General features: G+C 37.7%; 1 protein-coding gene across 1 annotated transcript; it reads right to left on the bottom strand.

Annotated features, from left to right (window-relative positions):
* Positions 1-38,232: 38,232 nt before the first annotated feature.
* Positions 38,233-69,631, bottom strand: LOC132091008 (uncharacterized). Its single transcript, XM_059497796.1, has 5 exons — positions 69,524-69,631; positions 42,472-42,633; positions 40,693-40,729; positions 38,524-39,633; positions 38,233-38,346 (listed from the first exon to the last, which is right to left on the bottom strand). Exons 1-5 carry the CDS (start codon positions 69,551-69,553, stop codon positions 38,300-38,302), a joined length of 1,386 nt encoding a protein of 461 aa, XP_059353779.1. The 5' UTR covers positions 69,554-69,631; the 3' UTR covers positions 38,233-38,299.
* Between the last annotated feature and the right edge of the window lie 2,458 nt (positions 69,632-72,089).

The following is a 72,089-nucleotide window of genomic DNA, read 5'->3' as shown; positions in this document are numbered from 1 at the left end:
CTCTCGCAGGAGTTCGCATGCCGCCCCCCGTACAACTCAAAATCAACCACAGTTATACCCTGACAGAGGATACTAATTGCGTCAATACATAAGTCAACAAAATTCTGATTGGTTCCAAAACCTAGATAAACTCTCCAAAGACGTATATCTGATACGCTGGACACTGGCAGCTGATCGTTTGTCCTGGGACTTTCTGAGCTTCTCCCTGTACAGAGAGATACTAACACACACAGAGAACTTATCTAAAATTCAAGGCTTTCTAGCACTGGCGAGTGTCTTATCATTACGGTTGGATACACACACATAATATGTGGACATTAATCTTGAGGAAAAGAAATAGAGGGTAGAACAGGATTCTTTAATATCTCATAAGCGCACATAAGGTTACACATTTCACTTTTGCCATAACTTGATTAATAGTCAAACAAGAAATAATGTAATATAATTAATATCAGTATGAGGGATATGGCAACTCGGCATCCACTCCTTCACTTCACATTCTGCTTAGTCAGTTCACAGCAGTGATGGAAATTCATATTTTTCAACAAAAGTTATTTTCACCCTTAATGAGCATTTTATATTTTTTCCTAGAAGACTGAATTATATTTAGCGTCAAATTCTTACATTTAATCAATAAAGTGTCTGCAAAAAAATTATAAAATTATAGAAAAATTAAGGTTTCTTACCAAACCAATAAAAATCATTATAAACAAAATGTATCTTTGGAATGCAGAGAAAAAAACGCTGCATCTGAAGAGCATCAGATTTAGATGTATTTACACACTGTTTAATGCAGGACATGAATCATTTAACCTGCAGTTACAAATGCAGAAATAATGTTTTGATATTTTAATCCTAAAACTTTGAATAGCTTACTGATATTTACAATTAAATATAAAAAAAAATGGAAAGGTACTTTAAATGTGAAATGAAAACCGCCAGTAGGTGGCATCAGGTCACTATTAATAAGTGTATCATTGATCATTTAAACGGTTGATTAATTCAGGAACGAAACACTGTCATGATGCTCAGAGACACAAAGCAGCACCGTGCCTCTGTTTGGAATGAGCTATTTTTATTGGTGAAATAGAGCAAAAATAGGCAATATGCTGTGTCTTACAGAAGTCTGTTAATATTGACTTCTTGTTTAACTGATGAAAAAAAAACAATATAATATTTGTGATATTTGCGAGAGAAAAAAATGGGTATGAAGGTGCATAAGGGTCCGGGCAGTTTGGAGGCCCGCCAAGCCCAGGAAAACTTTTAGTTGAAACAAAAAACGAATCTGCACAGCTTTTCAGAATTCTATTCCAGAGTCTAACTGATCCCCTGTTTCTTGCTCTCTCTCTTTCCCATACACGGCTGATGTTGCAGCAATTACAATATTTCGGTTTTGTTTTTTGATGTGCGCTATTGATAAAAAAAAAAAAAACGGAAGGACAAACGAGGACATTATATTTTAGGGGGGACAACCCTCAGAACAACATTCATACACTTTACAATAAGGTTCATTTATTAAACATTAGTGTATTAACTAACATGAACTAACAATGAGTAAGAAATACATTTGTTACAGTATTATTAATCTTTGTTAATGTTAGTTAATAGAAATAAAGCTGTTCATTGTTCATGTTAGTTCAGTGCATTAACTAATATTAACAAGATTTAAGTATTATTAAATGTGGAAATTAACATGAAGATGAACAATTGGTGTATAAGTGCAGATCATTATTAGTTAATGTTAATTAATAAAGTTAACTAATGAACCTTATTTTAAAGTGTTACCGATTTGTTTATTACGATTACGATTGTTTATTACTTTTTGGGAAGTCGTGGCCTAATGGTTAGAGAGTCGGACTCCCAATCGAAAGGTTGTGAGTTCGAGTCCCGGGCCGGCAGGAATTGTGGGTGGGGGAGTGCATGTACAGTTCTCTCTCCACCTTCAATACCACGACTTAGGTGCCCTTGAGCAAGGCATCGAACCCCCAACTGCTCCCCGGGCGCCGCAGCATAAATGGCTGCCCACTGCTCCGGGTGTGTGCTCACAGTGTGTGTGTGTGAGTTCACTGCTCTGTGTGTGTGCATTTCGGATGGGTTAAATGCAGAGCACAAATTCTGAGTATGGGTCACCATACTTGGCTGAATGTCACTTCACTTTCACTTTTCACTTTCACTTTCATTAAGGTGCACAGTCAGACACATAAGCATTATTTTAATAATAGTTAAGATAGATATATTTAATAATACAAATATAGTGCCTAAGTGAAGCAAATAAACAACTTAACTAATTTAAATTATTGTATTATTCAATAGGCTACTGTAGAATTAACAATAGACTATATAAAATAGATTAACTTACCAATAATAATAATAATAAAATTGTGTTTTACATGAATTTAGAAATGTATGTAGATCGGTTATTTATTATGTGGTTTCACTGTTTGGATGGTGTTACTGTCTGTAAACATGGACAAATATTTTATCCAAAATCTGTGTTCACGCCACCTTATACAATTACTAAAGTTCATTAGCAATTAGGATTTTTATGAAAACATGTTTTAAGTTGTGATTTACCACCACTGGCACGTCATCGGACCTGTGGTCATCGTGGCCCCGAGGGGTGTCCCCCCCAGGCGTCCCTTATTTCTCTATATTGAAGGTGGCAACCCCTAGCTCTGTTTGTACTTTACAACAGAGCAAAAGAGAATAAGTGAGTGAGTAGAGAGAGTAAAGATGAAGAGTACGCTTGTACAATATCATATGAATTTGCTGAAAATAGTAAAGGAATTCATAGCTTTTTACTCTTTTTAATCGTTTTACTCAATAAACACCCAGCACACCAAGCACCTATGAAAATCAATGGGATAAGTTGCACGGGGGCACTTACCTTATGACAGCAGAATCACAGGAAGTGCCAACGTGCAACCTATTTGACAGGACCTATGCAGGTGATCCATGGAGGATACAGTAATGGGTCATATTTCCTAACTACAATGATCTTATTGAGTAAAACCTACAGTACAGTGCTCAGGGATTTGATGTACATTAGAGCTCATAAGATGGCTTAGTTTGCATAAAAATGCATTGTACATGGAACGCCTGCGTAGGTCCTGACAGATAAGTTGCACTTGGGCACTGTCTGACTCAAAACAATCAAAACGGCCTTTAATGTGGCGCAAACACCTGGGAGCTTCGAACGCTTGTTCTTCACACCCTCACGCACACCCACCGCCTATTTGAGTCCTGTGAACCTCTTAGTATGGCTAGTATTAATAAAAAAATCACAAAAAAATATTCAAGGAAAAGTATCATCCTATAACATCCCATAAGATCACATGTCATATGCAAAATCATTTTAATATTGAATAATGATGATAATAGCGAACAAACATCTGCACTATCAGTATGCTATTGAAGGTGCACATGTCAATTCGACACAGAGACAATGGAATTCAGAGCTTTTAAACCGCCCTTTTGTGTATGGCTTCCGTCAGTGGTGAGTTTTCAAATTATCAGATTTATGCATAAAACTACTCAGTAAGCACTCAAGCACAACTAGGGGGACCTTGACAGTAGTCTAAGCTGAATTTAGGGGCCCTGCGACCTTTTGACCCCTAAATTAAAGACGTACCAGTTGCAGCTTTTTCAAAAGTGGTTCAATGTATGTTAAACATGGCCACCAAAGTGGCCTTTAATTCAATGCAAACAGTTCGGGGCGTCACATGCTCGTTCATCTTGCCCTCATGTACCACCTATTTCAGACCCGTAACCCTGTGAGTACGGCAAGTATTGAAAAAAAATCTGAAAAAATATTCAAGGAAAATTATCTTTTCAGCACACAACATCCACGGCCGGCACTTAAACAAGCAATTAACGTGGTCCTACGGACCTCAAACTTTGCACGCTGTCTAAGGGGCCCTTGAGGGTCAACATAATTCGAATCAAAGCTTTTCTGAAGTTTTGGGACCATTCCACGGGCCTGAACACCTAGCACCTGTCAAAATCAATGGGAAAAGTTGTACTTGTCATCGCACAGGAAGTTGCGTGACTAGATCCTCTATGACATACTGAGGAGGCTAGGATGGGGGATACTGAATAAAAAATTTTTTAGTCCTCCGTGTAATTCTATCTCATTTGATTTACTTTAAATGTGTGCAATCTTGTTAATGAAAACACCTCTACTGTTCTCAGCACACTCAGAGGAATCCATTCATGTAAGTTTTATTCTATAATACTGTAGAAATTGCAATAAAACGAACATTGAATTCTGGTTAATTGCACCGCATGTGGTGCATGTCTTGCAGTTTATTAAATAGCAATTCTATTTCATTTTATTTACTTAAAATGTGTGCAATATTGTTAATGAAAACGCATGTACTCAGCACACTCAGAGGAATCCATTCATGCAGGGCTGCCAACTTTTGAGTTCAGTTTAGAGTGAGATTGGGGGGGGGGCTTTGGTTATGGGGAGGGGCTTATGGAGGGGCGTGGCAAAATACACAAAATCCTTGCATTAGAAAGTGAAGTGACATTCAGCCAAGTATGGTGACCCATACTCAGAATTCGTGCTCTACATTTAACCCATCCGAAGTGCACACACACAGAGCAGTGAACACACACTGTGAACACACACCCGGAGCAGTGGGCAGCCATTTATGCTGCGGCACCCTGGGAGCAGTTGGGGGTTCAATGCATTGCTCAAGGGCATCTAAGTTGTGGTATTGAGGGTGGAGAGAGCACTGTACATGCACTCGCAATTCCTGCCAGCCCGAGACTCGAAATCACAACCTTTCGATTGCCAGTCCAACTCTCTAACCATTAGGCCACGACCATTAGGCAGGAGGGCTGATAAGCTGCCCACATTAATGGTCCGTGTATCATCAGATCATTCAATTATTCTATTTAATCTGGCAAACCAAAAACGAAATAACATATCAATATTTTGTTTTTCTGTTTTTCTGTATGAACCAAATATGAAAAACTGACGTTTGTTTCATTGCTTTCAAATCCGTGTATTATTCGTTCTTTCGTTTTTCTAATTGAAACCAAAAATGGAAAAATAAAAAAACGACTTGTTTTTTTTTATCTGTTTCCAAAACCAAAATGAAAAAACAGATAAAGCTTCGTTTTCCGATTTTCAAATTTATGCTAATATAAAGTATTAAAAAAATGGATATCAAGCGTGTGTGTTTCACGTTGGTGTTTTTATCTGATGCTAGTTAGTGACGGTCATTCTTGAACGATTCGATCATTTTAAACGAATCTTTAATGTGACTCGGGAAGAACGAGTCGTCTCTGGGAGTGATTCGTTCAGTCGCGCATGCGCAAAATTTTATAGTTTCTGTATAGGAATAGTCTAGTTCACCTGTTTCAGTCAATGCAGTGGGTGCCGGTGTTAGAGAATTGATTAGTTAATCTCTTGAGTCTTTCGGGTTTTCGAGTCGCTCCTCACGTGACAGACCCATAAGCTTTGACCATAGACTGGAGTTACCCTTGCAACAAATGTCTGTGTATATTATTATTATTATTTGTCTTTATGATTTTAAGTGTATTGCCTTAACGTTTTAATGTTTGTATTGTTTAATAATTATAATAATAATAATAATAATAATAAAGACTGTATAAAAGGCTTTATCCTATCATTCGTTCTTTTGTCACGTGACGTGACAGCATTGGATAGATGAATTTACATGCTTCCTTACAAACAGGTGCCTAATCATTATTATTATCATCATCATTATTATAATTATTATTTACTCTTACAGTTACTGCATTTCTGAGCTTTTTACTTCTTACAGTTTATAAATGTATAAATTTCTGTCATAATGGTTATTTTCTATACACTGAATGTTGTAACAAAGGTAATAAAGAGTACTTATTAATGAGCACATATGATTATGGTGGGTTTAATTTCCTTGATTTCTCTTCTTTGAACAACACTCTCAAAATTAATTGGATTAGACAGTGTTTGTGTAATCCAAATTCAATATGGATTTTTATCCCCAATGACTTCTTTTCCAAATTAGGTGGTCTCCCTTTCCTATTGATCTGTATTTATAAGATTGCTAGAATCCCTTACAATTTAACCAAATTTCATAAACAGGCATTACTTGCATGGTCATTCATTTTTAAGCACTTCTCAGCGGTACTTCATTTGGAAATTTGTTTTGGTTGTTTCCTAGTTCTTTAACTTGGAAGGTCTTATTTTAAGTCACAAAAAATTCTTATGTAAATGTAATTTTCCAGTAACTCCCAAAGAATTCTCCATCATCATGGACACTATTCCTAAAGGAGTTGTTACGCTTTCAAGGGACTCATTAGATCATCCAGCACTTTATCTTTATCTTTACACCCATTTGAAATCCCAGTAGGAAAACTATGCTTTTTGTTACATGAAAGTGAAAAAGTGATGTGACATTCAGCCAATATGGTGACCAATACTCAGAATTTGTGCTCTGCATTTAACCCATCCAAAGTGCACACACACAGCAGTGAACACACACACACTGTGAACACACACCCGGAGCAGTGTTCATCATTTATGCTGCGGCACCCGGCGAGCAGTTGGGGTTCAGTGCCTTGCTCAAGGGCACCTCAGTCGTGGTATAGCCAGACCAAGACTCGAACCCACAACAATAGGGTTAGGAGTCAAATTCTCTAACAACTAGGCCACGACTTTGTCCAGTATCCTTCATCACGTAACTATAAGATCAGATCGCTTTTTCAAAAGGAGCGTGTAACGACTCCATATGTGGTGTCTTATTGGAGAAATGTGGTTGATCATATTGATGAGAAAAAAGTATGGACTCTGTCTTTGGAATATATAATAACTAACAAGGTTAGAGAAATCTCATTCAAATTGTTACACAGATTTTACCCAGCTAAAGTGTTTTTGAAAAGGTTTAAATCAGACATAGATACAAGCTGTTGTTTTTGTGGAGACCCTAATGAAACTGATATACATATCGTTTGGGATTGTACTCACACAGCTATTTTGGAAGGAATTCTCTAATGTTATCTATCGCAGTGTGCTACAGGGTTTCTCTCTGCTTTTTAAAGATGTACTGTTTGGCAGAGGTTCAACAGTATATCCAAAGTATTTAATCTTCCAAAAATCTTAAGGCTGTTAAAAATGTTTAATCTTTTCAATGCTATTTAATCTTTTTAATTTATTTTGTTAAAGTTTTCGATTAGTATTATTTATTTTTATGTTTACATACGTCTGTAAATGGTGCTTTGCATATAATGCCACTTCTTTGTATGCAATATTGACATTACCTATCTGTACTTTTATCTTTGGTACATTGGCATTAATCAAATAAGAAAAGAACTAATCAATTCTCTTTCCGGCTCCCACTGCATTGACTGAAAAAGGTGAACTAGAACCATATGCGACTAAACGAATCACTCCCAGAGACGACTCGTTCTTCCCGAGTCACATTAAAGATTCGTTTAAAATGACCGAATCGTTCAAGAACGACCGTCACTAACTAGCATCAGACAAAAACACCAGAGTGAAACACACACGCTTGTTATCCGTTTTTTTTTATTTTTGATATTAGCACAAATTTGAAAATCGGAAAACGAATCTTTATCCGTTTTTTCATTTTCGTTTTGGAAACAGATTTTTAAAAAACAAGTCGTTTTTTTATTTTTCCATTTTTGGTTTCAATTAGAAAAACGAAAGAACGAATGATACACGGATTAATATGGGCCCGTGTATCTTTTGGTAATTTGATTTTCTATTTAAAAATAAATAAAGATAAATGAGAAACGGTTTGATTTTCGTTTTTTCGTTTTGTTTAAGAAACGGAAAACGAAAATGTAGCTAGATTTTTCGTATTTTTGTTTGTGGGTAAAAAATGAGATTATGCTTTAATATTTGTTTGAATGTGTGGGCGGAGCTGAAACGCCCCTTTCATCCCTTCTGTACTGCACCGACAAGCGGCAACCGCAAACTCAGTTCATTTTCACCAGGAGAGAAGCGGCAGACAGCAGAGCATATTAATCCCGCGGATTCTTTGCTAGTGGTGCTTGCAAGATAAAATAATAATAATAACAATAATAATTAATTAATTAATTAAATTAATTAATAATAAAATAAAAAATAATATTATAATTTTCCAGCTGCTGCATGTTATTGACAAAGCAGACTTGACAACTTTATTATTTTAATTTTTATTTATTTTATTCTAGGCCATTCATAAAAAAAAAAAAAATAGGAAAAACCCAACCCCACATTTATAATAAAATTTATATTAAAATAAGTTAAGTTTTCCCCATAATTAGTCTACTTTAAATGTTTTAATTATAGGCTTAGAATTATGAACTGAATTCACGAATTCTGTAGATGACAGTATGAATATAGTGATGGTGTGACATCATTACAGATAATGAGTTCAGACGGGAAACACTGCACCTCTCGTTGGTTTCATTTGAATTACATAGGCCTAAATATAAAATTATTATTATTATTTTTCTATTTAAATTGATTATTTTAAAAGTAGACATGTCCAGCTAGACACGGTTCGTCTGATGCATGAGCCTGGTTCATTTCTGACGTTTCAGAAAGAAGTTAATGTAGACCGAGATGGCAGAAAGCACATCGTGTTGAGTTTTGTAAGGTTTTCGTGTTATTAAGGGTGTTTTACGATCCAAACTGACGGAGCTGAAGCTCTTTCCCCTGTTTTCGGGATGGAAGGTGTGGATCGGGATCCGCCGATCAGAGAAGTGCAGCAGACTACACTCTACAAGATAAAGCTTCAGTTGCTGTTGTTTGTAATAGTAAATGAAAACATAGGCTACTTGTGAGGTTTTTCTTAAATAGGTATAGAATAAAATTAGTAGGCTAAAAATCCGCATATTTCATGTCATTGTAGATCATATAGGCCTACAGTAAAATTCATATGTCATTGAATAAATTAATTTCTGTTTGGTCAAAATGTTTTATATAGAGACCGGGGATGGTTGTAACACGGGTCAGTTGTAACAACTCCAATATGTCCAATCAGGAACTAGTTACAAATCACCTGATTCACTTCGCACATGCTCAGTTTAGTTCTTATTCCACATGTGAAAAAGTAGAGCCCTGTTGGAGACACAGCACAGGTTAGAGTGGAAAAAACAATTTTGAGGTATGAAAGTAACTTTTTTTACTTTTTTTGTTTTTGTTATGGGAATTTCTGCTTTGTAGTTAAACTCCTTAAACTTTTATTATGTTTATTGTCTGTCTGTGTAGATATTTTCCATGCAAGTTGTTAGTGCTAATGTTTTGCCTGTTAGCTGTAAGGTGAGCTAGTTCATGGCTACATGACTCTGGGTTAGTTGTAACAACAAGACTCTGGGTTAGTTGTAACAACAAGACTCTGGGTTAGTTGTAACAACAATGAAACGTTATAACCTACCCCAAGAAAATTTAGTTAAATTTATATATGTTTTATTTGAATTTCAGTATGCCTAGGTCTTGGAAGAGAAAGACAGACAGAGGGGTTTCTCTCACAATTTTGAGGAAAGCATCAGATGAGACAAAGGGAAAGTCTATAAGATCTGTGGCAAAGTTGTATGGTATTTGCCATGTAACCTTGTACAGATTCTGTAAAAAGAGGAGGATGTTAGAAGAGAAGGGATCAGGTGAACTTCCGAGAGTAGGCTACCACAGTGGAAAGAGGGTCTTCACTGAGGAACAAGAAAAACAACTTACTGAGTATCTGTTGGAGGCAGCTGATGCATTTTATGGACTGTGTCCACGTGAGGTAAGTAGAATAAAGAGTAGAAATAGGGATATAATAGGAGTTCAGAGAAAATCATCAATTTAGAATGGTGGCAGTGTTTAAAATATAGAGATGGATAGATGTGGGAAATATTGAAAATACTGAAATTTGTATGTGATTAAAATTACAGGTGAGAGAACTTGCGTATCAGCTTGCTGTGAAATATAAGTGCAAATATCCAAAGACATGGGATGAATCTTTAAAGGCTGGAGCAGACTGGTTTTCAGCTTACATGAAAAGAAACCCAACTTTGTCCATTAGGAGCCCTGAGGCCACAAGCCTTGCACGGGCATCCAGTTTTAACAAACACAACGTGGCGATGTTTTTTGGAAAACTTGATGAAATAATAAGGCGGCACAGCTTAACTGCCAATGACATTTGGAATGTCGACAAAACAGGCATTACTACTGTGCAAACTCCGGTCCGTGTGATTGCAAAACGTGGCTCTAAACAGGTTGGGGCAATGACATCAGGCGAAAGGGGTCAACTGGTCAGTCTCGCATTTGCAGTCAATGCTATTGGCAACACAATTCCTCCAATGTTTGTGTTCCCACGCCTTCGTTATGCAGACCACTTTGTACGAGATGGGCCAATAGGAAGTATTGGAAGTGGAAATAAATCAGGATGGATGCAGGTGGAGGATTTTGTCATCTTTTTGAAGCACTTCGCAACCCACACCAAGGTCAGCCCTGAGAAAAAGTTGCTACTTCTCCTGGATAACCATTGCTCACACTTGTCAATTACAGCCATTGACTTCTGCAAGAACAATGGAATTGTGATGCTAACATTCCCCCCGCACTGTAGTCATAAACTCCAACCCCTCGACAGGAGTGTATATGGCCCACTCAAGAGGATGGTAAACAGTGCAAGTGATTGCTGGATGAGAATGAATCCAGGAAAGAACATGACAATTTATGACATACCAGGAATTGTGAGGATAGCAGCTCCATCTGCAGCTACACCAAAGAATATTCAAGCTGGATTCCAGTGCAGTGGAATTTGGCCGTACAGTCCAGACATATTCAGTGAGAGTGAGTTTACACCTTCACAAGTCACAGATCGTCTTGATCCAGCCATCCACCAGGCCACTCCTCCAGCTGCCCAACTGACCACTCCTCCAACTGCCCAAAAGGCGGCAACTCAAGTTTTCCACCTGACTGCTCCTTCAGCTGCCCACCTGACCACTCCTCCAGCTGCCCACCTGACCACTCCTCCAGCTGACCACCTGACCACTCCTCCAGCTGCCCACCTGACTGCTCCTTCAGCTGCCTATCAGACCACTCCTCCAGCTGCCCACCTGACCACTCCTCCAGCTGCCCACCTGACCACTCCTCCAGCTGCTCACCTGACTGCTCCTTCACCTGCCTACCAGGCCACTCCTCCAGCTGCCCTTCTTACCACTCCTCTAGGCCACTTCTCTATTGCCTCATCAAGCTTTAGCCCAGGTGACGTGCGACCCTTACCAAAAGCTGTACCAAGAAAAATCACAGCAACAGGAAGAAAGAGGAGACATACAGCAATACTCACTGATACACCTGTCAAGATGGCCTTGGAAGAAGAGCAGAGAGCAAGATCTGAAAAAGTGAAACGGAAAATAAGCTTGCCCAAAAAGGGTAACAAGGGCAACAAACACGTCAAGTCAATTCAATGCCCTAGGCTGTCTAAAGATAAAACAGAGAAAGAAAAAACAGAAATTGCATAACATTAAGCCACAGGACACAGATTCCTCAGATGCTGAAGAAAATTTCTGTATTGTGTGCATGGAACACTTCAAAAACTCAAAGCCAAAAGAAGGTTGGGTTCAGTGTTTGACCTGTGCTCTGTGGGCCCACGAAGCCTGCACTCCAGGAGTGCCATACATCTGTCACCACTGTGATTCTGATGGTGACACACACACACACACACACACAAACACACACACAAACACACACACACACACACACACACATATACACACACACACACACACACACACATTTAATTTAAATGTTATTATGGCCAATACTCAAACAGTAACAAACGTGCTTACACATACACAATGTTCAAGTGTTCAAGTTTAATTATGGTCAATTACTATGACTGAGAGTAACACACAAACGTTTAATTCTTTAATTTAGTTCTTTAATTTAGTTCCTATGGTCAATTACTTTAACAGACACACACACACACACACACACACACACACACACACACACACACACACACACACACACACACACACAATGTTCAAGTGTTCAATTTTATTATGGCCAATACTAACACTTACAAACAAACAATTTTTGAGTTCAAGTTCAATTTATAATGGTAATTACTATGACTAGTTATATTGAAAAGTCAGTGTTGAATAAAAACCTTTCAAAATATTTTTTTTGTCAAAATCCTTATTTCATTATGTTACATATCACCCCGGTGGATATCATAATGTTACATCTCACCCCAGGGTATGTTACAACTAACCCAGACTATGGGGTGAATTGTAACATTTCACTCCTCGTGTTTGAAACTAAACCATGCATTTTCTGTTTGTGTTGCAAAGATAATAGCTATGTCATTTAATAGCAGACACTTGTAACTAGTTTGGATCACATTTTGAACACACTGACTTCAAAGTACTACAAGCTATAGACAGAAAGGTCAAAATTGTTACAACCATCCCCGGTCTCCCCTATATATATATAGCTTGCAAGCACCACTAGTATAGAATCCGCGGGATTAATATCCTCTGCTGTCTGCCGCTTCTCTCCTGGTGAAAATGAACTGAGCTTGCGGTTGCCTCTTGTCGGTGCAGTACAGAAGGGATGAAAGGGGCGTTTCAGCGCCGCCCACACATTCAAACAAATATTAAAGCATAATCTCATTTTTTACCCACAAACAAAAATACGAAAAATGCAGCTAAATTTTCGTTTTCCGTTTCTTAAACAAAACGAAAAAACGAAAATCAAACCGTTTCTCATTTATCTTTATTTATTTTTAAATAGAAAATCAAATGACCAAAATATACACGGACCCTTTCAGCTCGAAATGGGGAATATAATAAACAAGGAAACCAAAACAAAACAATGGATCAAATATTCGTTTTCTCAATTTTTCTTTATTTGTTGTAGTAGGTCTAACTATTTCCCACGGTGCCGTCCTGTTTGCTTTGCGCATGCACAGTGGATAGTTTCAAAGGACTAGGAGGTACCAAGATGGCGGCGGAGTAAGCAGTCGCTTTTTTGAGAGCTCTCTTTAAGACCGCGGATTTTCATGATTTAAACTAATTTACTCCACCTGAATTGAAACGATGAATATTCAACAGATACTTAAACCAGCAATACTGCAGCCACCGTCCTCTTCAAATCCAGAAAAGTCAACGGATGGTGAGCATAATTACTGTGCAATGGATGTAACAATGCAATCAAAGAGGGAACGAGGACCAGACTCGACTCAACTCCGAGTAAAACTTTAAAAGAAAAAAAGACTAAGCCAAACATTGAGAGTGATCATCCCCAAGCTTCAAATAACGATATTTTGGAAGCAATATTGGAGTTGGGGAAACGTGTGACTGGAATTGAGTCGCAGTTAGGAGACATTAAAGGGCAAAACCGCCAGAACACCGCCATGATTGCTAGTTTAACCAAAACTGTGCAGTTCAACTCGGAAGAGTTAAAGGAGACTAAAAAGAAAGTGTTGGAATTGGAGAGGGCTAATGGCCAGGAAGGAAAACAAAGAATTGAAGAAGAAAGTTATGGAACAGAAACGATATAGCATGAGGTGTGAGGGGTCTAAAGGAGAAGAAAGATGAAAACCTCAGAGCGACCATTATCCCCATACTGAAGAAAATTGCCCCAGAAAATGCGGGAGACATGGAGCGTGCGGTGGATGTTGTTCATAGGCTTGGCAAAAGAGAGGATAACCGCACCAGGCAAGTCATTATCCTGTTTGCATTGAGACATGTGAAGGATGAAGTATGGCTGAAAACCAAAGACTCGCCAATATGCAGAATGGAAGGTATTAGCTTTGCGGAGATGTTACCCAAAGAGGATTTGGAGGCATGAGAGCGTTTGTGGCCGTTGGTTGATCAAGCAAGAAAGGCGGGGAAACTAGCTTTTTTCCGGGGGCCCTACGCATACATTGATGGACGTCGTGTTGAGGACAACTGACTGTCTTCTTTAGGATAAGACTTTAAAGGTGGAATTTTCATGAGCGGTTTGAGAGCTCTAAAATGTGGCATTTTCTTATTTTAGCAGCACGGTTAAAAGTAAATTAAAAAAAAAAAAAGTTTTATATATTTTTTTTTTTTTTTTTTTTTTTTTTGATAGTTCATGATAAATGTTAAAATTTCTTTTGGTTCTTTAAACGTTAGGGGCTTGAAAGAACTTGTTAAACGAAAGGCATTATTTTTATTTTGTAAAGGGCAAAACTCTCACTGTTTTTTTTTACAAGAAACTCATTCCTCAGAAGCTGATGCATCGTTCTGGTTGAATCAATGGGGCGGAAAAATCCTCTTCTTTAAAGGTCGATATCCTACAGACTATATTTTATGTGGAGGGGATTGGAACATGACTCCAAATGAGTGGCTTGATAGGTGGCCAGCTAGAGTTGGTAAACCTCAATTTAATATTCTAATTAACAACTTTTTTGCTGATAATAATTTTAACGACATTTGGAGAAAAATATACCCAGGAATAACAGGTTTTTCATGGTTTAGACCAAATGGATCCTGTAAATCTAGGATTGATTATTGGTTGGGCACTGACAATATAGTGAGTCATGTTACAAAGACAACTATGTCAAATGCACCTTTATCAGATCACTGTTATATAGAACTAGTCTTAGAACCTACAGATAAATCAACATATAGGAAAGGCTTTTGGAAATTTAACGGTAAATTATTACAAAATGAAGAATATTGCAGTAAAATCCGAGGAATAATTACTGAAATCCAAAATGATAACGCCATTATTGGTTATAGTAACAAATGGGAATTCATCAAATTCAGAATCAGAGAAATCAGTATTCAGTTTAGTAAAGTACTAGCCAAAAAAAATAAAGAGTTAGAAAGCTAATTATTAAAAGAAATACATATATTCTGTAGCAACACCAATTTAACCTCTGAAGAAAAAAGCAGACTAGTTGAATTACAAAACAAGTTAGACCAACATTATCTTGACAAAGCACAGGGAGCTTTCGTGAGATCGCGAGCGAGATGGATTGAATCAGGTGAAAAGAATTCCTCTTATTTTTTCAATCTAGAAAAAAGCAGACAACAAAAAAACTGCATCTCTACTCTTTTAGTAAATGGTGAGGTACGGAAAGACTCAAAAATCATAGAAAATGAAGTACATGTTTTATTCTAAATTATATTCTTCTCAGTTCTCGAAAGTAGACTGTAATAACCTCTTTCAAAATCTTTCTCCATTAATTCCCCAGATTGATTTATCTTTTAAAAATATTTGTGATTCGGAACTTAGAATAGAGGAACTGGACGCAGTTCTTAAGAAAATGGCTTCAAATAAATTCCATGGGATCAGATGGCCTCACAGTTAATTTTTATAAATATTTTTGGAAAGATTTGAGAATCATATTATTTGAAGCGCTAAAAGAATGTATAGTTAGGAAAGAATTGATGACTAGTATGAAACAGGGCGTAATTACTCTGATCCCAAAGCCGGGGAAAGACAAGCAGCAACTAGACAATTTAAGACCGATTACTCTACTAAACACAGATTATAAAATATTTTCAGGATCCATTGCCTCTAGACTTAAAAAAGGGATAGCAGACACAATAAGTGAGACACAGTCTCACTTTATAGGGCTTTATAAAAGGAAGAGTCATTCATAATACCATTAGACTTGTTATGGATTTGTTAGACTATAGTGATTTAATTGATGATGATGGTTTTATACTCTTCCTTGATTTTTATAAGGCCTTTGACTCTGTTGAGCATGAATTTATTTTAAAAACACTTCATTATTTTGGTTTTGGTGACAAATTCAAAGATATTATACATATGCTGTATTATGATATAAATAGTTGTGTGTCTTTGGGACACGGGTCCTGTAAAAGATTTAATATTGAAAGAGGAATAAGGCAAGGATGTGGAAGCTCTCCCTTGTTGTTTATAATGGTCCATCTTAATTAAAAACAGCGTGATAGAAGGTCTGAATTTAATGGGCAAACAAATAATTATAAGTCAGTTGGCTGACGACACAACATTGTTTCTTAAAAACAAATTTCAAATTCCCATAGCATTACAAGCTATCAATATTTTCTCAAAAGCCTCCGGACTTCAGTTAAACTTAAATAAATGTGAATTATTGCCATAAAAAAGACCAATCCATACAATCATTGTATAACATAAAGGTAAAAAAAGAAGTCAAATACTTGGGTATTGTAGTGACTAAAGACAAAATGATCTCTGAAAAACGAAACGTAGTAGACAGTGTGGACAACTGCAAATAATTTCTAAGTAGATGGTTATGAAGAGATCTTTCAATTTTTGGCAGAATATTGTTAACTAAAATGGACAGTTTATCTAGATTAATATACCCAGCTTACTCTCTTCCAATAGCACCCCATATAGTTAAAACTATCAACAAACTAAATTTTGATTTCATATGGCGGAATAAATGTCATTATATAGCCAAGCAGGATTTAATTCGAATTTATGAGGATGGTGGTGGTAATGCAATGGATTTTGATTGTATGAATGGCATGTTAAAAATTAGATGGTTAAAAAACTATATTCAAAATAAAAATTCATTGTGGTATTATATTCCCAATCAGATTTTTGAAAGGGTAGGCGGCATTAGTTTTCTGCTCCAATGTGATTTTGATTTTAAGAAACTTCCTATGAAACTTTCAGATTTTCTTCAACAGGTCCTTCGGTATTGGAAACTAATATTCTAGCACAATTTCACACCACACAATACACCCATTTGGAATAATAGGTATATTTTGGTAAATAGAAAATCTATTTTTATTTCTGAATGGTTCTCTAAAGGTGTCTGGGCTATTGCCCACTTCATAGATATGGAAGGAAATGTTTTACAACATGTTGAATTCTGTGACAAATTTCAAATTAGTTGTACCCAAAAGAAGTTTAAACAGATTGTGAAAGCTCTCCCAATATCACTTGTAGCTATAATTAAGCAGGATATAATATATTCAAAAATCACGCCTTCCTTAAGACAACTTTGCATTAATGGTATTGATCTGCAAAATTACAAATGTAACAATAAGTTTATAAGGAACTGTTTACTTAACTGCCAAACAAGCTCTCTCAAAAGAGATTATATTCTCAAAGACTTTAGTAAGCAGGTAATAAAAAAGATTAGAGGTGATTACTTAAAATTCCCAGTCCCGCCAAAAACAAAAGAAATGCAGTTTAAAATTATAAATAGGATTTATCCAACTAATGATTTCTTAGAACGGAGATTTAAAATAGATGTAGGAAACTGTAACTTCTGTGAAAATGAACCTGAAGATTTGGATCATCTTTTCTGGTTGTGTGAAGTTGTACAAAGGTTTTGGCTGGACCTTCAACAATTGTTCGTCTCTAAAGGAATTCAAATGATGAATCTAACAATTAATGATATAAAATTTCGGTGTTTTTCGCAATGATCACAATGATTTTGGCATTAACAATGTAATTTTGTTAAGTAAACATTTCATACAGAAATGTCGTTTCTTCAAGACAATTCCTAACATTACTCATTGGAGGAATGAATTGAAACTCTTTTACAACTCTTTATTAAGGATTAATAACAAGAATGCAGTGAGACTAGCTTCGTTTATAAACAAACTTATTGAATAATTGCCCTTTTGATTCATTTTCTTTTGATTATTTGAAAGCCATCTTTATCATATGGCCCATGCCCCATGTTCTTCTGTTCTTTTATGTATTTATTTTCTAAGATGTGCACGGTAGAATTGTAAGATTTTCACATGGTACCTGATTTGTTTGTATTTGCTTTGTCAATTGAATAAAAAAATAAAATAAAAATAAAAAGTTTCAAAGGACTATTCGCTCACTTCTGCGTATTCCTCGCGGGGATAAAGAACACGTTTTTTCGATCACAAGATGGGCTGATAACAACTTGGGTTGTCCTTGTCCTCTTTAGTCCGGATGACATGGCGTCCCAGTTTTCCAAAAAGAACTTCAAATTTTGATTCATCTGACCACAGAACAGTTTTCCACTTTGCCACAGTCCAATTTAAATGAGCCTTGGACCTGAGAAAACACCTGCGCTTCTGGATCATGTTTAGATAAGGCTTCTTTTTTGACCTATAGAGTTTAAGGCGGCTACGGCGAATGGTACGGTGTATTGTGTTCACCGACAATGTTTTCAGGAAGTATTCCTGAGCCCATTTTGTGATTTCCATTACAGTAGCATTCCTATATGTGATGCAGAGCCGTCTAAGGGCCTGAAGATCACGGGCATCCAGTATGGTTTTCCGGGCTTGACCGTTAAGCACAGAGATTGTTCCAGATAAATCTTTGGATGATATTATGCACTGTAGATGATGATTACTTCAAACTCTTTGCAATTTTTCTCTGAGAAAATCCTTTCTGATATTGCTCCACTATTTTTCAATGCAGCATTGGGGGAATTGGTGATCCTCTGCCCATCTTGACTTCTGAGAGACACTGAGAGGCTCTTTTTATACCCAATCATGTTGCCAATTGACCTAATAAGTTGCAAATTGGTCCATTTAACTTTTCCGGCCTCTTATTTCTACCTGTTCCAACCTTTTTGGAATGTGTAGCTCTCATGAAACCAAAATGAGCCAATATTGGGCATGACATTTCAAAATGTCTCACTTTCAACATATATTATCTATATTCTACTGTGAATAAAATATAAGTTTATGAAATTTGTAAATTATTCCATTCCTTTTTTACTCACAATTTGTGCAGCATCCCAACTTTTTGGGAATCGGGTTTGTATTTATGTCATCCTTAATGTTAAATTCTTAAATGATAATGTTAAATTGGAATACATGTAATAATTAAATCAGTATTAAAAAGTTGATTTTAGATGTATTAGGCCTGTTTACAGTTTAATGCTGATCAGGCGGCTGTACATGCCTTTACATAGCAATTACAACTGTACAATGAAATGAGATTAATGTTTAATACAACATTTTTAACACAGAAATATGTAATGACAAAATGAAATGATAGGCCTACTTTATGATACTTATGAAAGTAATATCGCCACTAGGTGTCGGTAAGTCACTGTGTTAATAAAGAAGCCTTTTATTCAATCTATTCGTCCAAGATTCAGATTCTTTCAGGAATAAATTCAAGTATCTGAGTTTAATACTTTGTCACTGAATTGTCTATAATAATGGGTTTTTCAAAGACTGATTCATATCAGGATTCAGGAATGATACACCACAGTATAGTCTATGCTTACTGTGACTTTGGTTTGATGACGTCAAGAAAATACCCCCCACCCATTCACATCTGAAAACTACTACTTACCTATGTCACACAATGTAACTGTAAAAATAATTTAAATATGTAACTTCACATAATTCTGTACATATTTGTTTACATGTTTGCATTTAAATAAAGACAACTCTTGACCATCTACCTGCTCTCTGTTCGTTTTCTATCTAGACTACTTGATTTTCATAAAAAAAAAAAAAAACTTTCTTTATATATTCGAAATATTTATATTCTAACTACATGTTTTCTTTGTGTGTGTGTGTGTGTGTGTGTATAAAGTAGTCAACGTTTGAAGTGGATCAAATCCTTTAATTAAAGCTGTCCTAAAACCAAATCCGAAATACGATATTATTTATAACGTATATATATACCTATATATATATATATATATATATAGGTATATATATATATATATATATAGGTATATATATATATATATATATATATATAGGTATATATATATATATATATATATAGGTATATATATATATATATAGGTATATATATATATATATATATATATATATATATAGGTATATATATATATATATATATATAGGTATATATATATATATATATAGGTATATATATATATATATATATATATATATATATATATATATAGGTATATATATATATATATATATATATATAGGTATATATATATATATATATATATATATATATATAGGTATATATATATATATATATATATATATAGGTATATATATATAGGTATATATATATAGGTATATATATATATATATAGGTACGCCCAACCCTACTCGCTTTTCATTCCACCGGCCAGTCAGTGCAGCAGCGGGTTCTGCAACTGGTTCTTCTGCAGTTCCAAGAGCAACTACGCCAAAAACTTTTCAAAGGTAATCAAATTAAACAATTGCTCTTTGAAAAAACTTGAAACAACTGAATATGTTACACCTAGTACATAATTTAAGCATAATATTAATGCTTTTTTTCCAGTGCATTAGTTACTTTGTCATCCAGTCACACAAGTTAATTGCCAAAAACATAAAAATGCTGAATGCATGTAAATATATACCCCTGGTTTCATAGACAAGGTTTAAGTCTAGTACCAGACTAAAATGTTTGTTTGAGATGTTTTAACTGAAAGCAACTTGCGCTAAGATATCTTAAAATGTGTCAGTGCCGTTGTTTTGTCTCAAGATGCACAGCAGTATTGTTTTTTAAAAAAGCTACTTAAATGCCCTAATTGAACTAAGGCCTAATCCTGGCTTAATATAAGCCCTGCCTGTGAAACCAGGACATAATGTACAGGAAGAGGATTCTAATATCAAATGTGAAAAAATGCATTTGTTTTTATAATTATTTAGGAATATTTTCATTGCTGAACTTCATGATGGCAAGTTGGAGACAAGCAAAACGTTAACGGTGCGTTTTTCTGAGTTTGAGTCTTCACTTTCGGGTATTGTGAGTAAAGTTAAAGAGGCTCTTGGACAAGAAGACTCACTTATCCTGACTGATGGCCAAGGAAAGGAAATCATGGATTCTGAAGGAACCCGAGGTATAGTTAACATTTTGTATTTCTTATTATAGCAGGATTTTCACTGCCTCAAGAACAGAACATGTACATCATACTTTGTTTAAAATGCTTCATAATCATGTTATAAATTATTCCAAATCTTTTGTTTTATAAATTATTTACTATACAGGATCAGCATACTGGAAGCAGAATGCACGGAAAGTATTTGCTGTGCCTCAAGAAGAATTTCTGCAGCTTCGAGAAAGTAAAAGGAGGAGACTGAGGTACAGAAAATGCTGCATTTCATTATTAATTCAATTCATTACAATTTCAATCACATTTGTATGGATTTTCACCTAAATTGGCTAGATATTCAGTATTTTCTTAAAAGTATATTTGAGAGTTCAGGTCTTAGTGCAGATGCACAGCATCACTTGGGCTCAGTTGAGGCCACTAAATTCAGATGGGTTGATGGACTGGGACCTTGATTACTCTATTTATTACAAAAATTACTTTTGCTTAACATGTTATTTAAAATCACAGGTTAATACATAGAATTACAGTTAGACTGCATGAAGCCCTTGAGACTTTTAATAGGTTAAAATGATTGTATCTGCTTACTTTCACTGTCTGTTGAAAATGATTGTTGTATGATTTAAATGTTTTCCAGTCGACGAGAAGATACTGGCCTCCAAGAGGTTGTGGAAAATGTTGAAGAGGTTGTTGCAGCAGCCCAGGGACTGCAAGCAGTGTCCACAATGATGAAAGGGCTTGTGGAATTTGCCAATTCCAATCGGAGGACGACAGTATCCCTTACAGATGCAGAAATCACAGCTGTCAGAGATGCTTTTGCGTGTATAATCTGCAAAGGTTTGTATAATTTAATTTTATATTCTTCAAAATAATATTTTAAAATATTAAATTGTGTAAAATCATCAAGCAGTGACTAAACCTGCCTACCAATATTTGTGTGTATATACTATATATATATAATTTGTTTGTGCTAATCTAAACTTGATGAATACAACTGATTTACCACTTTTCATAAAGACAACAGTGTTCCACAAATGTATCAAATAGTTTTCAAATACTGTAACTGTATCAAATTTGCAGGTCCAATGAATGAACCCATGGTTTCATCATGCTGCCAAAGCCTTATTGGCTGCAGGATTTGCATTGAGGAATGGCAAACAAATTCTACATCCTGCCCAAAATGCCGTGCTGATGATTCTGCCAACAACATACAAAGACTCATGGGTCTCTCTGATGCATTGGCTGCACTCAGAAACATACTCTTGGATTAATACTATATATAACTAGTATTATCAAACATTGCACAATTGCGTTTTACTGTTGTTTTTGTTCTTTTGTCCATCTTCTCAAGATATCCAGTTCTAGTGCACAGTTAGATGTGCATCACTGCATTTGGTTATTTGATTTTGTTTTGCATCCAATCTGTGTATTGTATTATTCAATACAATTTTACACAACTGTTTTTTTGTTGCAAAATACAAACTGAAGCAAAATGTTTAATATAGTTATGTCGTTGTATTGAAAAAATATAGATCTCAAGATATCCAGTTCTAGTGCAGTTAGATGTGCATCATTGCATTTGGTTATTTAATTTTGTTTTGCATCAAATCTGTGTATTGTATTGTAACATTCAATACAATTTTATAGTTTAATATAGTAATGTCTTTGTATTGAAGAGTTTAAACAAATAATTTTAAATACAACAAAGTTCTTGGCAAAAAATGTACTTGTCTGTTTATTCAACTGATATTTGAGCATGGTGGCAGCTAAATACATGCATACATAAATTGAATCCATTATTTGTATACCCAGGCTGATTTTATAGACTTCACAGTAGGCTTACTACATGCCTAATTAATACTGCCAAATTAAGACTTAACTGCTTAAAAAAAAGAGAGAGAGAGAATTGATGTCACTTTTCATGCATATCTTTGGGTTACATTTATGAGGTAAAGCAATGCATCCTGAAAAAGGCTATATTCACTGTTCACTGCTTGATTGTAAAGTAGAGAGATGTCTGGATACTTTTCAACAAATTCCTGCTCTGCATGACATCTGTCCTCCTCAGTGGAAAAGGGGTCCGTTCCAAAGGTAGACATCCATGTCAGTGACGATCCCAACTCCTGCTCGTACATATTTGCCACAACAGAGGCATTAGGCAGCAGCTCATCAGAATTTTTTGATGGACATCCACTTGCTGCAAGTTCATTTGGTATTCCACGACCTAAAACAATTAAGCATGGTAAACAGCTATCAAAGTGAATGGCAGTGATTTTAAAGTGCCTATTCAGAAAAATATTTTAAAGTCCTCAGAGCATACCTGGGATCCTATGAGCATTCCATGCCTGCACTACTCGATTTAGTCCAATTTGGCTTAACTGACATGCCAGGTTTGAAGTGCAGAATTTAGTTAAACTGTCCTCCATGTTGATGACTTCTTGGTCTAGCAGGTGCACCAGGGCCTGTTTCAGTGGGTAGTTCACCCAATTGTTCACTTCTGGCCAAATCCTTTCAACTCTAAGAAAAACAATATTTAATATTATATAAAACACAATGAAGAATGTATGCTAATAAGGAAAATAAAGTGTCAGTTTGAAATGCACATATGTATTATTAATTACATATTTTTATATTGGTTGTAGTAGTCTAATAGTTGTTATCAGAATTGCAATTCACCATTGTTGAAGTTGTTTGGAGGTATGGTTGTCTGCTGAGGTTGTATCTGTGTCTTGACAGCTTCTCTTGCATGTATAGGGACAAGTAAAATTCCCTACCATGGTCAACCCTGAGCTGGTCCCACATGCCATAGTTAACTACAGCAGATCTGAAATAAAAAGATTTAAAAGATGTAAATTTGTTGTATGTGCACATGACAATTCTGAGGAGATTTTTGACAGCAAAGCATATTCACTGGGTAACACTTCAGTATGGCAAACACATCTAACTTTTAGTCACTATTAACTATGCCTTTTAACTAGTTAAAAGTGAGAATTGGTCCCCATATTGAAATGTTACCATTCACTGCTTGTTACGTCCTCTGAACATGCTCACCTGTAAACTTCCTCATATATTACGAGGTTGTTTTTCACTGGCATTGTAGCATTGGCAATAATTTTGCTGCTGTAGCCATCAACTGCCAAAACGTGTGTTACACCGAACATCACGAGCTTTTCATTTTGATCAAGGTGTAGTTTGTGGCCCATATATTCGGCATGATATGGGACTGGGTTAAGATTACGTGCACCCTAAACAAGGGGGAAACATTTGGTTATTGCAGGCTTACATTTTGAACCCATAGCTCATGCATTTACAGAATGTTTTTTTTTTGCTACAAGATAATTCTTATAAATGCTGGTTATATTTAATTAAGTTCCACCGCAAATACTGCAAAGGAAATTTGAAGTAATCATATTTCACTAACATTCTTTTTTTGCAGGGTTAACATTTACATGTTTTTGGAATGCTTCTGATAACAAAATGTTTTAGGACTTGTGCCACAGTTTGTATGTTGAAGGAAGTAACGAAAGGAAACAAAACTAGATGCATATACTTGGATCTCATGACCATGATTTATGGAACAAGTAATCAAGATTTGTTTCTGTCTAGATGAGGGTGATTGTGATGTCACTTTATCATGCTTATTATTATTATTGTTTAATACAGAGTGGGAGCACAAGTGTAGCAAAACTTACTTGCCGTCGCAATTCATGGTATGGCTGATGAATTTCTCTCAGCAATTTTCCGACTCGACTTTCTCCTGCACGCACTCTCACTGAAGATAGATAGCCAGTCATGAATTTGCGGCCATACGATGGCCCTGTCTGTTAAGAAATTATAACCATGAGATAATGTTTAAGTGATAAGATTATTTTATCCATGACAACCAAACTGAGAAGCAAGATATTTAAACAGTACAACAATGGGATATTTAACTGTAAATAACATTTTTGACATTGTCGATAGCCTGCCTATAACTTACTGCTTGAAAAACAGCGGCAGGAAATAAAAATGAACAAAAAAACTATATACTTACCTTAAACATAAGTCAACATATGTTTTAATAGTTCACTTTAAGCGTTTATTACAAAATAATTTCTAAAAGTAAATACAATCAAAAGAAAAAACATCTAAATTAAAGTTTGTTTCGAATGCAAAGCTGCCTGTTCCATGAAGGACCAACTTAGCTGTGAATGCACTGTCCCAAAAACACTGGTCGAACAATACGAATATAAATAATAATAATAATAATAATAATATACAGAAGATGAAATACGTATTTACCTCATAAATAGATCCAATCATAGCTGCTTCCAGTTCTGTGTCCGATACATGTCTTTTTCGACGAAGGTTGTGTTTAAAACAGATTCGTCTAACGCTCATTTCAGAGCATCGCTGGACACCCATTTGTTGCAGATGGGTGGAAATCTCTGCATGAGTCTTGCCACTTTCGAATAAGCTTTTAACCAAATTAATGTATTGGTCTAGAGCGGCCATAGTAATTAAGGTAGCCTGTATACGAGTGAAGAAAAACTTCCGGGTCATGCCAAGTTGGATAACTAAATATCAAAATCAGATTCGTGTTGGAGGCGTTTTTCGTATTTCCCATTTTCAATTTGAGCATGTAATCGAAAATACAAAAAAACAGTCATTATTTGTTTTTTTAAATATTGTGTATGAAACGAATAAGGAAAAAACAAGTCCTTTTTCGATTTTCCGATTTTGATTTCTTAATTGAATATGAAAAGAACGAATGATACACGGATTAAACAGGACGGCACCGTGGGAAATAGTTAGACCTACTACAACAAATAAAGAAAAATTGAGAAAACGTAAATTTGATCCATTATTTCGTTTTGGTTTCCTTGTTTATTATATTTCCCGTTTCGAGCTGAAAGCAATGAAACAAACGTCCGTTTTTCATATTTGGTTCATACAGAAAAACAGAAAAACAAAATATTGATTCGTTATTTCGTTTTTGGTTTGCCAGATTAAATGGGATAATTGAATGATCGGATGATGGACCGGTCCGTGTATATTTTGGTCATTTGATTTTCTATTTAAAAATAAATAAAGATAAATGAGAAACGGTATATATATATATATATATATATATATATATATATATATATATATATATATATTTTCTTTTTTTTTTTTTTTTTTTTTTTTTTGACCAAACAGAAATTAATTTATTCAATGACATTTTAATTTTACTGTAGGCCTATATGATCTACAATGACATGAAATATGCGGATTTTTAGCCTACTAATTTTATTCTATACCTATTTAAGAAAAACCTCACAAGTAGCCTATGTTTTCATTTGCTATTACAAACAACAGCAACTGAAGCTTTATCTTGTAGAGTGTAGTCTGCTGCACTTCTCTGATCGGCGGATCCCGATCCACACCTTCCATCCCGAAAACAGGGGAAAGAGCTTCAGCTCCGTCAGTTTGGATCGTAAAACACCCTAAATAACACGAAAACCTTACAAAACTCAACACGATGTGCTTTCTGCCATCTCGGTCTACATTAACTTCTTTCTGAAACGTCAGAAATGAACCAGGCTCATGCATCAGACGAACCATGTCTAGCTGGACATGTCTACTTTTAAAATAATCCATTTAAATAGAAAAATAATAATAATAATTTTATATTTAGGCCTATGTAATTCAAATGAAACCAACGAGAGGTGCAGTGTTTCCCGTCTGAACTCATTATCTGTAATGATGTCACACCATCACTATATTCATACTGTCATCTACAGAATTCGTGAATTCAGTTCATAATTCTAAGCCTATAATTAAAACATTTAAAGTAGACTAATTATGGGGGAAACTTAACTTATTTTAATATAAATTTTATTATAAATGTGGGGTTGGGTTTTTCCCATTTTATTTTTTTTATGAATGGCCTAGAATAAAATAAATAAAAATTAAAATAATTAAAATAATAAAGTTGTCAAGTCTGCTTTGTCAATAACATGCAGCAGCTGGAAAATTATAATATTATTTTTTATTTTATTATTAATTTAATTAATTAATTATTATTATTATTATTATTATTATTTTATCTTGCAAGCACCACTAGCAAAGAATCCGCGGGATTAATATGATCTGCTGTCTGCCGCTTCTCTCCCGGTGAAAATGAACTGAGTTTGCGGTTGCCGCTTGTGGGTGCAGTACAGAAGGGATGAAAGGGGCGTTTCAGCTCCGCCCACACATTCAAACAAATATTAAAGCATAATCTCATTTTTTACCCACAAACAAAAATACGAAAAATGCAGCTAAATTTTCGTTTTCCGTTTCTTAAACAAAACGAAAAAACGAAAATCAAACCGTTTCTCATTTATCTTTATTTATTTTTAAATAGAAAATCAAATGACCAAAATATACACGGACCTACACGGACCACAGAGAATTCAAGTGAGAGAACATGAATTCAATAGAGAAATTGAAAAACGGCTCGTTTATTCGTTATTCCATTAAGTTTAACAAACGGAAAACGAGTTTTTGGCTCGATTTCTCATTTTGTCGTTTTGGGTTTAAAAAACGGTTTATGGTTTCAATATTTCATTCGCACTTGTGGGCGGAGCTGAAAAGATCATTTCATCTGATTGGTCTAATCGCTCCACCTTCAACTCTTCATTCTTCATTATTCTTTCAGAATAAGAGTCTTATAAGAGTAATGTCTGAAACCACCGCTCACTGTTAGTTAGCATACTATTTGAATAAGATGTTGCTGCGCACATAATTCGTGCTGCTGTGACTTGCAAGTCACCCCTTTAAACTATTTCTAGGTTATAGTATTGTATGAATATTGTCCCACTGTAAATACAGTGCATATAGTTCTGTCTCCTTGGATAAAAGTGAAGTGGAAATAAAAATCAATAATAGACTGAACAGTTCCATGATAATATGTCTGTAACATTTACCACTCTCATCTTTTAAGTCAAAAGGCACTAGGTAGTTGTGTGTGACATTAATAATTAATTGGGAAAATTTATATAGTTCAATTTATTAAATTAAATTTGTAATATTAGTTTTATTACATACTAAATTGAATGATGTTTTTCTTTTAGTCTTCTTTGTTGGCCTTGAGAAACATATATTTGAACATTATTATCATTTATTATGAGAATAATTGACAACAACTAAAATTTTAATGTTTCACCAAATTCAGCTCAGATCTTCAGACTCGTCTGACTCGTTGCTGTAACTGGTCAGACTTTTTCCTTCTCAAAAAATCCTAGTGACTTTCATTATCTGAGCAATGAAGGTCTTACACTTAATGTCCACTAGAGGGGGAGACAGGATTTCTATTTATGTAAGTTTAAATGACAAATAAATACATGAATTTCATGTGAACTACCATGAATATGCCATATCTGTGTACAAGAATAAACTTCACACTTCAAGCTGTACTTAAAACTTCCCATTCTGGCTTTTTCAACCTACCTCCAAATTTATTTTAAGATTTATTTTTTATTCACACTGGTTTATGCATTTAATGTTTGTCCATCTGCAACTTTTATTTTCATGAGCTGTACATTTTAAGATGTACTCGGTGTTGATAAATCACGTGCACTGAATGTAAAGTGCTAATGTCAGGACTCTCAGTCCTCGTCCTGGATGGCCAGTGTCCTGCAAAGTTTAGCTACCCCAAATAAACACACCTAAGCTAAGCAAGGTCTTCAGGATCAGTAGCAATGTCCAAGCAAGTGTGTTGGAACTGAACTCTGCAGAACAGAGCATAATAAATGAAAATAATGTTCAAATATACTGTATGTTGGCTTTCTCAAGGCCAACAAAGAAGACTAAAAGAAAAACATCATTCAATTTAGTATGTAATAAAACTAACTAATACTAATTTATTTCATAAATTGAACTATATTACTTTCCCCAATTATTTATTAATGTCACGCACACCTACCTAGTGCCTTTTAACTTAAAAGATGAGAGTGGTAAATGTTACAGACATTACATTATTATCATGGAACTGTTCAGGGGTGCGTTCTCCGAAACTACCTTAACGCTACGTCGTTCTTAAGTTGTAGCTACCTTAAGAAGTACCTTATCGTTAATACGTGGTTTCCGAAACCTTCTTAGTTAAGTATACCTTCTGTAAGTCATGCGTTCGTAAGGTTGGTCTGGAGCGCTCTTAGCTATACCTTATCGCTGCTGACGGTTCATACCGCTAGTGGCCACCACTACGCAAAAAGATTTTTTACATCGCAGTTTAATTACACATAGAAAATTTTATATGAACATTTAATATAAAATCTGATTTAGTATTAAAATTACATTTTTACTTTACTTTAAAATTATACACATAAAATACTTAAGTTGTTATAGCTTACACCCAGTGTATGGAAGTGTTTTCATTAATAAAGTTTCCATACACTAATGGTTGTTAGCTTTTTTATTTACTATCCTAAGGCACATCAGCTGGCGAACCATTTGACAGAAAAGGCTTAGGAGTCTATATAAAGAAAGATGAGTTTACACAAACTTTATAGCTATGGCAGCGAGACAGCGAGTACTTGTTTTAAATCAAAGACGGCGGCGTCCGCGGAGCCAGTTAGTGTATGTCAACTACTTTATAAGAGAACATTTTAGTTTACAAGAGACCATTGTAAAAAAAAAATTGCCTGCCACGGGAGCAAATACTGCAGCTCTTGCATCTTGTTGGCCCAGATTTGTCAAGACAAACTCGACGGAGCTACCCCCTCAGCCCCGAAATTCAGCTGCTGGCGGCTCTTCGTTTTTATGCCTTGGGGAGTTTTCTGGAGGTTGTTGGGGATGGATATGGGCTGAGTAAGACCTCAGTGTGGCTGGGCGATCTCTTTTTGCTGACTTTTTTCCCCGACATAGTGAATGTCGGTATGTCTCTCATGTTTGCGCTTTTATTGAGGAAATCATCCAATTACAGAAATGAGCGATTTACGGCAATAATGTGATACGGCTGGTGGATAATCAGCATACGTTGTGGAGAACATTAACACACTTATGGCCGTGAGGGTTTGGGATTGTACACTTGCTAAATTATAAACACATACTCATATTTATTTCTGCATGTACTTATTTCAATAAGCCCCGAAAAATGCAGTTTGTACTATTTCTAAAACGCTTTTTTATAAAGAACATTGTTTTCTCAATACTTTACCTATACCACTGTGAAGGAAAGAGCGCACAATCGATCATCGAGGCGTCGATATCAACCTATTCAGCACCTCCACCATGGACAGCAACTGCTAAGGTCGAACTTAAGAAGGTTTACCTTAAGCAACATCCTAAGGTATAGTTCGGAGAACACACGTAGCAAAGGTATACCTGTAGTTAAGGTGTACCTTTTGAGTATTCGTAGCGCGCTAAGAGACAACGTTATCGGAGAACGCACCCCAGTCTATTATTGATTTTTATTTCCACTTCACTTTTATCCAAGGAGACAGAATTATTTGCACTGTATTTACAGTGGGACAATATTCATACAATACTATAACCTAGAAATAATTTAAAGGGGTGACTTGCAAGTCACAGCAGCACGAATTATGTGCGCAGCAACATCTTATTCAAATAGTATGCTAATTAACAGTGAGCGGTGGTTTCAAACATTACTCCTATAAGACTCTTATTCTGAAATAATGGAAGACCGAGTTGAAGGCGGAGCGATTCGACCAATCAGATGAAAGGAGCGTTTCAGCGCCGCCCACAAGTACGAATGAAATATTGAAGAAATCGAGCCAAAAACTCGTTTTTCGTTTGTTAAACTTAACGGAATAACGAATAAACGAGACATTTTTCAATTTCTCGTTACTGAATTCATGTTCTCTCACTTGAATCCTCTTGAGTCTTTTCGTTTTCTGTTTTTTAATTGAAAACGGATTTGAATGGACGGAAGATACCCTGATTCTGCTCAATTGAGCTGATTCCAGCAAAAAAAAAAAAAATCTGAATGAAGAATTTCAGTCAGGTTTCAGGCCCCACCATAGCACAGAAAATACACTTGTTAAAATTACAAATTACCTGCTTCTTGCGTCAGATCAAGGCTGCATCTCATTGCTAGTTTTACTTGATCTAAGTGCTGCGTTCTACACCATAGATCATGACATACTCATAGATCGATTACAAAATTATACAGGTATTCAAGGGCACACTTCTAAGATGGTTTAGATCCCACCTGTCCGATTGCTACCATTTTGTTTATTTAAATGGGGAGTCATCTCATTTATCACAAGTAAAATATGGAGTGCCACAAGGATCCGTCCTAGGTCCCCTTCTAGTTTCAATATACATGTAGCCCCTTGGTAATATTATTAGAAACTAGATTAGTTTCCACTGTTATGCTGATGATACTCAACTATATATCTCAACGAGACCACATGAAACTTCTAAATTATTCAATTTAAATTTATGCACTGTAAAATGATGAAGGTGGGGTTTCAGCTTTTAGAAGTGGGTTTTTTCTGGTCTGGGAGGATTGTTCAGACTCACCCGCTGATGATCTCAAACTCCATGGGTTCTGGGGTGCGTTCTCCGATAACGTTGTCTCTTAGCGCGCTACGAAGACTCAAAAGGTACACCTTAACTACATGTATTCCTTTCCTACGTGTGTTCTCCGAACTATACCTTAGGATGTTGCTTAAGGTAAACCTTCTTAAGTTCGACCTTAGCAGGTGCTGTCCATGGTGGAGGTGCTGAATAGGTTGAAATCGATGCCTCGATGATCGATTGTGCGCTCTTTCCTTCACAGCGGTATAGGTAAAGTATTGAGAAAACAATGTTCTTTATAAAGAAGCGTATTATTTAGAAATAGTACAAACTGCATTTATCGGGGCTCATTGAAATATACATGCAGAAATAAATATGAGTATGTGTTTATAATTTAGCAAGTGTGCAATCCCAAACCCTCATGGCCATAAGTGTGTTAATGTTCTCCACAACGTATGCTGATTATCCACCAGCCGTATCACATTATTGGCGTAAATCGCTCATTTGTGTAATTGGATGATTTCCTCAATAAAAGCGCAAACATGAGAGACATACCGACATTCACTATGTCGGGAAAAAAAGTCCGCAAAAAGAGATCGGCCAGCTTCACTGCTGCCGAAATGTCTATACTGCTGGATGAGGTGGAACACCACAAAGGTGTATTATTCGCTAGTTTCCGCACAACGGTCTCCAACAAAAAAAAAAAGAACTCTGGGAAAGCATAGCCATGAAATTGGCAGCGTCTGGTTCCTGCCCATTGAGACAGTGGGACGTGATCCGTAAAAAATGGCACGATTTTGCAAGCGCTGCCAAAGCGAGAGGCGCAGCAGTCCGGAGAGACCGGGAAAGAACTGGTGGGGGACCCAGCTCTGTGCCTGCACTCAGTCGCGATGAGGAAAGGGCCCTGGCAATCCTCGGAGAAGCGGCCTCACAGGGTATCTCAGGGGGGATTGATCTGAGAGCAGGTGTGGATACATTGCCGCAGAGCACTTCATCTTTACCTCCTCGACCCAACACACCCTCTTCCCCTGCCAGCAGTGACGGCGCTTCTTCAGCACCGGCGTCACCACACCTGTCCGCACCTTCACTACCATTGACTGAGGTAGCCCAGCATCCGATGCGACTGCAGTGATGAGCTGGTGAAGCTAGAAAAAGAGAAGCTACAACTTCTGCGGGGAATCGAGCAAGGGCTACAAGAGGCAAACGACATCGCCCGAGCCACGCTGGAGGTGGAAAAGGCAAAGGTTCATATTATGGAAAAGCAGTATGCTTTGTCCGAGGCACAGTTTCAAAGGCCATCAATTTCCGTTCCAATAATACTCCCAGATCAAGGTAAGGTTTTATGATGTTTATGAGTGTCGTGTTGTTTTTAATCTAACTATTCTTTTACGTTACAGGTGAACCATCGCCGACCCAGTAACAGGCTTATTCACATTTTTCTGTTTTCTGTGGTGTGCCTTTTCAAATTTACTTAAAGTATTTTCAAATAAAACACGATTAAAAGCAAAACTGTTGTCATCAATGTTGGGTTTGCAGATCATCTTTAAAGGAAATATCCTTTTCCATCTCATGAAAGTGTGTGTAAGAAGTTTACATTACTTTTAATTGGGGTGTTTTTAGGCATGCAAAAAGCACCTTATGAGTGACACTTTTCCCCAAGTATATAATATACCCGTATCCACATCATCAATTTTCACTACGAGGTTAATGCTGTGTATTTTATTTTTTTATATATATGCATGCAAAGCCAATTGTAAGTACAAATAGCACACATGCTACAGTATATAGTAGGTACACAGCGCAAGGAGATCGGGTAGCCTAGGTATTGTGACACCACCTTTTGAAGTACTAAAGTAAAAAAATAAGGTGATTGGGGTTTCAGCATTTAAGTGAAATGGCATGGGAATAGGTGACAAATGAACTGTGTGCACAACTTCAATTTATTAGAGAAACACAAATAAATGAGGAACCTGAGTGGTCGATTTAAACAAAGAAATTGCTTGAAAAAAATATTAACCAAAAATAGAGTGAATCATTTGGTGCCTCGTTTGCACACCAGCAGCGTGTAGGGCATCTCGTAATTCAGGTGGGTTGTGGAAACCTGCTTCCTCTTCCTCCTCTTCTTCCACCTCTTCTGGCAAAGCTGCACCTCCAGTAACTGCAATGTTGTGTAGCATGGCTGTAGCTACTACTACTGCACAACATCTTTGTGGCTTCAGACGCAACCCTCCAGCAGATTTATGAAGGCAACGGAAACGCATCTTCCAGCACCCAATCGAGCGCTCCACCAAGTTGCGGGTACGAGCATGTGCAGCGTTGTAACTGTGCTCAGACTGCGTGGTGGGGTTGGTGACTGGATTAAGAAGGTATGTTCTTAGGGGGTAGCCGCTGTCTCCTAAAAAAATGCTCTGCCCAAAAACTCTTCTTTCTGCGTCTTGACCCACCGCTGAATTGGCCCACACAAAGCTGTCGTGTGTGCTACCAGGCCACTTTGCCACTACGTCTGTAATCACTCCCCTGTGATCAACTACCACTTGGACATTGATAGCCGCGAAGCCCTTGCGACAAATGAAGGCCTGGTCGAGTGCTGATGGGTTGGAGATGTGAATAAGTGTCCCGTCCACAAGGCCAATTACTCGCGGGATACCCGCAATGGCATGGAAGCCTTGATGTGTCTCCATCACTTCGTGCATTGTGAAAGGCATACGTATGTAATCAGTGGCGTGGCGAAGCAGTACGTTTGTGACTGAGTGAACGCACAGCCACACTGAGGTCTTACTCAGCCCATATCCATCCCCAACAACCTCCAGAAAACTCCCCACGGCATAAAAACGAAGAGCCGCCAGCAGCTGAATTTCGGGGCTGAGGGGGTAGCTCCGTCGAGTTTGTCTTGACAAATCTGGGCCAACAAGATGCAAGAGCTGCAGAATTTGCTCCCGTGGCAGGCGAAATTTTTTACAATGGTCTCTTCTGACATGGTAGTCAGTGGACTAAAATGTTCTCTTATAAAGTAATTGACATACACTAACTGGCTCCGCGGACGCCGCCGTCTTTGATTTAAAACAAGTACTCGCTGTCTCGCTGCCATAGCTATAAAGTTTGTGTAAACTCATCTTTCTTTATAGACTCCTAAGCCTTTTCTGTCAAATGGTTCGCCAGCTGATGTGCCTTAGGATAGTAAATAAAAAAGCTAACAACCATTAGTGTATGGAAACTTTATTAATGAAAACACTTCCATACACTGGGTGTAGGCTATAACAACTTAAGTATTGTATGTGTAAAAATTTAAAGTAAAAATGTAATTTTAATACTAAATCAGATTTTATATTAAATGTTCATATAAAAATTTCTATGTGTAATTAAACTGCGATGTAAAAAAGCTTTTTGCGTAGTGGTGGCCACTAGCGGTATGAACCGTCAGCAGTGATAAGGTATAGCTAAGAGCGCTCCAGACCAACCTTACGAACGCATGACTTACAGAAGGTATACTTAACTAAGAAGGTTTCGGAAACCACGTATTGACGATAAGGTAGCCTACTTCTTAAGGTACAACTTAAAAACGACGTAGCGTTAAGGTATTTTCGGAGAACGCACCCCTGGTCTCTCTGTGCTCTCTCTGTTCTCCACCGGCGTGTTCTTAGCGCTCTCTTTTTCTTTAGGTGGTTTCTCCTCTTTCTTGACTTCATTTTTTGCTCTGTCTTTCCTTCTGACGGTCAGATGAGAGCTGACGCCTCTGCTGCTACTGCTCTTTCTGTCAGCCATCTCTGTAACTCAACACACATATCTCAGTATTTATAACAGCATGTGTGTGTTTATAATCAATGATTTTCTCCTATTAAATTAGGATAAGACAGAGATATTAATTATTGGACCAAAAAACTGTACACAGAATCTAGTAAGACTAAAGTTTGCAACTAGAAGAATGTACTGTTCTTCCTCTACAGTCAAAAATCTGGGTGTTAAATTAGACAACAACTTGTCTTTTGAAAACAATATTTCCCATGTTACAAAAACATTGCATTCTTCCATCTTAGAAACATTGCCAAGCTAAGAAACATGTTACCTGTTTCTGATGTAGTAAAGCTAGTTCATGCATTCATAGACTGGACTATTATAATAGACTTCTAGCTGGTTGTCCTGCATCTTCAATAAACAAGCAGGTAGTCCAAACCGCAGCAACGGGGTCGCTGTATCCATTTCTTTTACAGTCTATGGGATAGCTCCAGTTACCTCACCACCTCCTTTTGAGCGGCTGATCGCTGTATTGCCACCTGCTGTCTGCTGAAATGTCAACAAGTGTTGACATTTCCCAACATCACAGCAGTAATGACTTTATGAACTACTTTATTTCTAAAATTGATACTATTGATACTATTATTGATACTACAGTGCACTATAGATCCCCTGAGGAACAGTTCCACTCATTCTCTAGAAGAGGAAGAATTGTATAAACTTGTTAAATTATCTAAACCAAGTACATGTATGTTAGACCCAGGGGCGTAGATTAATATCATGGAAATTCGTCCGCACTTTTTCAGTCAAATGTGTTCGCATAGAGGTTTTCAAGAGCTGGTGTGAATAAATAAAGATTTAAACTCAAAGAGACAGGATAGTCTGCGCATGACCTGATATTTTATTCGGGCCCAGAAGACGAGATGAACTTCACGTAGCGCTAAACACTCGCGAAGTGTGTGTTACATCCTCGAAGCCGGAGCGCGCTCTCGAGAAGAAAGTCATAAGAGGAAACTCCTAATATGGGCAACAGCGTCCAGCTATCGCTGTATGAAAAGTTTTTTTGACAGAACTGAAACTTTAAATGATTTTTCAAGTCATCTCCAGCAGGTGATAAATACAGTATATGAACAAAACAGTGCTAATTGGCATAGATTTATTACAGTATAGAAACTATTCTGCCTTATTATGTGATAAATAAGTGTTTGTAGTATATATATATATATATATATCATTATTATTTGTTATTGTCCAGCAGTTATAGATTTCTAAGCCAATTAAAAGTTAGAAATTAGAGATTAAAGTTGCCTATACTGTGCACTACCAGTCAAGTCTCTTCTGTTCACCAAGCCTGCATTTATTTGAGCCAAAGTACAGCAAAACAGTAAACATAAATATTTTCACTAGAATATTTAAAAGATATAGATGTAATTTAAATACTGAATATAATTTATTGAGATTTTAAAGCTTGCTAAATAAAAATATTAATTTCTATAAATTTATTTTGATATACTGTATAATGTTGCAAAGGCTTTTTATTTCACATAAATGCTGATCTTTGGATCCTTCTATTCATCAAATAATGCTGAAAAATGTACTCATGTTTTAAATATTGACAATCAGCATATTAGATTTTATATTTATTAAGGATGTCACACTGAAGACTGGAGTAATGATGCTGAAAATTCACCCTTGATCACAGGAATAAATTAGATTTTAAAATATATTCAAATAGAAAATAGTTATTTTAAATAGTAAAAATATTTCACAATATTACTGCTTTTGCTGTATTCTGTATCAAATAAATGCAGGGTTGGTGAGCAGAAGAGACTTTTTTAAAAACATAAAAAATCTTACTGTTCAAAAACTGTTGACTGGTAGGCTATAGATTACAGAAATTTTATATTGTATTATTATATTGTAATGTTTAATATATATATATATATATATATATATATATATATATATGTGTGTATAATTTCTGACCCCCTCAGTTCTGAAAAGATGGCTACGCCCCTGGACCTTATTCCATCTAAGCTCCTAAAAGAGGTGCTTCCAGAAGTCAAGACCACAGGAAACGGATGATTATTCTGCACAATCTGACTTTGCTGCAGCCTGGAATTGAACTACTGGTTTCGTCTGGTCAGAGGAGAACTGGCCCCCCAACTGAGCCTGGTTTCTCCCAAGGTTTTTTTCTCCATTCTGTCACCGATGGAGTTTCGGTTCCTTGCCGCTGCCGCCTCTGGCTTGCTTAGTTGGGGACACTTCATCTACAGTGATATCGTTGACTTGATTGCAAATAAATGCACAGACACTATTTAACTGAACAGAGATGACATAACTAAATCCAATGATGAACTGCCTTTAACTATCATTTTGCATTATTGACACACTGTTTTCCTAATGAATGTTGTTCAGTTGCTTTTGATGCAATGTATTTTGTTTAAAGCGCTATATAAATAAAGGTGATTTGACTTGACTTGTCCTGCTGGTGAGGTGGAGCTGGTGGTGCTGCTGTGCATCGAGACAGAAAGTTTAGTATACAATTAACATACTTTTAGAATGTAGTGTTTCACTTTAACGTTTTGCTTTAAAATGACAAACATTCTTTATTACACATATCCAAAAAACCTTTTATTATTCAGATTACAAGAAATATAAAAAAAATATTTAACCTTAAAACTTTTTATTTAATTATCTTCCATTGACAGCTTCGTTTTGTAGATGACTGTTAATAACGGGTTTAATGTCCCACGTTTTAGGTCTTGCTGTGCAAAGCAGAAATGACAAAAACAGTTTGGGCCATCTTAAAAAGTATATTTTACATGCCTTGTTTTGATTTGTACATTATCTTAATGAAACCAGTAAAATTAATCAAACAAAAATCTTGACAAAAATCGTTTAAATGAAAACTTTCAGGCAGGTCACATGTACACTACAGCAAATAACACAGTCTAGGGCTTAAGATTTCTGACCAATCAAGCCTGATTTTGCACCCCTGGCTTACTTTATTCTTTTAATAAATAAAAAAAGGAATATAGAAGAAAGGTGTTTAAACAAAGTTAGCAGTTCAAAATTAGGAATTCTTTAAACATTTTCTTGAACTAAAGAAGTCTGAATTTAAGAGAAAAAACATCTGACAAGTGTACACACAGTTTTCCCTAAGACAAAAGCTGCTAAAATTACACTGGAAAACTTTTTCACTTTTTTTTTGAAAAAGCCATAATGAAATGTTCACACAAATTTCAAGATTACACAGAATTAAGACCACTCTGTAAAATCAATGCTTTACTTCCTCCTGCTGCATCTGAGAGGAGCTGCCTCTGTGGGGACATCTACTTTCTCAAATTTTTCACACTCCTTACTTTTCGAGTGTTGATTCCTGTGTAAACACATAAAACATTACCATTACACTCAACAGGTGAATAATACACCACAACATGAACACAAATGCAAAACAGAAAATCTAATTATAGTCCCAAGATGCACAATCAGGTTCATTGAATAATCACTTATTACTAAATCCCAATGTACAGGACAGAATTTACATTATGCTTACCTGAAACAGATGCTTGAGCCTTAGTAGGTGCTGGATCTGGTTCTTGGGCTGTCATTTTCTGTCCTCTTGCAACTCTATTGTAAGTTTTCTTGAGAGTAGGCTTAGCCTTTTTTGGTTCCGCTTCAGATGTTTTCTCTTTGGTGGAAAACTCTGCTACAATTTCAGAGCTGCTGGCTACTCTGCCTCTTCTCTTTGGTAAAGGTTCCTCATTTATGGACTCATCTGCTACCTCAATCGCCACATTACTTTTCCTTTTAAGGGTAGTTGACGTCTTGGGGGCAGAGGGAGCCACTGCCTTTCCTCTTCTCGAAAGCTTGATATTTTCATTAGCTGCAACAAATTCAGAATCTGCTTGTGCTATGGTATTTTCTTTCTTTGATCCAGGAGCTTTTGCTGTTCTCCTGGTATGTTTAACGGGCTTAACAGGCTTTTCTGATGAAGCCACATTTTCTGTAACCTCAGACTTTGCCTTGGTAACTGCATTACGTTTACGGCTAGACACGACAGCGACTGATGGTTCAGGGTCTGCAACACGATGGACCTCAACTACAACGGTCATTTTTGACTGTTTTGTGTTCCTATTTGCCCTCACAGATTTTACCATTGTTTCTGCTTGTTCTTCAGTTACAGGTAAATGTGGGCTAGTATCTACAGCGGGTTGGTCAAAAACCTCTTCACTCAGATTTTCCTCTTCAATTAATGACAACACAGCAGGTGCTTTGGCCATTTCCTTTTTTGATGTCTGTGCTGCTCTTCTTTGTCTGCCACAAATTTTGCTGGCAGGTGGAGACTTAATTAACTCCTTTTGCTCAGCAGTGGATGAAGTTGTGGTAGCTTCAACTGTGTTGCCATTATCAGACACGAATACAGTTTCTTCAGTCGGCTCCTGGGTTTTCTCATCTGCCCCAGAAGAAAATACTCCAATAGCTTCAACTGAAACTGACTCTTCATCCTGGTGAGGGTGTCTTCCCTGGGGAATTACAGTCTCAGTCTCTTTAACACCCTGTTTAGATTTAACTGCTTTAGCTGTACACTGGAGAGCCAAAGATTTTACAGTCTCCACGGTTTCAACTGGACAGACATTTCTTTCGTCACAGTCCTCAACCAAACCTGCAAGTGAAGAAAGTATGCAAGTAAACTTACAAGTAAACTGTGATGAACACCTAATTTCCCAAATTTGTAGGACTAAGAACAACAAAATAGATGAGAACAAATGTGAATTACACTAATTTATAAGGCTGTCCTCGACTAAGGATTTTTCTGGTCGGCTAGCAGTCATTCATTTTAAACATCAGTTGACTAAATGCATGTTCATTGTTAAACCATTATTATGATCCTTTATTTGCTTTCATCCTAATAAGTGCCCAAGCACACGCATTACCAAAGCTTGCCACAGTGAATCGGCAAAATTAATAATTATGAATGTCTCAGTGAAAAAAGGAGACTGCATTAAAAATTTTATATTTTGATCAACTAGTGTTTTCTTTGTTCATAGTTTAAGAGATAAAGTCAGCAACACTAATCTACGCAATAGTGATGTGCCTGTATGCGATTCATACCTTATACATAACCTTAGATTATATGTTTTAAATTTTAATTGGTTCACTTGAAAGTAGATAATTCGCTTTCTAAAGATTTTTTTTTATCTGTAAGGTAAAGATATATGCATTGTTTCGCTCTCAAGTCTACAGACAGAGACTGCAGAGAGTGCGTGTTTGATTTGTCACAAAATCTTAATTTGAATCATCATGATATAAATAGTTATACTGTATGTTCTCTGTCAAATGAGAAAACATTAACAGGGACTGTGCTTCAAAGATGAACAAAAAGTTTATGAGTTTGGAAAAATAAAATAAGAGGGAAAAATTAATCACCTTTATTTATATAGCGCTTTTAACAATACAGATTGCGTCAAAGCACTGAACAGTATCAAATAGTAGAATAGAGTGTCGGTAATGTATAATGACAAGATTAAATTCTCAATTTTCAGCTTAAGGCATTTGATTATTGAATGCACAGACACCATTGTCTAGGTCAGCTCAGTTTAAATAGGAATTAAGTTAATTAGTGACAGAATTATCATTTTTGGGTAAATGAAACCTTTGAATCTACATTACTTCCCAAAATGTATTAATGAGAACAAAAGTGCATTATCCAGTTTTAACTCACCTTCATTTGACATCAGTGAAGAACCAGACTCTACCATCTAAACATAAAATATAAAAAGATCAGTTATTTATATTTATAAAATTACTTATAATTAATTAATTAAAACCACATGATCACAATTAAATCTTACTGAATATGCATCTGTTAGAGTTTCTCTTTCAAATGAAAAATTTATGTGATAAGAGTATTCAAATGTGTTTGCACTCATCACATTACTGGAATGTTTTAAACTATTTTGCACTTAAAATGGGTGTAAGTATTGTTGCTGAGATGAGGTGCGGCATATAACAGAGAGCCTGTGGTAGAAGGGAGAAGATTTTTTCCACAGGTATTAATTTATTTGGAATGCCAGAAAAGCACGTTATACGCACATACTGTTTGCCAAGCAATGTTATTTTGTGTGGTTAGCAAGGAAAGTTTTCTTTAAAGAAATAGAACGTTGTTTCTGGTTTGTAGAATGTTATTCTAACGTTAGAATAACAAAGAATGTGTGTGTGTTAGGGTTTGCATAGACTAGTCGAGTAGTCAAAGTGATCGACTACTTCAACCACTAGTCGGTGCTGCCGGAAACAATTGACTAATCGAGCATGCATTAACCATAACGCATGCACAGAGTTTGCAAGTATGACGTGATTAAAGTAGGACAACAATATTGCGTGTAGCTGTTACTTTCTATGACTTAATCTATGTTGCATGTAAATATGTAATGTAATAATTAGGGGAGTGCACCCCACACAAATACCTTATTTGGAAAGGCACGGATAATGGCTTCAAAAAAGAATAATGGACAAGGAATAATTATGCCTGCATATTCGACTGAAGCTGCCACATTCTAGTGTTTGCTAGATAACAGCTTTTTAACAGCAATATTATACACAAACCTGTAAAGTGAATGAATGTAAACTTAATGAATGAAAAGTGCGCAAATGAAACACCGTATTGCTGTTGCCTTTCCGTGCATCTCTCAGAAATCAATGCTTGGCAAGAGAAATATAATTTATAAAAATACATCGTACACGTTATATTATTCGTATACTTAAAAAGGCAATGATTTAAACCTTAGGCTACGATATGATATGAATGAATGGAATAACACAGTGTGCTCACCAATCAAACAGCTGCGTTGCGTGTCTCAGTCTCTCAAAAACCAAATCAGTTCTCTCTCAAGAGTAGGCTAATAATCAGCTTAGATAGATACATTTTCTATTTGGCCTACATGTTTGCATCTTTATCTTTTGCTGGTTTGTAACATCACATTTGTTTAGTGAATTTCAAAACAAATTCTCGCTTAAAGAGTTCTGCATAATGAAAATGTGTGCTTTGAATTCATTCATTCATTTATGACATCTCTCTGCTTGCATGATAAATATGTTTTTAGAAGTTAAAAATTACTTTAGATTAATAGTCATAACAGTCTTATCAAGTAACTGTGCAAAGTTCCACCTGGTTTTATCAGAATGCAGATACAATTTTTTTGTCATTGTTACATACAGATACAAACTATTAAATTTCTTTTCATTTACAGCAGAACGTACCACGAGTAGTCGAGTAATTCAAATAAATTCAATGCACACAGATTGAAGCAGTTTTAAAGTCTGTGGTTCTTTTAACTGTGATGATTTTGGCTCACATTTAACAAAAACCCACCAATTCACAATCTCAACAAATTAGAATACTTCATAATTTCATGTTTTTGTTTGATATGTAGACACAGAAATACATTTAAAGAAACAATGAGAGATATCAATAATGTGCAGTGGTGGTGTGGTATGCAATGACCTGTTTCCTGGAGAGTTGAATTGAATTACTCATGCTTTTTCGAAGTTCCAAAGCTTCTTCGACAGAACAATACGCCTTATAAAATTTCAGGGCCGTTTGTGGCCTGTGGCACATGAGTGCCGTGGCATTTTGGACCTCTTTGTGACTAAGATGCTTCTGCACCTGTAAAAAGGAAAACAAATGTAAAGGCTATGTGGGACTTTTCAAATGTATAAATGTCAAAGAAATTCAAATAATAGTAAATAAAAATAACAATCACTGTATGAAATGTAAGGATGCCCCGATACCACTTTTTTCAAAACCTCTGCCAAAAACTCTAAGTATTGGCAGATACAGATCCAAATCCAGTAGATTTTTACTTATTTCTTTAATCAGTGTAGAATTTATTCATCTATTTGTGTAGAAGTGATAACTACTTCATATGTTAAACACAAACAATGAAATACAGACTACTTCATTATAAAGGCAACGAATTACCAAGGCAGTATATACAATCTACAGCAAGAATGGTATTATAAATTAGGTTTGTGGATAATTCAGCCCTATCTTATTCTTGAAAAATCTAGCATTCACAACAACTTGACAAAACCTGAACATTATTTAGTGGGCAACAAATAAAAGGTAAAATGGGTATGGTTGTAAACTTTGTTCCAGCAACACTAAATGTTTTGTGTGTGTGTGTGTGTGCGCGCAAGTTTTATTTGAGTCAAAAATACAGAGGTGTTTTTTTTTTTTGCATGTTGTGACGAGTGGGGCGGGGTCGAGGCCGGTGGAGTGATTGGAGATGAGCGACACCTGCTCGACCCACCGGTCTCGAGTCCCACGGAGGAGATGGAAGGATATAAAACTGGAGCGATGACAGTGAAGGACGAGAGAGGACCAGGCCTGGGCCTTAGTTTATGTTTTGGTTTTTATTTGTGCGCATCAGTCGTCTATGAGGGGCTGCTGCGCTGTTCTGTGTTTATTTTGTAATTAAAGTTTCATTTTGATTGTTCGCCGGTTCCCGCCTCCTTCTTCCCGATGATTATGGAGTTTGTATTATTACACATGTTCATCACACTTTGGGGATCCGTGGCCTAATGGTTAGAGAGTTTGACTCCTAACCATAAGGTTGTGAGTTCGAGTCTACACTGTTATCCTTTAGTTTTTGATATTTAACATGTTTGTGTCCTGCTGCGCATACCTGTGTTTGCTTCTGCATGTCCATGTGTGCAATAAGCAAAGTGCCCAGAGTATATATGTTGTGCCATTGACTTTAGACCAGGTAAGAGTTGGTCTCTGGTGCAATCTATTGTCAGTTCCTCAAAATAGCAACTCGCCAACAGTGTGACTGAGCACACCCATTTTTTTCAGACTAGCATGCCCATGGGCTCACAAATTGGTGCAAATGCATTTGCTATTTAAACAATGCGGCGCTGGACTGGACAATTGAGAACTGGGTTGGGCTGAAATTAGCAAAATCACTTGTGCTGCATTGCACTGGTTTGATTGTGCTAATGTGGAACTATTGCAATTACTTCACCACTCGATACAATATATTTAGTTTTTTAGCAACATACAGAATATTAAAATATACATTTTTTCTTTGTTTCCTAAAAAAATAAAGACTGACATCTGTAGTTAACCTAAATCTGTGATTAGTTATTTAATGTTAGTTATATAATTCATATACATATAATTTATATATTTTCATATTATTTAGTAAAATAATAACAAACATACACATCTTTCGATTTAATAATAACCAAATATGAAAGAAAAACAGAATGTGTTCTGACAAGCTTTGTGAAATTATACCATGTAAACATTTAAAAAAGTTTGTGCATCATGAACAATGAGTGATCTGCCTGCTACAATACTTTTCTCTGTAGTCCATCTTCAGTGTTTCTGGCCCCATTAACAGACTTAATATTTTCACTAAAATTACATTTTGGAAAATGATTGCATTGCAACACAGTTTGTGCAGGCTTTTGTACAAAAAATTATATTTTACTGTTTCTAATTTACTTTCTTAGACATTGTGTGGGTTTATGTATATATATATATATATATATATATTTTTTTTTTTTTTTTTTTTTTTTATTTAACTTGTGTTTCTCTCTCAATATGTATGTCACCTGGAATGCAACGAAGACATCACACAGTAAAACAAAGAGCCTTTGAGGTCTTTAGTGCGGGTAATTTACTCAGGAAAGACAGAGGGGTTATCCATAAATAAAGTTCTTTGACCTCACGGGTGTGAATATAATAAAAGCCCAGGGGGTTAGAAGGACCATTGTGTTTTCTGAAAACAGCTAGGTTTGGTTTATGGGCTTAAGTGGAAATTTACAGAGAAGGAGCCTTGTAAGAAGTGGGGGTGATAACAGTATAATAAGGCTGTCTGTTTTCATTGTGATTCAGGTCTGTTGTGTTTCAGGGTAGCTGCTGAAACAGTGAACGCACCTCTTTAAGGAAAATAAACTTTTTTCCTTGAATATAATTTGATTCCTTGTCTCTTACACTGAGATGCTATTTGTTAGTAATTGTTTTTGCCACAACAATTTGGTGTCAGAATAGTGGGTTCTCACAGTGGTTTCTTCTGGTCCTGAGCGGATTTGACGAAGTGATCATCTCAGAGCACCAGGATCTGGTCTTACCTCGAAAAAATGACTGAGAAGAGCCAAAACTGCTTTCAGGGTATTTCTGTGAACCATAGAACCATAGGACTGTGAACCATAGTGGCTGACCATCGCTTTGGTGCGGGCAGAGAAGGTCTTCGAGGGGTAAATTGTAACATGGGGAAGTCAAGTCAATTTTATGCCGTAAACTAGCTCTTAGGTGGACGTAAGAGCCACAGCTGATTATGTGAACTAGAATCAATCAAGCGCTGGAAAGCACTGAAGGGAAGATTTTGAGTAAGCTGAAATTACAGAGCATTTTTGCTAACCTTGCCGATTTGAGGTGACAAAATCGGATCTGTTGAAGACGTTTAACAGATTATAGACGTGCGTCGAAGGAAATCCAGAAGAGATAGAAGTCAGCCAACATGGGATCACCAAACACTAAGCTAGCTAATTTTTAAACACCAGTTTTCGGTCAAATAGAAAAAGAATTATGGGCATAAGTGTACACATAGAAAGCTTATCAAATATGATGATTTTCCTGAAGAAGGGACATTGAGTAAAGTAAGACTGAATGTTGTGAGAGAGTCAGTTGAAAAAAAAAAAAACAAATTGAATGGTTGTTGTATGTGTTCGTCACGTGAGTAAAGGATGTACTACGACTATAGGTTGTTGGTTAGGAAAGGCTGAAAGACGAGAACGAGAGCAAATGTAGAAAGAATTGGCATGTAGGGGTGAAATGAAAAAGATGAAAGAGAATGTGTGTGAGAAAACAGCTCCACCGGAGCAAAATACTACTAATGAAAAGTATAATTGTGTTTTCCAATATGAGATCGGGTCAGCACCGCCGGCTTATAAACATCACTACCCTGTGGCAGAGCTGACAGCCCTGAAACCATTCCAAAGACCAGCACAAAATGCAGCACAAGTTGCAGCGAGAGGAGCGAGAGAAGCGGCAGATGCAGCAGAGCACATGACGGAGAACAGGATGTTTTCGGGAACGTGTCTGAAATTGTTCCCAGCACAACTGATTCAGAAAGACCGAGCACCAGCAGGCCGAGAGTGACAAGAACAAAGACGATTAAGGTGCCGTTCACATGTCGCGCCTAAAAACGTGTGGAAACTGCTAGTCGCATCGCTTTCTCCTTCTTGGATTTCCAGCACTAAAAATCGCTTGCAGTAGCTCTGCTACTAAATTTATTTAAAAATGGCCATCCATATACAGCTATGGTCAGCTATTCCTTCATCTTGGCTGATCTTTCAACATTGTTACGGGAAAAGATGGAGCTGATTGGTTAGTTCTTGTCACATGACCTGAGGTACGCTTGCGGCATTCTGAAAGTTGAGGTTTTTAATGCGATGCGGTGCGGATGCGCCTGGAAAAAACGAGCGCATCACACCGCGTGAGCAGAATTTCATCCACGTGTGGACACTGAAAAGATTAAAGAGACGGAGAGCAGGACGGAGATGGTCCAGTTCAAGGAGGTTGGTGGCTGACTACGAGAAAGGGAAGTGAACATTTATTTCTAACACGCAAAAAACGCACAAACACTAACACATACACTGATTTACTTTCTGCTATCTGCAATGAAGAATCTGCTTGCAAATCTTTGTGTGTTTTGAACAATGTTGTGAATGTTGAAATTTTGGCAGTGTTTCTGATGAATGTTTAAAAAACTGTACAAAAGCACAGGGTTTTCTCAAATGCCAAGAAACCCAATAATAGTCAAGGGAGTAGGGCTGTCACTTTTTATTCGATATTCGAATATGCATTCAAACATATCCGTAATCGAACTATGAATAAAATATCTGTTTTTTAAAATGCCATGATTAGAGCATTTGTTTTTCCTTTTATTCTTTGCCATCTTATCCAATAGAGGGCACTCTAGACGTATTGTAGCGTAGGCCCATGACCAAGTCAAGTGAATAAGAGCTAATAGCCAGGCACGTCTGTGCGCTCCGAAAGTGTGTTCTCCACCGCGGGGAACATTGTAAATAAAAAGAGACCCGCACTTAATCCAGATCAAGTTGATAGACTGGTGTTTCTTGCAAACAATATTAAGAAATGAATTAGTCTAGGCTATATGCCTTACTACTGCTGCTGTTTAAGTTGTCACGTTATGTTTGTGCCTGTTCTGAATCTTTTTTCTTTTCTTTTTTCATTTAGCCTAATGTTGTGGGATATGCATAGTGGCACTTCATATAAATTGATATTCTAATTTGATAACCTGCTGTTTCAAACATTAAGTCAAAAAAAGAATAATCCAGATAGTCCTGTTTATGACTCACTGTTAAACATTTGTGATTGAATCTCCATTAAGGGCCGTTCACATATCGCGTCTTTTGCGCTCTCATGTTCGTTATTTCCAATGTAGGCGCGCGGTATGGGTGCTCATAATGGAAGCAAAGCGCACGTGGTGCGACGGGCTCGTTTTTCCCAGGCGCGTCCGCACCGCATCGAGTTAAAAACATCATGTTCGAATGCATATTCGAATATCAAATAAAAAAAGACAGCCCTAATTGCAAGCAATTTTTAGTGCTGCAAATCCATTTATCCTTTGCTGAAATTTCCACGTCTTTATTGAGAGAGCAGGTCATGGTTGCTTAGCAACAGTAGTGGGCACGTAGATATTCGAATATATTTGAATACATTGCATGATATTCGATATCCGTTCGAATTTTATTTTTCTCAAAAGTAACAGCCCTACAAGGGAGTAATAATTAACTTTTAAGTCAATACCAGAATACCAGAGCGCTTTACGACCATGTGACTTGCCATGTGTGCCAAAAATGACAGGAAAAGTGTTTGAAAGCACTTCAGCTTCAGGTCATTTGATCCCTCCTCTAATGGCCAGAGATTTAACTTGTGAATTAAATTTGATCCTCAGTGCCGATTCCTATGGAATAAGCATTGAGGAAGCACCACAAATGACATGTTCTACATTTGAGCCGCAGTGGCTTACGAATGGCAGATAAAAGAAGTTGATTGGGCAGAGATGATTTTGAAATTGGCTAAGCATCGAACAACACCAATCAACACAGAGTTTTTGAAGCCTAATAAAATGGCTTCATAACCGTGAAATTTTCGGTATCTTGAAACTGGTAATCGGCCCATGCCTACAATGGAATTATGTATACCTGCTCATTAGTGAACATTAACTAGTAGATAATTTATAGTAGTTCTTAAGCAGTTATGACAGAATTTATTAGTTATCGATTAGCTAACTGTTACTTATGGAGAAATACCTTTTAGTCCTTCAATAATGTTTGCTGGATGAACAGTTAAAACTTGCAGCTGATAAATAATTGTGATAAATCTATTGCAATTATTTATATACATTAACCTTTTGAGCTATTTTTTTCACTTTGTTACAAAAAGAACATTTTTGTAGCTATTAGTATAAATTATTAGTAGTACTGCACTTGCTATGGCTGGAACAGGGAAAGACCCCGGCTGAGACTCCAAGATTATAAAGGCTGTTTCCACCTGGTATTGAGATATGTTTTGGTCAATCTGATCACAATTGGACTAGGGCTGTGCAAATAAATGCTATGATCATGTGCATCTAGTCAGTAAAGCCGGTTCTGTGATTAGTAAGTTAATAATTAGTGTGCTTTCAGACGGAGTGGCATTTACTACACAGAGTCGTAGTTCACTGACAAGCTACACAATATCACGTTCATAATCACAGATGAATTTCATTCAATTATGAACTTGATTGCGTAGCCTATCAGCGAATTAGGGCTCTGTGTATTAAGATCTGCTCCATCTGTAAGCATCTGAAGGAGATTCACTAATAATCACAGAACCAGCTTTACTGTTTAGATGTGCATGATCATTGTATTGGATTAGTCGCATAGCTCTAAAATGGACAACGCTAAAGGTGTAGACAGTGTGTAAAATGTTTTGAGTTTGTCCACATTTGACCATTTCCAGACTTAGTGGAACATAAGTTTGGTTTGAAGATGAATCACATACCAGTTACAATGTTCTTTCAACATTCCTGATTTCTAACGCTCACGCACGTTGTCATGTGGCTGTCAGAGCAAAAAGGAAAGCTATTGTTTTCTGTATTTTTCCCATTGTTTTGTAATTTACATTTAAATAGTGCAAAGTTTTGTTCATTAAATCGAAATGATCCAAAAAACAAAAGAAAAAACATACAGTTTATCAAATAAAGGCACAAGTGTTCAAAAGTCAACAAGCAAGATTGATTATGACAGTAAGTGTAAATGAGTACATGTCTCCCTCATCCACCTGTGACCAAAGTTGACATACAGTAGGTGGCCATCCTATCTGGGGCTTACCGCCGCGTGTACCGCCGTAACTGTAATTCAATCGCGTGTTAAAATCATTCGCGAAACTACCGCCAGGTGGCGCAAAGGGACGGATTGCGAAATGAATGTAACTGTAAAATGAGATAAAAGAAGGAAGTAAAACAACAATAACATTATGATATAACATTGTAACATTTTAAAAAAAACATAATTTTTTTACAATTTGTTAATTTTTAAAATGTAGGATAGTCTTAGGCTACAGTCTACTAAACAAAAATTAAAAGAAGACCTTAACACAAAGGATCATATGCATGCTATTTTTATTAAACAGTAAATAAATACAAGGCCTATATATATATATATATATATATATATATATATATATATATATATATATATATATATATATATAAGCTAAATGTTTTAATTTCATTTTCATTTCGGTTCATTCTTGGTTTAAAAAAATCTTCAGGTTCCATATGCAGAGCGAAATGGGAACGGTCCAGCATTTAGCAATAATTAGTATTTAACTCTGTTATTATTCTTGATTTTTCAAACTACCAGCATTTTTGAATTATGCCTTATGTGTGACCAAAAATTAAGTATTATTTGTTTCAGCTGTTTGAGCGTGCTGGTGCCTCGCACACATATTCACTGGAAACAGCAGTCTTTAACCAGACATTCAGCGTGAGCACTTTGACATTGTTAATTATGATTTTTTTTTTGCTCGATACTGAAAGGAACACAGCCTATTTACCTCATGAATAATAGTTAAGCTTCAAATGGGCAACATCACAAATATGGAAACGTTTTGATTTCTCCCGATTGAGAAAGCCAAACCTTACCTTATGCTTAGCTTTAAATTATTATTATTTAGTTTTTTTTGTTTTATTACTAAGCCTATATTATTATAATAATTATAATTATGCAATTATATTTATCCATTAGAATCATATATTTTAATTATTGTTTTGTTCTGATAAATTTGATAAATTTGTTAAATTTAAAGGATTTGTTGTAAAATATTTTCTTATAGCCAATTTTTTTCCTCTCACAAACTCTGATTTATTTTTTAGCGTGTTTAAAAAAAAACATGCAGCAAACGAAAATAAGTGATTGATCCGTTAAAATGAAACCTACACTGTAAAGCATCATAGCCCAAATAAGTTATATGATCTTACTTTTCCTCTTTAAATTAAATTGCCATTTTAAGTTTTGGATACTGAACTTATGTTTATAAGTTATTGAAAATTTAAACAAAGTAATGTGTTGTCTTGACTTCTGAGTTTTGTCTGGCTTGTAAAAGTTCATTTAACTCGTGTCTGTAAGTTATATGTTGGGGGAGGGGCGATACACGGAGAGCGCGAAATACAGAGACAAGCCATCGCCATTTTGAGTTAATGCAGCTGCCTGGAGACCTTACACGAATTCATGTCGGGAAACAAAAAGAATGCGAGGAAGGTGTTTATTTTTTTATTTGTAATGATAAATAAATAATGTTGCGATTTATTGCATGTTAGCCAATTTGACTGTGCTTCGCGAATGTAATACGACAACACAAGTTTTTCCCTCGTTAATTCACTGTTCCTTTTCAGGAACTCGAGCTGCGTCGAAACGGAACGTTTTGGGGAACGTCCCTGACGAGACCGACTCTCAATATCGTGTGCAATCAGTCCATCCGAAAGGCGTGACGTCACGGGCGGGGTGACGTACCGACCAGGAAGCTATAAAAGCACGTGCCGTGCAGCTGGCTTCAGCTTCGAATCTGTCAGCAAGCGCTCTGTGTGTGCATGTCAAAAGTCTGTCCTGTTGGTCCTATTTATTGTTGTCTGTCCCTTAGCTTAAAAAGATCGCTAAAACAGCTCAATATGCCTAAGCAAAAGCAAAAGACCAAACATTTGAAGGGCGATTCCAAGCCACGTTACGGATTGTGTGTTCCTCCCTGCCCTCGCTACATTACGAGCGGGGATACACACAGGCTGTGCGTGGCTTGCCTGGGATCGAAGCACGCTGAGTCGGCTCTCGAGGGGGCCGACTGCCCGCATTGCGAACGTTTGCCAATGCGGACGCTTCGATCCCGGAGGGCTCTCTTCGAGGAGGGAGCCTTCACCAGCGTTCCTCGCGGTGCTGGCCCCGCTTCTGCCGAGGCAGAGTGGCTGCTGCACTCATGGAGTTCGCAGGTGGATCTGTCAGAAGGAATGGAGACGGGCCAGTCCTTATCTCCTTCCTCATCTGCCAGATCCGGTGCCCAAACCCTGGGTTCGGAAGCACGCTCGTCGGTTTCTTCCCCCCAGGGTGAGGGATCAGCTCTTCACCTCTCGTCCTCCGAGGAGGTTGATGTGGAGACTGTTGCTGGGGATTCGCCACCCCTGTCGCCCCAGTATGAAGAGCTTTTGGAGGTGGTCACGCGTGCAGTAGATAAATTAAAAATCGACTGGCCTGCTGAGAAACAGACTGAGCCGCAGAGAAGCAAATTAGACGAACGCTTTCTGCGGCCGAAGCAACCACCTCCACGTCGGAGCCTTCCGTATTTTCCCGATCTACATGATTAGTTATCGAGATCGTGGAATCACCCGTATTCGACCCGCCTCTTTGGCCCTGATTCACTATATTATGGCAACGTGATGGGGCTGGGAGAGCGTGGTTATAGAGCGATGCCACGGGTCGAACAGACGCTCGCGGGCTATCTGTCACCCGGTTCGGCCTCGTCTCTAAAGGCTCCGACATTGCCCACTAAGCCGCTTCGAGTTACATCATCGCTAGTGGGCAAAGGTTATGTGGCAGCAGGTCAGGCTGGGGCATGCCTTCATACTATGGCAGTCCTGCAAGCTTATCAGGCTGACCTGCTGAGAGATGTCGATGAGGGGGAGGGGATTAAGTCTGAAGATATTGAAGAACTCAGAAAGACCGCTGATCTCTCCCTCCGCGCCACTAAGGAGACCGCTCGCGCAATTGGGCGGTCTATGGCAGCCTTAGTGGCCGCGGAGAGGCATTTGTGGCTGACCCTGTCAGAAATTAAAGAACGAGACAGGGTCTGCCTCCTGGACGCCCCGCTTCAAGCCTCGGGCCTGTTCGGCGACACAGTTAATACTGTCGTCGACAGGTTCCAGGAGGCACACAAGCAGGCGGCAGCGTTCCAGAGTTTCCTCCCTCGTCGCTCTTGTGGTGCATCTGGGCGGGAGATGACCACGCCACATACCGACTCCTCACACCGGGAAGCGCAAAAGCAGAGCGTCGCCACTCGTGCTCCCCCACGTCGAGACCGAGGGCAACGACGCTCTGAGTCGGGGGCTTCTCGGGCAAAAACCGATTTAAGATCTGTCATTGAAGCCCGGAAGTCCTCGACGAAAAGATCCTGACGCCAGGATCCAGAGGGTAGCCCCTGCTGGGGTAGAGCGCGGTTCACCTCATTATACGGTGCCCGTCTCACCTCAGTACCCTCAGGAGGTCGGTCTGCCAACCCTGCCAGAGCTTCAGGGCGCAGCGGCCTCCAGCGAGCGCCACCCCCAGTTACTTCCGCCCGTGAGCGTAGCGGAGCTGGGATGCTCGCCGCCCCTTCGGGGGCCTCTTACACCAGAGGTCAGTCTCGAGAGACTGATTCCCTTAGTAGATTATTTAGCAGCGTGGAAGCTACTGCCAAATGTATCTCAATTGGTCCTGCGTACAATAGAAAGAGGCTATTGCATTCAGTTCGGTCATCCACCACCGAAGTTCAACGGGGTTACACCGACTGTGGTCGGCCCCCAGCAGGCTCTGGTTATGGAACAAGAAGTGAATACCCTATTAAGGAAGGAGGCCATCGAGGTGGTCCCTCCTCTAGACAGGGAATCCGGATTTTACAGCCGGTATTTCATAGTTCCAAAGAAGGATGGGGGGTTGCGTCCGATCTTAGACTTACGTCTCCTGAACCGCTCAGTTATGTCTCTGAAGTTCAAGATGCTCACTGTCAACCAGGTTGTAGCTCAAATCAGATCCGAGGACTGGTTTGTCACAATAGATCTCAAAGACGCATACTTCCACATATCCATCCTTCCACAACACAGGAAGTTTCTGAGGTTCGCTTTCGGGGGCAAAGCTTATCAATATCGAGTACTTCCCTTTGGCCTCGCACTCTCACCCCGCACGTTCACGAAATGTATGGATGGGGCTCTGGTGTCCCTCCGTATGCAGGGCATCCGCATTTTAAATTATATCGACGATTGGTTGATCCTAGCTCAATCAGAGCAGATGGCGGCTCGACATCGAGATGTCGTTCTCGCACACATGGGGGAGCTGGGTTTGAGACTAAACGCCAAGAAGAGTGTACTTTCTCCAGTTCAGAGAACCACCTATCTAGGCGTAGTGTGGAATTCGACCACGATGCAGGCACGCTTGTCTCCTGCTCGGATCGAGTCGATCCTCACATCAGTCGAGAGAGTCAAAGAAGGCCAGTCACTCACTGTCAAACAATTCTAGAGATTGTTAGGGCTGATGGCAGCTGCGTCCAACGTGATACCTTTTGGCCTGCTGTACATGAGACCCCTACAGTGGTGGCTGAAGTCCAAGGGCTTTTCCCCGAGGGGAAATCCACTTCGAGTTATCAAGGTCACGCGGCGGTGCCTTCGTGCCTTAGACATGTGGAGGAAACCTTGGTTCTTGAATCAGGGCCCGGTGCTGGGAGTTCCTTGTCGCCGTGTAACGCTAGCGACAGATGCGTCCCTCACCGGTTGGGGTGCGGTCATGAGCGGCCACCCTGCCCGCGGTCTGTGGAGTGGTCGCCATCTAACATGGCACATCAATTGCCTAGAGATACTAGCGGTCTATCGAGCATTGAAATATTTCCTCCCAGACCTGAGAGGTCACCATGTGTTGGTGCGCACCGACAACACATCAGTGGTCTCTTATATCAATCACCATGGGGGTCTGCGTTCGCGCCCCTTGTACAAGCTGGCACACCAGATCCTTCTGTGGTCCCAGGGCAAACTCCTCTCGATCAGAGCAGTGTATATTCCTGGGAGATTGAATGTGGGAGCAGACATACTGTCGAGACAGGGGCCGAGGCCCGGGGAATGGATGCTTCACCCCGAGGTGGTGAAGCAGATATGGAGAGTATTTGGTACAGCCCAGGTGGACCTCTTTGCGACTCAGGAGACATCGCAATGTCCCCTCTGGTTCTCTCTAGTTCATCCAGCTCCTCTGGGACTGGACGCTATGGTACAGACCTGGCCGAGGCTTCGTCTGTATGCTTTTCCCCCTATCGCTCTGCTCCCGGGAGTTCTGGCGAGAGTACGCCGGGACGGGGCCCGTCTACTACTAGTAGCCCCGTTCTGGCCGGGCCGAGTATGGTTCTCAGATCTAGTCTCGCTCCTCGACGGCTCTCCGTGGGAGATACCGATCAGGACAGACCTACTCTCACAGGCGCAGGGCACGATAATTCACCCTCGCCCGGAGTTGTGGAAGCTGTGGGTGTGGCCCCTGAGGGGGCACAGCTGTTAGCAGCTGGTCTCTCAACCGAGGTTGTTGAGACCCTACTACAATCCAGAGCTCCCTCTACGAGGAAACTGTACGCCCTGAAGTGGAAGCTCTTCACTTCATGGTGCAGAGACCGCCAGCTTGACCCAGCAGACTGCCCAGTTGGTACAGTTCTGGAGTTTTTACAAGCCAGGCTCTCTGCGGGGTTATCCCACTCCACCTTAAAGGTTTACGTGGTGGCCATAGCTGCTTTCCACGTCCTTTTCAATGGTCAGTCAGTGGGTAGACACCCCCTAGTTACACGTTTCCTCCGCGGTGCGCTGAGGCTGAGACCTCCAGTACGATCCCGTGTTCCCCCCTGGGATTTGGTTGTGGTTCTAGAGGCTCTTTGTAAAGCTCCATTCGAGCCAATACAAGATATCTCAGATAGACATCTGACACTTAAAACTGCCCTGTTACTGGCAATCACCTCACTAAAGAGAGTTGGAGATCTTCAGGCCCTTTCGGTGGCCCCTACTTACTTAGACTTTGCCCCTGGTATGGCCAAAGCATTCTTATACCCTCGAGCGGGTTACGTTCCGAAGGTTCCCTCTGTTACACCACAACTTATCGTACTGCAGGCCTTCTGTCCTCCTCCCTTTCGGGAGCCAGACCAAGAGAAGCTAAACTGTATGTGTCCAGTGCGAGCACTGGACGCATACGTCCACAGAGCTGCCCTGTGGAGAAAATCAGACCAATTGCTTGTTTGCTACGGTCCTTCTAACAAGGGTTCTCCTGCCACCAAGCAGACCCTTAGTCGTTGGATAGTCGAGGCTATCAACGTCTCCTATGAGTCCTCTGGTCTTCCCCCTCCTTTGGGGGCCAAGGCTCACTCTACTCGGAGTATGGCGGCCTCCAAGGCCTTCTCAGCAGGTGTGTCCCTCTTGGACATCTGCAACGCTGCGGGGTGGTCCACGCCCTCCACATTTGTCCGATTTTACGATCTTGACATGCGAGCCACGCCGGGCTCTTCTGTTCTCTCATCTTAGCTGTGCTCTTTTGACTACACACTAGGCAGGGATTTGGAAGTCTGGCAGCGTGGGCACATCGTTCCCCAAAAGCGTTTCGACGCAGCTCGAGTTCCTGAAAAGGAACGTCTCAAGGTTACGTATGTAACCCTAGTTCCTTGAAGGAACGAGACGCTGCGTCGCAGAGCCATACTCCCGGCACCCCTGCCGGCGCTTGCTTCCCTACTCGAAGCTGAAGCCAGCTGCACGGCACGTGCTTTTATAGCTTCCTGGTCGCTACGTCACCCCGCCCGTGACGTCACGCCTTTCCGATGGACTGATTGCACACGATATTCAGAGTCGGTCTCGTCAGGGACGTTCCCCAAAAGCGTTTCGACGCAGCGTCTCGTTCCTTCAAGGAACTAGGGTTACATACGTAACCTTGAGACGTTTTCCAGAGCCTCAAACGCTAAAATATTTATATCACTTTGGTTCACAGTGTTTATATTTTAATTGGTCTTCGGCCTGAAGTCTGCAGGTATTATTATTTATTGCATTGACCGTGCTCCGCGAGTGACCGTGGTCAGTTGATCCGCCGTCTGTGAACACCCGGTCAAGCCTGTCGCCGCCCACATTTTGCTGCACGTCTGTTTGTGGAATTAAAGTGTCGCGATACATTAAGCTTACAAAAAGCGTCTTTCTCAGCTTTTTGGCCACGCCACGCATTTGTACTGTAATAAAAAAATAGACATGTTCAAATCCAGGCAGCGGCTGCTTGACCGGGTGTAACACAGATAAAGACTCACTTGACTGGGGCAATATAAAGACACAGGGTTTTCCCTCGCTAATTTGACAGTTTCCTAGAGCCTCAAATGCTAAAATAGCTTAACATTTAACTTCGGATTTCAGTGCTTATATTTTATTTACTTTTAAACGTTTCTGACAGCTGTTCGTCTACTAATTTTTGTATAGCACAATTTCATATGCTTAGTTTATATTGCTTCTACTGATATGCTACTGCTTTTTCACTCCTTTACAGCTCTCCCTCTTCAAAGTTATTGTCAGCTCAAGATATAAGGTTGTCACCCTGCAGAGTTTTCAAGAAGCTGATTTTAAGGACATTCTTGTTACACTGAGGTGCAGTTAACACATCCTTACTGATATTAAACTCTTTTGCTGTTTAACTTGTATATTTGTTGCAGACCTAATGCAGTCACACAACATATTTAATGCAGACCATGCAATTATTTTTGTACAATTTCATATGCTTAGTCTATATTGCTTCTGCTGATATGCTTCTGCTTTTCTGCACCATTACAGCTGTTGATTCCTCTTCAAAGTTATTGTCACCTCAAGATATAAAGTGTCACCCTACAAAGTTTTCAAGAAGCTGTGTAAAGGATGTTCATTTTACAATAAGGTAATTGTGAACTTGCTTATTTTTAAAACATTCTTTATCCTTGATTTTATTACTTGTGACATGACCTCTATATATGACCTCTTTAATCATTTATGTTATAAGATGGCATGTGATTTACATATGTGATTATTTTTCATCTGTACTTACTGCCCACTATTAATCTCTTTGGCTCCATTTTTCCTCCTGTCTTGTGTCTGTTTCAGATGAGCACAGAGTTCACCATCGATCGTCTGCAGTCATTCTTGGATGGACTAGATGCTTTGGTGTCTTTTAGAGCTGTACAAAGCATCTGTATCATCAAGCAGGAGCTTGAGCCTTAGCAGTTATACAGTGCCTTGATAAGGAGGTATGAATAAAAATGAACCCAATTTGATCAGTTTGCACAAATATAAGTGTACTAATGTATATATATATTGGAGTCACTCAGTCTTGTTTATAATTGTATGTAGGACACAAATTGGAACAGAAGAAAAGCTGCCTTGGACTTCTGCGCTTCCTTTCAGAGGAGACTTCTGAGATAATCAAGATGTGTGATGTAAGAAAATATATTTAAATCTTGTGAATGTACTGATGATAGTGAATTCATTGTAGAGCAGTATGTGTAGGGAAAAAGTTAATCAGCTTAACTATTACAATATATTTATTATTTTATCCCAGAATCAGTAATAATTTATGCTAAAATGCTTTTTTGAACACTATATATCATGCCTAAACATGTCATCAATAATATAATGTACAAATATAACAAAATATTAAAGTTTTTTTTTTTCCTTTTTTGCTTTATCTGGAATCTCAAATGCTGAATGTTGGTCAAGTGTTTACTATAAGGAAAAACCTTTGAGCATTTATTGGAAATAGACTAATTTCACATGTGTGTTCTTATTGCTTTTAGTGAGAGTTTACTACATGAGTATTGTTCAACACAGTCAATGACCATGTATTGTGCAAATCTTTCAAAGGTCAGAAAGCTACATGTACTTGTTTATATAGAGAACACTTACAATCTTTAAAGTGATTGATGAGCCGTTATTTTGTATCATTACACACGACCTGCCACTCCTCATTTTTCCCCAATTCATGCCTTTTTCTCCTCCCCTCAGTTACATGTTCTATACCTCTTTTATACCACTCATCTACCTTTCTTCTAGTTTTGTATATTATTAGAGAATCTTTGATGTTTTGATGAAATGGATGTTTAAGCACTTGTGTTCTTAAATTTTTAAAACCTGTTTTCCTACAAGAATTTGTATTTTCAAACCAATGTTGAAGTTTGTACATTACTTGAATTTATTTCAATAAATTTTTTACAATTTTGAGCAGACCAGTTACAAGTCTATTTATTATGAGCTGATTTGAGTTTTCTTGAACTGATAATGTAACATAGTAAGTTGTTTTAACTCAGAGCATCAAGTTGAAACAACAAATGACCATTAGTTTAAAAAATTGTAAAACTTAACTTCTTGAGTTGAAACAAAGAGTATCTGTAAGTTGAGTTAACTCACATTTTTAAGGCAGCAGGTGAACTTTCGTTTATAAGTTTAACCAACGTGAAATGTTTTACAGTGTATACACGACTCATATATTTTTTCCTCTAACAAACTTTATTTAATTTTTAGCGTGTTTAAAAAATAAAAAACAAAGAAAACATTCAGCAACTGAAAATAGGCGATTAATCCGTTAAAATGTGTTAAAAATGTGTTACTCTTGGTTAACAGTAATTATAATTATTTCACTTCAGAACAGAGCCTGGGACTAATCTAGGTTATCCATGTTTTTTATTTTTCATTGCATCTGAAAATGACTTTGTTCATTACATTCACTTCACGCGATCTGGCGCAGATCAGCCTCCCGCAAAACTCAGCTGTGGACGATTTAAAAATGTTTGAAATAAAGCAGTGGTTCTCTACCCGTAGCCCGTTACGAATTTAAATTAGGCCCGAACCACATGCTGAATAAATTCTTTTTTATATAATTTAAATTATATAATATATATATTCTATTATATTATTATATTAATATATATTATATTTTATTATTCACATCAATTAAAAAAAATGATGCTACTAATGAAATATAACCTATATCCTAATGTTTTTATGTGATTTTTTTTTCTTCATATATTATTTTCAGACATGAGCACTGGCATAAGCATTTAACGAACACATACAAGTGCGCACTTTGGAAGAATTCAATTCAAATAGTCATCAATAGCCATTAGGTAAATTGCCTTTAAGGTAAAATTGCGCATCAGAATGGACACATTTGTTTTTTAAGGGAGAAAAAAAAGAAATTCAAAAATGCCAGCGAATGAACATGTACAAACTGTGAATAGTCGCAGAATCAGTATTGAAGGAGAAGTGCTGGATTTTTTTTTTTTTTTTTTGCCCCGCAACTCACTTGAAGAAGTTCAGATAAATGGAAACACCATACACTATGTAACAATCCATATCGTCATTGGAGAGTGTGTGCCGAGGCTCATGAACAGACGACCGCGCGGACAGGTGCGCGTGATCAGTATGGCTTGAAAAGCAAAATTGCACATGTGCAGGCAGAGTGAAGAAGCTCATTGCTACTCGAACCTGTGCAATCCGTCAATAAAAGAATATAAAGACAGTCAGATGTGCAATAATTCTGGGCAATTACAGAGCGGACCATCAGCCTGCGCATTCAGAAGTATAAATTGAAGAAGTCTGCGTCCGCGCTGGCCGTGTACACGTCCGGATTGCTCATGCGGAAAGTATAACACAGGCGTTACAATCGCAACTTCTTTGTGTTATTGCTTTCAAGCTGAATCTCACAAAATTGGTCAGCTCCCGACAGCATCAGGTGTTTTATTTATGGGGAGTAGAATTGTTTATTTCAATGAATGTGATAGATTATATATCATAATAGTTTGGCTATAATATTATAAATCAGGTTGGCTTGTATTGCTGATGTAATATTTAAATTATATGCGTAGACTTGCACTTAGACCATAGTGCAGCCCGCTGGAAAAAAAGGTTGAGAACTGCTGTCTCATTTTATACAGGAATTGTTCATTTAAAAAAATCAAATTATATTGTTAGTTCTAATTATATTGTTAACACAAGTTCATTTAGAACTTTTTTTTTTTACTTATAAACTCCTTGAGAATTTAAAGTTAGTTTAATAGTATTTAAATTCAAGTTTAAAAAAAGGTTTTAATTGCTTAAATTATTTTTTATTAATTAATAATATGTTATCATGTTTGTTCTTGTAAAAAATATGTGTTTATTCTTTAGGAAAACAAGGGAAAAAATAAGGGACAATACGAATATTTGTTTTGCTTTACCTATTTATGTAAGCTACAATTATTCAAATAATAATAATAATAATAATAATAATAAAATAATGTCATTAAAAAAATACCATTGGCCTGAGTAATTTTGACCATTATAGAATTGTGACTTTAAAGATTAGTCATTTAGGTGGTAAAAATACTGTGAAATTAATAATGGCATAACATTTTTTAGAAATTAACAATGGCATTTTAGAGCAACCGAAGGTTTATGAAACATTAGCCAATAAAGCATTTTTTTAAACAACGGAACTTAAAGTTGTGAACTAAAATATTATTTCAACCATACAGTGTGAATAAATAAAATGCATAATTTTCATAACATTTCATTATTCATAAAATGCATAACGTTTCTGGTGTTCTGGATTTGTAGGCTACTTCAATATAATGAGCTCCAAGTTTAAGAATAGCCCTAGACTAGTTTCTCTCTCTCTCTCTCTGTTTAACAGCATTAGCTCAATGATATACGTCTTCCTTCTGTTAGAATTTTCATGCCTTGCTAAATGTTGGGCTCATGCAGGGCCGGCGCGTGCCTGTAGGCGAACTAGGCAGCCGCCTAGGGCGGAGAGAGAGAGAAGGCGAGAGAGAGAGAGAGAGAGAGAGAGAGAAAGAGAGAGAGAGAGAGAGAGAGAATTATTAATTTATTTGTTTGTTTCACATTAGGTAAAAATAAAATAAAAGCTATAAATAAATAAAAAAACTTTACATTTCGAATAAAAATTCCCGCACGGCAGCGCCCTATTAGTAGGTCTATATGTATGCAAAATACTTTATTGTATATTCAAAAATGTGAAACCGAATAAATTTATCTGGTCATGATTAATCGCCTCCGTGGAAGAGCGCTTTTCGCTGCTTAGAGACCATGGGCACGTATTTGGATTTTTATATGACATCGCATCTCTCAAAGAAAAGGAGAATAGAATAGCCTTCAGGATTGCTTAGGACTGGAAGGCCCTGACTCATGGAGACTCGCAAGATGTTGATGTGCATGAATTGTTTGAAGAGCTGACTGCTTTGGGCTGACGCCTGGTTGCTGGATCTAAACCACTGGATGCGCTATAATTCATCTGTGAAAAAGGGATGGAATACAATTTTCCAAATGTTTTTGTAGCAATGAGAGTGCTTCCCACTCTCCCTGTCACTGTGAGCTATGGAGAACGCAGTTTCTCAAAGCTTAAACTGATAAAAATGATCTCTGAAGTACAAGTTAAACTCGAGGACGCAATCAAAGCGTTTGCCGCTGCGAAAGCCCGATGCGCACGCTTCTGAAATGAAGGTGTGTGAATGCGTGTATCAGTCAAGAAAACAATCGAAAACTCCAGTTTTGTGAGCTAAAAAGTTGAGTGCACATGTTTAGTTTTATTCTGTACACTATCTATTAGCCTATAAAACAGAATTTATACTTAGCTGTTGCATTGTGTAGGCTACCCTTTTCACCTTTTTGCAGAATGGAAAAATTAAAAACTCTGAAAACATGCTTGCACGTTTTTATTTTAGTGTAATTTCATAGATTAAAAAAAAATTGTTTACATGCATCTTAAGGATCCCTAATTGTGAATGTGAGGGGGGCGGCACGATCATGCTCTGCCTAGAGTGGCATTTGAGCTTGCGCTGGCCCTGGGCTCATGATCAATAAGTTGTATTCGCCTCAATCTGATTCAGTAAAGTCAAACCGCAGACAGTGAAGTCTCGAGACCCGTGCGCTGTGAGGCGGGAACAGAGGATTCCGCTTGGTCTTAAAGCCTCCTTATATCCACGATCACAAATAACAATGATTTTCGTAAAATAATGATTAATTATTAATTGATGATTTGTTATTATCATTATGGTCTTGTGAAAATAATAATATGGGCTGCGAGAAAATTATGAAAGAGTACTTCTGAGTGCAAGCATGTTTCAGCCCAGTAACACACCGTTCCTCAGAGCCAAAACACAGGCCGAATTCTGTTCAGCTGGAGGGGGTTGGGTTTTGGGTAGTTATTCATGGCTTGTGGTGGTCGAGATAAAAGTGTGAATTGCTCTTTCATATGGACAAGTGTCTTATGAGGCTTTCACTTGCTGAACCGGTTTATAAACAACTGTTGTTTAGATTATATTCACAGTCCTGGCTCTCTCCAACGAGAGAAATGCAACATTCACACATTACACTATTCCTTTTCGTCTAAAACCTTTCAAGCTTTCTGTAGATATATTTTTAATGTACCTATGTGAGACACAACGATATTATGTTAATTAAAAAATTATACATTCATTATCATGAAAAATTAAAGTGATGAGACGGCGCCTCCCTGTCATTAATGCACATTAATAATTTTTGCACAAACACTTGAATATGAGCTTCTTATCACGAGTAAAATTCATGCCAACAGCCAACATATTTAGCTTGATCAGAAGGTTGACTGCAAGAGTCGAGCGGGATGTTAAGAGTTTGTCTGTTTCTTTTACTGATTATTTTCGGGTTAAAGCATGACTTAAACAGATTCACACTCAATCGCTTTCGCAATAATGCATTCAAACAAATGTAATCTTACAGTGCTACATTATCAGCATGCTATCTGATTTTGAAATCTTGAAGTTAATCGATCTGTTTAGAAAAAAAAAACTGACAAAAATGTACTGGGCCCGGTTCCCCAAAACGTTCTTATCGCTAAGTAGTTCTTAACCTATTCCTTAACCTCTCTCCTAACCTTATGGCACGGTTCCCGACACGTTCGTACGCTAAGTATATCTTCTGTAAGTCACACTTTCGTAAGGTTGGTCTGGACCATTCGTAGCTCTCTCTTAGAGTTATTTGAGCTCATGACGCTACTGTACAGCAGTCTTTAGAAACCAGCGCAGCGAAGTACAAGTCAAACTATGGTATGTTGACAATTTTGTGGCTCAATGATTTTCTGTTATTTTTTAAGACTCATAATAAATTATGTTCGCAACGGATACAGTCCTATTTATGAAGTTGACTTTATGTGGTTACAGAACTAATAAGGTGGTAATTAGCCTAGGCTTTTTCGTAATGTAATTAAAGCGAATTGGCAATCATTTTTTTGATAATTAAAATCTGGCAAACAATTTGGCTCTAAATGGCTAAGATCTTTAAATGGGTAAGCATGGTGGTGTCCAGTAAGCGACCAACTATGGCAGCGATCCAACGTGTTCTTGTAATGAATCAAAGACGGAGCCGGACTCTGAGCCGTTTAGTCCATGTCAGTTTTTTTATTCGGCAAAACTTAAGCCCTTTTGACATTTTGCCTGACGTGGCTATATTAAAAAAAATCCCCCCCCAAGACAACTCATTGTGGAGCAGCTGGACCTTCCCAGACCTGCGCTGGCCAGGCTAACGCGGCGGAATTCTGCTTTACTGCTAGATCCGATTACTTTTCTTCTCTTTTAGAAGAAAACAAACATAACCCCAGGTATTTATTCAATACAGTGGCTAAATTAACGAAAAATAAAGCCTCAACAAGTGTTGACATTTCCCAACATCACAGCAGTAATGACTTTATGAACTACTTTACTTCTAAAATCAATACTATTAGAGATAAAATTGCAGCCATCAGCTACAGTATCACATCAGACAGTGCACTATAAAAACCCTGAGGAACAGTTCCACTCATTCTCTACTATAGGAGAGGAAGAATTGTATAAACTTGTTAAATCATCTAAACCAACAACATGTATGTTAGACCCTATACCATCTAAGCTCCTAAAAGAGGTGCTTCCAGAAGTCAAAGATCCTCTTCTGACTATTATTAATTCCTCATTGTCATTAGGATATGTCCCCAAAACCTTCAAACTGGCTGTTATTAAGCCTCTCATCAAAAAACCACAGCTTGACCCCAAAGAACTAGTTAATTATAGACCATTCTCGAATCTCCCTTTTCTGTCCAAGATACTAGAAAAGGTGGTATCCTCACAATTATATTCCTTCTTAGAGAAAAATGGTATATGTGAGGATTTTCAGTCAGGATTTAGACCGTATCATAGTACTGAGACTGCTCTCCTTAGAGTTACAAATGATCTGCTCTTATCATCTGATCGTGGGTGTATCTCTCTATTAGTTTTATTGGATCTTAGTGCTGCGTTTGACACAATTGACCACAACATTCTTTTGCATAGACTTGAACACTTTGTTGGCATCAGTGGAAGTGCATTAGCATGGTTTAAATCGTACTTATATGACCGCCATCAGTTCGTAGCAGTGAATGAAGATGTATCCTATCGATCACAAGTGCAGTATGGAGTACCTCAAGGCTCAGTACTAGGGCCGCTACTCTTCACGCTTTATATGTTACCCTTGGGAGATATCATCAGGAAACATGGTGTTAGCTTTCACTGTTATGCTGATGATACTCAGCTCTATATTTCTTCGCAGCCCGGTTAAACACACCAATTTGAAAAACTAATGGATTGCATAGTCGATATAAAAAATTGGATGACGAGTAATTTCTTACTGCTAAATTCTGAAAAAACAGAGGTGTTAATTATATGACCTAAAAACTCCGTTTGTAATAACCTAGAACACTGTCTAAGACTTGATGGTTGCTCTGTCAATTCTTCGTCATCAGTTAGGAACCTAGGTGTGCTATTTAATCGCAATCTTTCCTTAGAAAGCCACGTTTCTAGCATTTGTAAAACTGCATTTTTCCATCTCAAAAATATATCTAAATTACGGCCTATGCTCTCAATGTCAAATGCAGAAATGTTAATCCATGCTTTTATGACCTCAAGGTTAGATTATTGTAATGCTTTATTGGGTGGTTGTTCTGCACGCTTAGTAAACAAACTACAGCTAGTCCAAAATGCAGCAGCAAGAGTTCTTACTAGAACCAGGAAGTATGACCATATTAGCCTGGTCCTGTCAACACTGCACTGGCTCCCTATCAAGCATAGTATAGATTTTAAAATATTGCTTATTACTTATAAAGCCCTGAATGGTTTAGCACCTCAGTATTTGAATGAGCTCCTTTTACATTATAATCCTCTACGTTCGCTACGTTCTCAAAACTCAATTTGATAATACCTAGAATATCAAAATCAACTGTGGGCGGCAGATCCTTTTCCTATTTGGCGCCCAAAATCTGGAATATCCTACCTAACATTGTTCGGGAGGCAGACACACTCTTGCAGTTTAAATCTAGATTAAGACCCATCTCTTTAACCTGGCATACACATAACATACTAATATGCTTTTAATATCCAAATCCGTTAAAGGATTTATAGGCTGCATTAATTAGGTAAACCGGAACCGGAAACACTTCCCATAACACCCTATGTACTTGCTACATCATTAGAAGAATGGCATCTACGCTAATATTTGTCTGTTTCTCTCTTGTTCCGAGGTCACCGTGGCCACCAGATCCAGTCTGTCTCCAGATCAGAGGGTCACTGCAGTCACCCGGATCCAGTACGTATCCAGACCAGATGCTGGATCAGCCCCTAGAAAGGACCTCTACATCCCTGAAAGACAGCGGAGACCAGGACAACTAGAGCCCCAGATACAGATCCCCTGTAAAGACCTTGTCTCAGAGGAGCACCAGGACAAGACCAGAGGAAACAGATGATTCTTCTGCACAATCTGACTTTGCTGCAGCCTGGAATTGAACTACTGGTTTCGTCTGGTCAGAGGAGAACTGGCCCCCAACTGAGCCTGGTTTCTCCCAAGGTTTTTTTCTCCATTCTGTCACCGATGGAGTTTCGGTTCCTTGCTGCTGTCGCCTCTGGCTTGCTTAGTTGGGGACACTTCATCTACAGCGATATCGTTGACTTGATTGCAAATAAATGCACAGACACTATTTAACTGAACAGAGATGACATAACTGAATCCAATGATGAACTGCCTTTAACTATCATTTTTGCATTATTGACACTGTTTTCCCAATGAATGTTGTTCAGTTGCTTTGACGCAATGTATTTTGTTTAAGGCGCTATATAAATAAAGGTGACTTTGACTTTAAGCCCTGAAGCCCAGCGCTACTTTTTTTTTTTTTTTGCTACAGAGAGTCATCGAGGTCGTGGGAGAAGGCTACAGCCTAATCAAGACCTCTGTGTGGAAGTGCGTCCACACTGTCTCCAACGCCCTTCTGCGCCATGCCGGGGATTGCATCCTGGTGGATGGCACACTCATCCCTATCGCCAATCCATCAGTGAATGATCAGGCGTAGGCTACTTATCGCGAAAGGAAGACGCGGCCATAAATGTGCCGGTTATAGTGGACCATAGGGGTGTGATATCTGACCTGGTGGCAAGGTCCAGCAACACCTCCTCTGACGAGAGGCTTGGTGCCCTTTTTTACGTTGCTTCCCCAGCATATTTTGTATCTAACTCTCTCTGTTCATTGTAGATAGGTTGATTTTTATTAAAAACATAAACCAATTCCAATCAATACTGCATTAAACAGAAGTAACTGCAGCTGCTTGCCAATCAATCTAATTGTAAAGTACCTTGCCATTAATATAAAAGTGTATTATATAATTTTTATAAGTCGTTAAACCCATGTCAAGAAGCGGCACAAGTGGCACAACGGGATGGATGATTAGCGAGGGATACCCGGTTTGTCTTACCGTCACAACATATCGTGTGAACATTACTGACCCTTTGATAATTTAATTTATAGTCTATATTTTACTGATAACTTAAACTATGTTAAAATAAATGTTACTGTAATAATTTGAGGAATGTTTCATTTGCATAGAACGTGTTGTCTTTCTTAACGCTGTATTGCACCTTCGCGTAAAGTGGAAAATCGATTCATGAGCAATCGATGCCAACTAATTCAGCACCCTGACTTTGGACAGCGCTCTTGTAACGTCGGACGTAAGAGGCAGCGTGCTAAGAAGCTTCCTAAGGGACACTTCGGGGAACACACTTAGAAACATCAACAACTTTGGTAAGATATATCTTTCGATGTCTTCTTAGCGCGCTAAGAGTGAACGTTATCGGGGAACCGGACCCAGTTAACTAAAATATTTTCTACGTTGGTAAGAAAAAAAAATAAAAATCCAGATGAAAAAAATGAATTGCTAAAAATGCCCGGTTTAAAAAAGAATGGAAGAATTATATTACCTTTGTCACGGTAGCAAAGACACTTATCAACATTGTTCACATACCACAGAGTAAGATTAAATGTATTTTCATTTAACTACACTGTAAAACCCGACAAGTTAACTTAACTCAAATCGTTTGAGTAAACCGATTGCCTTGACTGTAAAGCCCGACAAGTAAACTTAACTCAAACGGTTTGAGTAAACAGATATCCTTAAGTTATGTTAACTCAAACCGTTTGAGGAAACTGATTGCCTTAAACCATTTAAGTTGAAAAAACTAACAGTTATAAGTACTCTGAACTTAATTCAATTGAGTTCATTGAAAGAAGATATACATTGCAATTAAGTAATTAAGGGATTAATTGACTGATAATTGAGCTTTAGTGATTAACACCTGCTGTTAACAAACAGAATTACTGAAGAAAAGAGAGAAAGGAACTACAGCTGACTTCAGACACAGCCTCACTCAAACCTGACAAGTTATGTTAACTCAAACTGTTTGAGGCAACTGATTGCCTTAAACCATTTAAGTTGAAAAAACGAACAGTTATGAGTACTCTGAACTTAATTCAGTTGAGTTCACTGAAAGAAGATATACATTGCAATTAAGTAATTAACTGAGTGATAATTGTGAATTAGTGATGAACAGCTGCTGTTAACAAATAGAATTACTGAAGAAAAGAGAAACACAAGAACTACAACTGACTTCAGACACAGCCTTAGATGAAATCAACTGAAATAAAATACATGAAATCTCTCAAGATCTGATTAAACAACCCCACAAACAGCATCACCAGCTCCACTTATTAATAACCAGACTGACTTTGTTTCTGTCAGACGTCTACAGAAGATCTTATTGAGAATGAACTAAGGTTTAGATGTTGATTTATTGTTTCATTTGAAGTAACCATGTTAGAGATCAGTGTTTGCTTTAGTTGGGCTCTTGACCCTTGATTTCTGTCTTAGTCTTTTCTCTGGCTGTTATAACCGTGTTTTTCTAAAACACATTTCTTGTAACTCAAAAGCCCAGAAAAAAATGCCATCAGGTTTTAACCTGTACCTAGGTGTGGGTTGTTATACTTTACACTTAACTTAACACTAACGTCAGCTATTTTTAACCAGAGATACCTTGTAGAAACTCAAGATGATGTTAACATTCTGCTTGATCAGATGAAAGGTTTAGTGTGGCTATGACAACCAATAAATTAACATTTTTTTCTTTATTTTGATTGGGGTGGGATTGGACATTTTTATATAAAATATTCTGGAACATTTTATTCTACATTTATACATTTACACCAGAGATTTCAGCCTGTCAAACAATGATAAATTGCTACTATAACTGGTGGAATGTGCAGCCTGCTGCATTCTAGCAGCTGAATATGTGTTCACCTGTCACAACATGAGGGACAATAAGTGACTTCTCCAGTCCATCTCCTGCACAATTTACTAATGCTTTTTTTTTGCGTATCACTTACTGTTTAATGTATTACTTTTAATAACTTCTACTTTATGCAAATGTATGCGAATGTACAAATATTTGTAATGCCAAAAAACCACCTAAACATGTGTGTGAGTTAAAAGAGAGAGAGAGAGAGAGAAAGACAGAGCATGTGTTGTACGCACTTGTTTATACCACATGAAGACGAACAAAATGTCTCCTTAAGTATAGTAAAACCTGAAACTTTTGAAAAAAAAAAAAAAATAAAATACTATATGATGTTTATCTGAAAATGTAACAATGCAAACAGGTTTTATTGTAAGGGGTAGGATTGGGTTAGGGGATAAAAATGGTGTTTGGTCAGTATAAAAACAATAGAAGACTATGGAAAGTCCCCACAATTCACAGAAACATGCATGAGTGTGTTTGAGAAAGTGTTTGTGTGTGTGTATGTGTTTGAGAGAATGTATGACAGAGAGAGAGTGTGTGTATGTGTGTGTGTATCAAAATTTACACTTACCTGAGTGGACATAGATGTCCTCAAGGCCATGAATGTTGGGGCCGGCTTTGGGAGGCCCACAAACTCCCATGCGGCGGCGAAAGCTTTGAGGAGGCCCTTGAACACCCCACCCTTCGAATTAAAAAAGAAGTGGGGTGACTGGCTCCCCTCAAAGCTTTCCCGTATTTTTAAAAATTCGGCCATGCAATTATACTCCCCCTTTGTGATGGGGAGTATTGCATGGCCGAATGATGCACATGTTTTGTGCTTTTTGACCTGTAAAGTAAAATAATTATGAATAAGTGTACGACTATATATGTAAGCAAATAAATGTAAACAAAACAATGACTACTACAACACTCACAAAAATGGCATGGCCGTCCTTGCCTTCTTTGGAGGCCAGAAATTCCTCCACGGTGAGGTTCATGATGACACCTGGCCTGTGGCCAGAGGTGGCAATCATGACCCCACCGAGGAGGCCAAAGAAGAGGTCCAGCTGCCTCTTTTCATGCTGAAGTTTTTCTAAAACATAATGAAAACAAATCATTCAACACAATGAAAACCATTAACTATGAAATCAAACTCTTAATCCACTTTTGTATTTTGTTGTCTGGAATCTACCAAAAGCCTTGTAACTTACGCAATACTTCAGGAAGCACCTCTGAAGCAGCTTTAATGAAGTCAGCATGGGCAGCAGGATCCAAAAGGTTTTCTGATATTAAAAAAAGGTAGTTCAATTAAGCACACCAAATTGCATGTCAGGTCCAGTGTTTAATTAAAGGTCCCATATTGTACAACTTTCTGGAGATTTAATTTAGGTGTTGATGTCCTTAAGAATATGTAATTGCAGAATAAAAACCAAAAACAATCTCAATATATTTTTTACAGCTTCTTTCTCAGTAGCTCTGCCAAAAACAGGTAAATTTTGGCCTGTCTAATTAATATTTGTATGCCTCTCTTCTGATTGGCCTGTTGTTTTCTGCATGATGCATGTTACAATTACATCACAGCACTAGCTAGATACAAAAAAATGAAAGACTGTCTAAACTATTATTGCATCTCATGACTATGTAGTTTCTGAAAATATCTGTGTGTAAAACAACAAACTGATGATTTATATCTAATCATTTGTAATTGTTGTAGTGATATTCGCTTTCACCAACCTAGGGAGGCAAAATAGTGTAATGATGGGTACTCGCGTCACCAACGACGTCATTTCAATTAGTAACTACTAATTAAAACTAGTAATTAATAACTTGTTTAGAGTAACTCACCCAACACTGTGTATATGTGTGTGTGTGTGTGTGTGTGTGTAACCGGTAAGTCAATTTCAGCAGTGCACCATATTCAGGTCAGGTGGCAAGGCTACTTTCATTTTGAAAAGAGGTGCTAGCTGATAGGAGTTTCATCAAAGCTGACTAACAGTGATTGAGGATGGATAATTTCAATGAACTTGATGAACCTGTGATATCTTCTTCTTCAGGGTGTAAATGGAATTAAAGATGAAAGTTTTTTAAGTAAACTTGCAAAAGAATGTTGTCGGAAAAGCTGGGCATGGAATGCGAGACGCCAAGTAGGCAACTTTTAGTAAGCAGAACTGGCACTACAGGATTAACAGAAATGACTGGTTATTGCAATTAATCACTTCCATACAGTCTATGATCACAAAAACAACCCTTGTCAGGCATCTACATTGTCATCTGAGGAGATAACAAAGATTACACAGATTAAACAGATGTTTTTTTTCATCTCTAAAACATTGGTTTTTGCAAATAAACTCTTCATTCAAATTCATTAAAATATAACAATATGCTTGTGTGATATCTCTCATGGTACAAATGAAAAGAGACATAAAGAGACATAAAGGGGTGTAATATATAGGTGTATGTGTTTGTGCATATTACAAAACTCACCAGATTTCAGTAAGTGGACCTCCTGCTGCCATGCATGTTTGTTTTTTGACTCCTCTTTTACACACGTTTTGATAATTAGAAGAGCCCGTTTCAGGGCTTTCTTTGACACTTTTAGTCCATCGGGGCCTGCTTCCTTAACCCACTTGAAAAAGTTGGAAAGGTCCACTAACTTGTGCACCATGGTGGTGGCACGATAGTGGTGATTTTCTTTGAGCATTTTTATATACCTGAAAAAAATAAAACAGACAAAATGGATCAGCCATCTTCAGTGTGAGTTGGATCAATATGTATATTTTCTTAATTTCTTGAGCACAATTAGAAATATTAATGTCAGAGCTTATCGATACTACTGTTCTACTTTCATAATTTAGCCCTGGGACAGATTAAATACCAGGTCTTAGTACCCATTCCCGAAGTTTATTTAACCCTTGTGGATTGTTCAAATTCACTACCCTTTCGAGTTGTTCGGGATGAAAACATCCACTCAATTAAACTGCTGTAAAAATGTATCAGATTCATTTTTTTTTTTTTTTTTTTTTTGCATAAATCTGTTAATCAACCTCAGTCCTGATCAAAACTAGCAAATTTTTTTTTAAAAATCCAAGATTTTAACTTTTTAATTACCAAGTTCATAAATGATGTCACTGATTTGGGGGAAAAACACAAAATGACTT

This window comes from Carassius carassius, chromosome 17 (assembly GCF_963082965.1).
Source record: "Carassius carassius chromosome 17, fCarCar2.1, whole genome shotgun sequence".
In the NCBI taxonomy this organism is placed as follows: Eukaryota; Metazoa; Chordata; class Actinopteri; order Cypriniformes; family Cyprinidae; genus Carassius; species Carassius carassius.
This window is presented reverse-complemented; position numbering and strand designations above follow the sequence as displayed.

What these genes read in the sequence shown, in the direction of transcription:
- LOC132091008 (XM_059497796.1), bottom strand. Translation starts at nt 69,553, where the DNA reads ATGGCCTTGAGGACATCTATGTCCACTCAG. An exon ending in TTCAACTCTCCAGGAAACAG is followed by an intron (nt 40,730 to 42,471) that starts GTCATTGCATAC and finishes TTTTATGTTTAG; the next exon opens with ATGGTAGAGTCTGGTTCTTC. An exon ending in TTCACTGATGTCAAATGAAG is followed by an intron (nt 39,634 to 40,692) that starts GTGAGTTAAAAC and finishes CTTCACTTGCAG; the next exon opens with GTTTGGTTGAGGACTGTGAC.